Source organism: Benincasa hispida, chromosome 1 (assembly GCF_027475165.1).
Source record: "Benincasa hispida cultivar pf3 chromosome 1, pf3_genome.v1.1, whole genome shotgun sequence".
NCBI lineage: Eukaryota > Viridiplantae > Streptophyta > Magnoliopsida > Cucurbitales > Cucurbitaceae > Benincasa > Benincasa hispida.
Genome location: NC_143478.1, coordinates 34,139,138 through 34,195,010, shown reverse-complemented (window position 1 = coordinate 34,195,010; position 55,873 = coordinate 34,139,138). Strand labels below are relative to the sequence as shown.

The following is a 55,873-nucleotide window of genomic DNA, read 5'->3' as shown; positions in this document are numbered from 1 at the left end:
GGGATTTAACTAAGCGATCGTTTAAATATTTTTGCTAGACGATCGTGTAGTATTTTCTAAACCATCGTTTAGCTAATGCTAAGCGATGTGGTAAATCGTTTACTATATCATGTAGCGTTGGTTGCGCGATCGCGCAGGCGCTAGAGGTAGACGATCGTAGTGGGAGCATGTGATGCTCGTAGTTTCGTAGAAGGCGCGCACTAGACGATCGTGTAGTTAGCAAGGTTCATCTCTTTGTTACTCCTCTGCGATCGCACGTATGTGATATGGAGACGCTAGCTAAGCGATCGCTTAGGCGATGGTGCTTCGCGGCATCGTAGTCGCTTAGACGATCGCAGAAGGCGGGCGCCGTGCGGAGCGTGCTAAATGATCATGCATTTCAGGCTTCCTCGCTTCGTAAAGGTACACGATCGTGTTGTAATGGCTAAACGATCATTTAGATTTTTCTAGACGATTGTATAGTAATGCTAAATGATCGTTTAACTCTAGGAGTGCTGGTAAGCGATAGAACGAAGGGTTTGTTTTATCGTGTAGACGATCACGGGGTGCTTTGTACACTATGGATGGTTGAAGAAGCGATGCTTTTCCAATCGGTTCAAAATCCAGTTTGCCTGTTTGAACCAGAGACTCCTTGTCTTTGTAATAGTTAGCTTTCCCTTTTGTGTTTTAAGGCAATTTTACCCGATTCATAAACTTTTATTTCCTATACATGTGATGTATAGTTTTTAAATGTCATAGTGTTTGTCATATAGTTAAAAACCCACCTTAGGTTGTGCAATTACTCATGCATCTTGTATTATAAATGTTATAATATTGCATGAAGAAATTACTTGAAACATGCACATGCATCATGAAATATAAGAGTTATATTTTGCATGCATTGAGCATTATCATGCATCATCCTTTTATTATAAATGTTATAGTCTAAGGGTAAATGGAAGCATGTTTTGTTTGTTTCATTGCGGTTTTTGTATAAGTGTTATATAAAAGAAGTAGCAATGAATGAACAATGCATTGAGCATGACACTTAGGCCGTTTATTAACGTTATGAATGCCTTGCATGTGTTAGCTTCGCATTATGGTGGTTGTTTTTGTTTATAAATGTTATAAAGGAAATTAGACCTAAAATCAATAATTCAGAGTTGCATATGGACTTAGGGTGAACTCAAGTTTTTTTTAAAGGGTTTTAAAATTGGATTGAGATAGACCTAAGTTCAAGTAGTTCTAAAGAGTTTAGTAACCTAGATTAATCTTTTAACATCGGTTTAATAGGATTAAATTGGTTAGAATAAAAGATTAAATTTGTTGTAAACCTATCTATAAGGGACCTTTTGTCTAAGGCAGGTTCTGGCTAGGCTGGGGTTCTTAAGTTGACGGAAACGTAACACCCCTACCTGGGAACCTACCTGGAAAGGTGAATTAGATAGATTTTCAATAAGTATGCGGCGTTTTGTTAAAGATTTCATTAAAGAGTTTAATGGATGATGATCAAAGTTGTTCAACTATCCAAAGTAAAAGTTATTCTTGGGAAAACCTAAAAGTCACTTAGTTAAAATCCTTAACCGTGTTTTTTCTAAGTAAACTAAACCCTAGGTTATAAAATACTCAGTGGGAGGAGGAGATGTATCAGATATGTCTATGATTCCACTCATGTTTTTCCTTGTATGTTCACACCGTGAGATTCATGCTTGGCCTCGAGATGCCCCAAGATGCATCTCCCTTCGGATGGTATTTGCATGAGTCAATATCAAGGTGGACGAAGAGAGTATTTATAGTGAGTGGGTGGAGGGTGTGTGCCAACACGTCTTATGGTCTCTGTCATTGGTTCACACCGTTAGATCATTTTGTATGCCCTCGTGACGCCTTCGATGCGGCCCTCTTCGGATGGGTTTTGTGCAGTTGGTCAATATCAAGGTGAACTCCAAAAATGAATAGGGTCGCTTTAGGTTTTGTCCCAATCGGATTTTTTCCCTTCGGATTGGCCTTTTGGGACAGACCTTTAGGGCTTAAAATGGCGCGTCACACTTACGGGAGATTGTTAAGTAAGTTAATGATCTCTTGGCCAAATCAATGATGGCTTGTCATTATAGGAACAAGATTTGTTCTGGTATTAATGACTGGTTGAGAACTTCTCAATTCGAAGGGGGCATAATTGACCTCCCTTCGTTGGCTTTTGTCCTAAACCTTTGAAGTATCATTGCGAAACTAGATGTCACACGGGTTCATGTTAGTTGTGCTAAAACCTTATTGGATGTTGTTTTGTTTTACAACAGATATTTGCTTAAAACCTAACATAGGTTAATGTGTTTTTCTTTTCAGCAACTCGTTAGTATTTCCGTTTAAAGCTTTTAAAAATGACCAATTTATTATAATGGAAAGAATCGTGTGAAACGAATTTCGTGGCAATTGACTTCCATCCCACTACTCTCCAAAAGAGAAAACAAGATAGTAAATATGATTTATTGGTCTTGGAGACGTGTCTGGTAGAGAATGATGATTCTGCCTGGATCCTAGATTCAAGTGCTACCAATCATATCAGTTCCTCTTACCAAGGATTTAGTTCCTTGCAAACGTTACCATAGGGAAGATGACTCTTCGAGTCGGTAATGGTGAGGCTGTTTCAGCTGTTGTTGTAGGCAGGCTGAAGTTATTTGCTGACAAGAAACGTTATCTGTTATTGGATAATGTTTTTGTAGTTCCTCATATTAAGAGGAACTTAATCTCGGTTTCTTGTTTCATTGAACAAGGCTATACCGTCTCATTTTTTGAGAATAAAGTGTTTATTTTCAAGAATGGAATGGAGAATTGTTCTGATTCAATGGAAAATAACTTATATGTACTAAGGCCGTTAGTCATAAAAGCCTTGTTTAACACTGAAATATTCAGTATGGCAACAACAGCTAAAATACCAAAGGTTTCTCCAAAGGAAAACGCCCATCTTTGGCATCTAAGGTTAGGTCACATTAACCTCAATAGGATTGAGAAGTTGGTGAAAAGTGGACTTCTAAAGAGTTTAGAAGAAAACTCTTTGTCGGTATGTGAATCATGCCTAGAAGTAAGATGACCAAACGACCTTTTACTAGAAAAGGTTACAGAGCCAAAGAAGCCTTGAAGCTTGTACATTCAGACCTCTGTGGTCTGATAAATGTTAGAGCTCGAGGTGGGTATGGATATTTCATTTCTTTCATAGATGATTATTCAAGGTTTGGGTATCTCTTCCTAATGCAACGTAAGTCTGAAGCTCTTGACAAGTTCAAAGAGTATAAGGCTGAAGTTGAAAACTTGTAAGGTAAGAAGATAAAAACACTACGATCTGATCGTGGTGGAGAGTATATGAACCTCAAATTCTAGAACTATATGATAGAACATGGGATTGCATCCCAACTCTCGGCCCCTGGTACACCTCAGCAAAATGGTGTATTAGAAAGGAGAAACAGGACCTTGTTGGACATGGTTCGGTCTATGATGAGTTATGCTTATCTTCCAGACTCGTTTTGGGGTTATGCAGTGGAGACTGCATGTTATATACTAAACAACATTCCCTCGAAAAATGTTTCTAAAACACCTATTGGGTTATGGAGAGGCCGTAAAAGTAGTTTACGCCACTTCAGGATTTGGGGTTGTTCGGCACATGTGCTAGTGACTAACCAAAGAAGTTGGAACCGCATTCGATGGTTTGCCTCTTTGTAGGCTACCCCAAGGAAACGAGAGGAGGATACTTCTATGATCCAAGTGAGAACAAAGTGTTTGTTTCCACTAATGCTATCTTCTTGGAAGAAGATCATATGAGGGAGCATAAGCCACGAAGTAAGCTCGTTTTACGTGGAATTTCAAGTGAGACCGAGATTGTTGAGGGTTTAACAAGAGTTATTGAACTTGCCGGCAGATCAACAAGAGTTGTTGAGGTCAGAACGTCTAGTCAACTAGCTCAAGAGTTGAGACTGCCTCGATGTAGTGGGAGAGTTTTGAACCCATCAGATCGCTACATGGGTTTGACTGAAGCCTAAAACGTCATTGCGAATGATGGGGTCGAGGATCTGTTGTCTTTTAAGAAAGCAATGGAGAATGTTGACAAAGAAGAATAGATTAAGGCCATGAACTAGGAAATAGAGTCTATGTACTTCAATAACGTCTGGTAGCTTGTTGATCCACTTGATGAGGTAAGACCTATTGGGTATAAGTAGATCTATAAGCAAAAGAGAGGTGTAGATGGAAAGGTGCAAACCTTTAAGGCTATGAGGAAATTTTCTCACCTGTTGTTATGCTAAAGTCTATCAAGATTCTCCTGTCCATAGCCACATTTTATGATTATGAAATATGGCAAATGGACGTCAAGACTGCCTTTCTGAATGGTAATCTTGAGGAGAGCATCTATATGACTCAACCATAGGGGTTCTTAGTTCCAGATCAAGAGCAAAGAGTTTGTAAGCTTAATAGGTCCATTTATGGGCTGAAACAAGCATCTCGATCTTGGAACATCAGATTTGACACTGCTGTCAAGTCGTTTGACTTTGACTGGAACGTTGATGAGCATTGTGTTTACAAGAAGATCATCAACAGCTCAATAGCTTTCCTGGTACTGTATGTGGATGATATCTTACTCATTGGGAATGATGTAGGATATCTGATTGACATTAAGAGTTGGCTAGCTACCCAGTTCCAAATGAAAGATTTGGGTGAGGCACAGTATGTTCTAGGAATCCAGATCATTCGGGATCACAAGAACGAACGGTTAGCCCTGTCTCAGGCATCGTACCTTGATCAAATGTTGATCAGGTACAGGATGCAGGATTTCGAGAGGGGTTTGTTACCTTTCAGGCATGGAATTGTTCTGTCTAAGGATCAATGTCCTAAGATACCTCAATAAGTTGAGAAGATGAGATTGATTCCCTATGCCTCTACTGTAGGATGCTTGATGTATGCAATGTTGTGTACCAGACCCGACATTTGCTATGCAGTAGGGATTGTCAGTCGGTATCAGTCCAATCCAGGATTTGATCAATGGACGGCGGTCAAGAGGATCCTCAAGTATCTTCGGAGAACGAGGGACTACATGCTTTTTTATGGAGATAAGGATCTGATCCTTACAAGATACACGGACTCCGACTTTCAGACCAATCAAGATTCTTGCAAATCGAAATCGTGGTCAGTGTTTACTCTGAATGAAGAGGCTGTAGTTTGGCGAAGCATCAAGCAAGGATGTATCGCGGACTCCACTATGGAAGTCGAATACGTAGTGGCTTGTGAAGTAGCTAAAGAAGCTGTTTCGCTGAGGAAGTTTCTTACAGATTTGAAAGTTGTTCCAAATATGGATTTGCCTATCACTCTTTATTGTGATAACAGCGAGGCTGTGGCAAATTCGAAGGAGCCTCGGAGTCATCATTGAGGTAAGAACATAGAACGAAAATATCACCTGATCAGGAAGATTGTGCGTTGCGATGATGTGATATTCGAGCAGATCGCATCGAAGCACAACGTTGCTGATCCCTTTACAAAGCCCTTCACGGTAAAGTGTTCGAGGGTCACCTGGAGAGCCTGAGTCTGTGGGACATGCGGCGTCTTGTCTAGGGCAAGTGGGAGATGATACTGGGGTATGCCCTAGTTTATTGTATATTGTACATTAGTCTCCTGAGTCATTAGGATAAGTGGGAGATTGTTTGGATTGATGTCCTAATTCTCCTGGAGTCTCATTGTTTTGTAAAGATACATATTGTTCAATGAATAAAATTAGTGTTATTTAGTTCTGACATTTATTCATATCCAATAAACAAAGCTCCTTGGTTATCTTTTGTGAACTTAAGCATGTATATGTGATATACAAGTGGATCATGCCTTAAGTGATAACCTAAATCGGTCTGTAGTATAAGGATTAAGGTGGGATACCTGATCCTGGTGACACTACGGATACGGCCCACTTTGTAGAGGTTTGTAAGTGTTGTAAACTATTACATATGGTTGATCCAGACCATTCATGTGGAGACTTGGAATGGGGGTATCCTATACAAAGAGTTTGTATAAGACCTGGACCACGAGATGACTAGACTCTGTATATAACGCCATTGATACTAGAAACTTGCATTTCACCTAAATGACCATAGGTGACACGACCTCAACCTTGAGTGTTTTGTGAACTCCTGCCTTTGAGGGCAGTCCTTTGATTAGTATGGGTGAGCGTGGCCAGATTGCCAACTCAACATGCTTATCTTTTTGGGGACTTGTCTGATCTGGGAGCTGGGAACTCAATCCACAATATAGAATTCACTTCTTTCCCGAAGCAGGGATAAGTAGAGAGATTGCTCCTTTGGCCACAACTTCTCTTTGTAAGAGAAAACTCAGTCATAGTAGAACTATGATTTACGTTCATTAGAGGGATCGGTGGTACTTAAGGAGACAGATGTAACTACAGGGGCATAACGGTTATTGGCCCAACTGTCCTTACAACCGATCTGTGAAGGGTTGTCGCACTGCTCATTGGTTAAGATGGACACATAATATATCTGTAGTGAGAAAAGTTCAGTTGTCAGTCTTTAATGGAGTGTCTGGCAATTAACGGATGGTGGATCTCGTGACTAAAGAGTTTAGTCATTTATTCACGTACCGTTGGAGCTTTGGATCTACAGGTCTATGAGGTCCCCTTGGTAGCTTGGATTCATTTTGAAGGATCAAGTTCTTGGTGTTAATTTAAAATGTTCAAATTGACAAGAGGTATTTTGATTATATGTGATATAATCGGTATGATGTATGAGATACATCTAGTGGAGGATTAATGTAAATAAGATTTACAATAAGTACCATGGAATAGAAAAAGAACTATGGTTTATATGTTTCATGAGATGAAATATTAAAACTATAGATTATAAATATAGTATGATAAGTTGGTTATCATTTATGTTTATAATAATATTAATTATTAGATAATTAATAGTTTTTCTTTTAAATAACCAAAAGTAGTGGGTGATTATTGATCATAGTAACCATGAGATTTTAAAAGGAAATCGGTTTCCTATTTTGAAAAAAAAAACAGAGAGAGGTGTTTACAAAAGTTTGAAAAGATTTGAGTTTTCTCTCCGGCGAAAAGAAACTCATGGAAGTCGTCAAGTAAATATAGATTTACTAAACGACGGCTGGGCTAGGTAAACAATCGTGCAGATGCTAGCTAAACGATCATGCAATGTTTACTAAACGATCGCATAGCTTTGCTAGATGATCGCTGGCCCAAGGTACACGATCGTGTAGAGTATGCCGTGCTAAACGATATAGCTTTTGTTAGACGATCACATAGTTTTATCTAAACGATTGGGCATCGACCTATACGATAGGTCTTCGACTTCTCCTACCTGCCTAGACGTGTACACGATCTGTATTTCCTCTATTCGTCTGCCTCACACCAAGTCCGAACAGAGCCCACTCTCTAAATTCTCACATCGAGAATACCAAGGTCGCCTTGTTGGTGGTGTCAGACTCAACTCGACACCGTCGAGGTTTACCGGAGTCCGTTTGTGGTTCTGTGGAGGCCGTTGGCTATTGTGGAGGAGTTCATGACCGGGGAGATCATTGAAGACGAGTACGAAGTGTTCGTGCGGTGTTGCGGTCATGTAGATTGGGCGCTTGCGGTTGCCGTGATCGATCAGAGTGCACATCGGAGCGTGGAGATGCTTCTGCGGTTGTTAGTACAGTTTTTCCCTCTGTACTTGTTATTGTTTCATACTGTAATTCTATATATTTGCATAACCGTTTGTATGGAAGTCGACTGTAAATGTATTGTTGATTCATGATTGTAATTTGGAATAGTCTTGCTTCCGTTGCTCACGAAAATCATCGAGTGTCGATTTCCTTTAATAATTTCATTGATGATTGAGACTTACATTTCACCAAAACGACCATAGGTGACATGACCTTAATCCTGAATGTTTTGGAACTTTTACCTATAGAGGCGGTCCTTTGATTAATATGGGTGAGAGTGGCCAGATTGTCAACTCAACAAGCCTACCTTTTTGGGGATTCGTCTGATTGGGGAGCTGGGAACTCAGTTACACAAGATGAAATTCACTCATTCCTCGAAGTAGAGGTAAGTAGATAAATTGCTATCTGAAAGGCTGATGCCGAGTCTTGAACATAGTGGCCACACCCAAAGAAAGGACTCGGTCATAGTATGACTATGACTTATTATTCATTAGAGGAATCAGTGGTACTTAAAGAGTTAGATGTAACTACAGGGGCAAAATAATAATTTGGTCCAACTGTACTTATGAGCGATTTGTGAAGGGTTGTTGCACTGTTGCTTGATCATATGGATATAGAAATATATTTGTAGTGAGAAGAGTACAGCTGTTGGTCTTTGTGAAGTACCCGACAATTAACGGATGGTGGATCTCGTGACTAAATAATTTAGTCAACTATTCACGTACTGTTGGAGCTTCAAGCTATAGGTCCATAAGGTCCCCTTGGTAGCTCATTAGGTTGAAGTTGAGAATCAAATTTTGGGGTTAGTTTGAAATGTTCAAATTAACAAGAGGAAATTCAATTATATGTGATATAATTGGTGTGATGTATGAGATACATTAATTGGAGGAATTAATATAAATGTAATTTATAGTAAGTACCATAAAATAGAAAAAGAACTATGGTTTATATGTTTCATATGATGAAATATTAAAACTATAAGTTATAAATATAATATGGTAAGTTGGTTATCATATTTATTTATAATATATTAATTATATGATAATTATTTCTTTTTCTCTAATAACCGATTGAATGGGAGGTTATTGGAAGTTTTGTGGTAACCTTGAAATAAAAGGAAAATTGTTTTCCAAAATTGTTGGTTGACCCATTCGGATAATACTCACCGAAAAGGGCTATCAAGGAAAAAGAGTTTTTACTAAGTGATTGCCGTTGAGAGTCTAAACGATCGTTTAAGATTTGACTATACGATCGTTGACCTTTGATCATTGCTACACGATCGAGTAGCAAAGTCTACGCGTTAAGCTTCAGTTTACTAAATGATCAAGTACATCGTCTATGCGTTAGACAACTTCATATCTCCCACTTACTCGATCGTCTACTTGATCGCATACCTCCTCTCTTCTTCAAGCCAAGATCATACAGAACCCACAACTCTTGAATTCTTACACCGAGAATACTAAGGTAACACTTGCGATAGTGTCTTCATTCTGTTCATGAATCGAGTTAGACTCAATTAGATTTGGGGAGCATTCAGACTTTTGTACAGTCTGTGTCTGTGTTCGTGCTGTTGGCTATGTCGGTCGTTGCGTTCGAGTGCATTGTTGGACGCATTGGAGACTGATCAAGGGATTCTTGAAGAATGGTTCTTCTAAGGTATGCATATTCTTTCCCTTGAATCTCATGTAGCATGTTGTAGTTTCTATTGATGCATAACTTGTTAGTTTCCATTTTAAGACTGTGATTGATTGTGTTCATTTTGAATGGAATTCGAAACTATCCCTTCCGCTGCTCATGGAAATCCCCATGTTAGATTTTCTTCAATTGGTATAAGAGCCAGGTTGTTCTGATATTCTAAATTCTATTACTATATTGAACTTATTTTACAGTCATGGTGGGTCTTAAGATTTCTTTATGCATTTAAGGGTTAAATGTCTATATGGGTATTGATGAATGTTTACGGATTGCCTATGTTTAAAGCTTTCTTTAATTTTACGAATTGTTAATTTATAAGGGCCCCTACGTCTTTGGGCATAATTAACAAGCAATCGAGTATGTGTTCAAAGTGTTTGAAGTTGTTTGAGTCGTTCGTGATGAAGTTTCGAAGCATGGAGATGCAGTTCTCATCGAGGAAGAAGACCAAAGGATGGTCGTATCGTGTAGCCTAGGTAAACAATCGTTGAGATTTGGCTAAAAGATCGTATAGAAAAGTTCTACCCGATCGTGTAGTATTCACTAAACGATCGTTTAGCTAATCTAAACGATGGGATAAAGTGTTTACTCTATCGTGTAGCATTGGTTGCTCAATTGCATGGATGCTTAGGGTAAACGATAACATAGAGTTTTTTGACACTCATCGTTTAATAAAAGGCGCGTGCACTAAACTCATCGTTTAATAAAAGGCGCGTGCACTAAACGATCGTGTAGTTCAGCATGCCTCATCGCATAGTCACTGATTACACGATCACCCAGTATACGATACCTTGATGCTTGCTCTGCGATCGTTCGTTTAAAGGCTGCATGATCGTGTGGCCTTTATGCTTCATCGCATAGTCAAAGGTACATGATCGTTTATGCTCATACAACGTAGCTAGGCGATCACAAGGAGTTGTTACACGTTCAAGGAGATGCGTTCTTCGCTCGGATGGTTCAAGACCCGATTCGCCTGTTTGAACCGGTGACTCATTGCTCTTTGTAATAGTTAGCTTAGTTTTTTGAGGATTTGAGGCTAATTATCTTAGTTCATAAACTTTTACTTAATGTACATGAGATGCATGTTTTTTTATGTGCCATAGTGTATGACATATAGATTTAAAACTCACCTTTGGTTATGCATTTTTTTCATGCATCATATATTATAAGTGTTATAATATAGTTATTGGAATGATGAAATTACAAGAAAGCATGCTCACTTAAATTAAAAATAGAATTTATTATTTAAAATTAATTTTGATTAATTTACATAAAAATTTGACTTTTAAATTAGATAGTGGAAAAGTCCCGCATTTGAGTTTTAGTGGGATTTTCCATTTCTTAACACCTACTCCACTCACTTAGTGCATTTCGAGGTGTCACTTTGCTGAATGAGTTAGTGCTTGCATGATTGAGCTTAATAAAAGCTTGATTGTTTGATTATTTTCACATCATGCAACAAAATTTTAGTGAAAATTTCTGAAATTTTATGTTCATTCTCAACTCTCCATCAAACCCTTTGAATCCTAGCTTAATTGAGAGTTTTCACCACTCAATCCAAAGTTGAGAATATTAGAGAAGACTCTCTTAGTAGTATACTATTGATTTGAAGATCAAATTCGTTATTTGTTAGATTCAACAAGGATTTGAGGAGTTTCAACAAAGGTATACTTCTTGTGAAACCCTCTTTTTGAAAATCTGTCTTCGCACACTTTTAAACTTAAATTAAGTGTAATTAGAGTGCTTATTTATTCTGTTAGCTTCTGCATTTTTGCATATTTAATCCATCAAGTATCAGAGTATGATTCAAGCACTCAATTAATGTTAATTTGAGTTTGGTGGGTGAATTTCTAGCATTGCATGTTTGGTGATTGATATGGTTTTTCAATCAAATTTGGCATTAGATTTCTCTTTGTTTCAAGTATTAAATTTGTAATTGACTCTTTTTTTATGAGACTTAATGTTTGATTAAAGGTCTGTAATTTTATAAGAGTTAATAGAGTTGAAACTAGGTTGTATTTGAAGATTTAAGCACGCAAGCTCAACTGGAAAAACTGGAAAAGACGCTTCTGTCGCTGCCCAGATAGTATTGCAACACTGTTCTTCATAGAACCCTTGTCGTTGCAACACTGGGATGGAGCGTTGTGACATTGCTCATCCCAACCTAGAAACGCGCGGTCCTTGAAGTATTTCTTGGGAGCGGTCCAATTTGACCGGTTCGGTGGCCTGGGGTCTGATTCAACCTTGTTTGGATCAGTTCAGCCTCTTTTGGAGCTTTGAACGGTAGGTTGGGGTGGTTAAGGTCCGGGTCGGGGCGGTTCGAGCGATCTAGTGGCTTCCTCATTTTTTTATTTTATTAATATATTTTTTAGTTATTGCTTGCGTAGGATGCCAAAGTTGAACCATATCAAGTGTTGTTTAAATATCTTATGCATGCGACGTATGTTATATTTAAATCAAAAATGTATCTGCATATTGTATGCTATGTAGAATTAAAATCTCACCATAGGAAAAGATGTTGATATATGTTATAAATTAGTTATAATGTATACAATATGCATGATTAAGGTTTCAAATGTTTAATATAAGTGTTATATTAAAGCTCGAATACCTTTGATGAATGTTATAGATGAAAACATGTTTGTTGTGTTTATAATGTGTTATAAAAATTGGATTACACATTAAAATCCATAACAAAGATAAGTTGCATGCTCACTTAGATTTACAACTTGTTTTAATAGTTAAAATAGGTCGTTATCTTATTAAATACAGTTACAAACTCAACCGGTATATAATCCTGTCTAAGGCTGGAGGTATTTAAGTTGACGGTCTATGAAGCACCTCCTACCCAGGGATTATGGCCAGATTATTTAACGTTGTTAACCGGTTTTATGAGCTCGTGTGAGTGATGTGAGATAATAAAATGTACCTACACATCGTAGGTGAGTTGTGTTTGGAAAATCACATAGACTTAGGATGTTTATTAGCCGAAATATACCTAAGAACAAAAGATACCCAATATGTTAGAACACTCTAGTGGGAGATTAATAATATATACGATATATTATTCTTAGTTCTCACGTCCCTAAAAATTCACACCATGAGATCCATGTTCGGCTTCATGTTGATTTTACCTCGACTGCTCCATTCGAAAAGTGTTTGCATGGGTCAATATAAAGGTGAATAGGGGAAGTAGTTCATAGTAAGTGGGTGCAGAAAATGTGTCAACATATCCTACGGTTTCTTCTATTAGTTTGAGCCGTGAGATTTTGTTGCGTCTGCTGTCGTTTTTAAGCGGCATTAGCTAGTTGTTGTTGCGACGATCCCCTCGGAGGGTTGTAACATAGGATTCAAAACAACCTAAACTTCATAAATGAATAGGGTTTGTTAGTTTTGGTTTCAACATTGTCTTTCTCTTCGGGGGCATATTCATATTGTTCTATGAAATCTGAAAATGGAGGGTCACACTTACAAAAATTACTAAGTGCTAGTAAGTTCTTTATCATGATTGTTCATTGTTAAAACTAATTATTTCAATTAGATGACATAGGGTAACTCGATCTTAATCCTGAGCTAACTATAAACTCCTGTTTATTTGGGATTATCCTATGATCTACATAGGTGAGAGTAGTTCAACAATACTACTCAACAAGCCTCCCATTTTAGGGATAAGACAGAATAGATAGTTGGGAATATAGTCTTGCAAGATGGAACTCATTCCTACTCGTTTTATGGTTAACAGATACATCGTTCTCTTAAGTGCTGATTCCTGGTTTTGAACAAAGGGGCCCGATCCTCTCATGGCCGAGAGAGATATGGTTTTTTCGTTGGACTATAAACCAATTATTCAATAGAGGATCAGTGGGAGCTTAAGGAGCAAAACGTATTTACAGGGTTAAAACGATAATTTTGACCCAGATGTAAACACGAACGACCTGTGAAGGATCGACTTACTGATTATTGTTAAATAAAATAGACAGAATCATACCTACAGTGAGGAGAGTGAAACCATCGAGCTATAGTGGTATGTATTGGTGGTTAACGAATATTGATTGACTCGGGTTAAAGAGTTTAATCGATTAATCTCGAATCACTGGAGCTCATGGTTTGTAGGTTCATAACGTCTCTCTACTAGCTCGTAAAACATTAACACCTTGGATTAGAAAAATTAAACAAATTTTGAAGAGTTCAAAATTCGAAATTAGGGTTTTTTAATTTGAAATGTTTAAATTCAGTTTTAGGGTTTGGATAATTGTATTCAATATAATTAAACGTTTTAATTTGTTGAAATTAAACGTATATTGGAGAGTTTAAAATATTTAAATATTGATTACATGAATAGGATTCATGTTTAAATCAGATGTTTTTATTAATTTAATATTTGATATTAAATTATTGTTATTTAATTAATTAACTAAATTTGTTTAGTTAATTATTTAAATAAAATATTTTTCAGATTTAATTCAATTTTAGAAATAGAATTTATTATTTAAAATTAGTCTTGATTAATCTAAATAAAAATTTGAATTTTAAATTAGATAGTGGAAAAGTCCCATATTTGAGTTTTAGTGGGATTTTCCATTTCTTGACACCTAGGCCACTCACTTAGTGTATTTTGAGGTGTCACTTTGCTGAATGAGTGAATGTTTGCAGGATTAAGCTTAATAAAAGCTTGATTGTCTGGTTATTTTCACTTCATACAACAACTTTGTACGAACACTTATGGTGTATAATATAAATGATATTTACTTCACTACTTGGCTTTGCACATTTAGATGTTTTTCATTTTACCACAAACCAATAAACTTAAAATATCTGGTTATCTGTATGTAACTTAAGCATGTATGTGGTGACATCCAAGTGGATCATATCTTAAGTGATAACCAAAATGGTCTGTATTATATGGATATAGGAGGGAAACTTTATCCTGGTAACGCTACAGATGCGACCCGCTTTGTGGAATGGTCACAAGTATTGTGACTTGTCACAGATGATCTAATCCTGATCATTCGTGTAGGGGACATGCGAGCGGGGGCGTCCTATACAATGAGTTTGTATAAGAGCTGACCACGAACTGTTAACGTCTCGTTATATAACACTGTTCATAACTGAGACTTCACTTCACTAGGATGACCATAGGTAACATGACCTCAATCTTGAGTGAGTTAGGAACTCCTGCCATTAAGGGCGGTCCTTTGATTTGCATGGGTGCGAGTGGCCAGAACGCCAACTCAAACCTACCATTTTGGGTATTCGTCTGATTTGGGAGCTGGGAACTCAGCTACACAAGATGGAATTCGCTCCTTCCCCGAGACATGGGTAAGTAGATAGATAACTCCCTTAAGGGCTGATTCTAGGGCTTGAACGATGTGGTGCTACGCACCTTCTCATGCCCTGAGAGGTGTTCACACATAGTAGGAATATGTTGTATTGTTCATTAGAGGGATCAGTGGTACTTAAGGAGGAAAATGTAATTACAGGGGCAAAACGGTAAATTAGCCTGCTATAATTACGAGCATCTGTGAAGGATCATTGTACTGATGATTGGTTATATCCAATGGACATAGAAATATATCTATGGCAAGAAGAATTCAACTATCGGTCTTTAGTGGAATGCTTGGTAGTTAACGGATAGTGGATATCGTGACTAAAGAGTTTAGTCAGTTATTCACGTACCGTTGGAGCTTTGAGCCATAGGTTCATAAGGTCCCCTTGGTAGCTTAGATACAAGTTGTGAGTCAGTTTTTGGGTCAATTTGAAATGTTTAAATTGACAAGAGGGAGTTCGATTATATATGATATAATTGAACGAGTAAATTAAATATGATATAATTAACTTTAAGTATGAGATACATTAATTTGGAGGAAATTGGATATAAATATGATTTATATCTAGTAGAGGAAAAATATTATAATTAATAGTTGATATTAACTTATAAGATATGAATGTGATAAGATCACATTAATTGGACGGTTTTAAAGGAAATGGGAAGGCGCCTCTTCGTTTAAAATAACGAGGGAGTGCATTATAAATAGCAGACGGTATGTTGATCTTGGTGTGCGCGGTTATTGTGTAAAAGATAGTGTCATCATTTAGAAAATCAGTGCGTATACGATAAGAGTGCACGATCGCTTACATATACGATATTGCTAAGCAATCGCATAACAATTACACTGTCGCGCACTATTATCTAAACGATCGCTTACCTTTTTACTTAGCGATCGTTTAACTCTTGGTATTTACTAAACGATCGTGTAGACGATCGCTTAGTTTTTTCTACGCGATCATTTTGGACGATTGCTCACCCACTTTCCTACACGATCGTATAGACGATCGTTTACCTTTTCCTACATGATCTTTTAGGCGATCGCTTACTTTTACTATACGATCGTACACTTTACCTAAACGATCAAACATATTGTCTATGCGATAGACGACCACATCTCTCACTTGATTGATTGTTGTGTACGGATGATCTTCTTTCTTCCCTCTACCAAATCCGAAGAAAGCCCACACTTTGGATTCTCACTCCAAGAATACTGAGGGCTCTAAGTGGTGTTGTCTTCTCCGATTCCTTCTGTTCAAGTGGTGACTGCTCGAGGTAGACGGTTGGGCTTCAGACTCGAGAAATCTTCACGGCCTCATTGCCGTATAAGCGATCATTTAATTATGCTTCTATCGTCTAGTACGGGTTGAACGATTATCTACCTACGGCATTTACTACACGATGGAGTCCTCCTGGCGGTTCAAGACCAGGTTCGCCTGTGAACCGATTTGCTCGATGAAAAATGTAATAGATAGGGTTATTTCATTCCGATTTTGTAAAGGCTCATTCCAGTCCATAAATCCTTTATGTTTTTACATGCGATGTATGATGCGATGTATGTTTTTTAATATGTCATATGGTATGCACATATAGATAAACCCCACCTTAGGTCATCCATATTTTCTTTATTATAAGTATTATAATTTAGATAAGCATGCATACTCATGCATCATATAATATAAGGGTTATATTTATGTATGCTTTATTTATTTATTTTTTTCGTTATATTTGCGTTATAAATACTTAATTATATGATAATTAATCCAAATTTCACGTTTGGACGTGGGTTAGTGGGAATGAGTCGATTATTGTAACCGATGTAATAAAGATGAAATTTTTTCATTTTTGAAGAGCCAGTCGTCGTCGTCCAAAATATTTTCGTGAGAGCGCGTTGTTGAAAAGAAAACGATTGCTTAAGTTTTTTTCGAGAGCCTATACGATAGCACTCTCCGCCTAAACGATCGTCTACCTCGTGCCTAAATGATCACATACTATTTCCTACACGATTGCATAGCTTCTCTAAACGATCGTATAGTGTGCCATTTTTGCTAAACGATCATATACCTTTTCCTAAACAATCGTTCAATAAAATCTACACAATCGTGTAGCTTCTCTTAAATGATACGCATTTTGCTATGCGATAGCATCTTTTTCCCTCCCACTTGCTTATCACATGATTCGTGTTTCCTCATTCCTCTACCAAATTCACCAAAGACCACGCTTTGGGTTCTCATTCCGAGAATACTCAGGGCTTTTTTCTGGTGGTGTCGTCCCCACGGGTTTCGTGTTCCCAGTTGTTCGTGCTGTTGCAGTTGACACTTCTGCTGGGCGTTGGTAGATCGCTTGGAGGTTTTACGCTACTATGAGTGCTAAAGTTTGAAGTCTATCTTCAACTGGTATGGCACTCATTCTCTTGTTTTGTTGTTCATAGCATGCTGATAATTAGTATTTGTTTGCATAACTGTACGTATGAATGTATATTGTTGTATTTCGGTCACTGTGAGATCGGAGCGATTCGAACGCGCTCATGGAACTCTTTGGTAAGAGATCCTTCACATATATTATAAGCCTTCCAAACATTTTGAGTGGTGTTCTGAGTCAGAAGAGGAGGACACTCCTCCGTAAGGACGGACCTCAGATCATCTATGATCAAAATAGTAGTTTTCGCCAGTCAGTTTGTCGGCACTTAAAAGAGCTAATGTGGTTGTAGACATTTTAACATTACTGAAAACATGAACAAACTTAATGAGTTTATGCAATACCACTTTTAACACCAATTTTAGTTTTAGCAAAATAGTTTCCATGTATCCTAAGTGAAAAAATATCTATTTCACAATGATGCCCCAGCGAGGCAGGATAAAAGTCACCGGTGGGGTAATCAAGTGCCCTTTCACTAGGATGAGACAAATTCAACCATTAGACTGAAACAACTCTTGTAACTGACTCTAACAGTCACCATTTTTCGGTGCAAAACTGTTAACCATTAACAATTTTGCTTAAATGTAACCCTTCATTTTCGGCCCTAGAGTCCCACCCTAATGCGCTCACCGTAGAAAAAAAGTAGATTAGGACAAGAGACTAAAATGACCATATCCTTTATAAGAGATCAGATAAAGCGTCGTGCAAAACTGCCATCCTTTAGAAGGACACTCCTGGGTGCCTCGAGACGATGCACAGAAACGTTATCCAACCTAATGAGATAGACCGTGGGATATGTTGTCACATGTCCCACTTCCACTTACTACAAACATTCTCTCCATTCACCTTGGTATTAACTTACCAAGACACCATCCTTTAGGGGGACACTCCTAGGATGCCTCGAGGTCGATGATAGTTCTCAGTGTATGAACATTAGGGAGAAACGCGAAGAGGTTTAAATGAAGTATCATATACCCCAAGTACCTTCCACTGAATGTTCTACCTAGGGGTTCATTAACTTAGATCATCTGGCTACTGATTTTATCTAAGTGTGAGTGTAAGTTTCTAAAAAACAACTCTCGTCTTTGATAATTAAACAAGTTCAAATCAAGTCCCATTAAACTCTTTAACGAACTATCATCAAATTTGCATGCATGCATCAAATCTAATTCATCTTTCCAGGTAAGTTCCCAGGTAGGGGTGTTCCGTCTCTGTCAGCTTAAGTACCCCAGCCTAGAAAGAACCCGCCTTAGACAAAAGGTCCCTTATAGATAGATTTGCTACATAGTTAATATTTTATTATTCAATTTAATCCTATTAAACTGATTAAAAGATTAAACTCTTTCAAAACCTTGATCTTAGGTCTATCTTCATCAAATTTTAAAACTCTTTCAAAACATGATTCAAGCCAAAGTTTGCATGCATGTCTTTCTTATTGATTTTAGTTCTAATTTCCATTATAACTCTTATAAAAGAAACAATCAAAACCACTCACATTGCTAAGCAAAACTAGGTATCTATAACTCTTATAAATTTAATCTATGTCATGCTTCATACAATGTCCACTCATTACTATATATAACTCTTATATACTTGGTAATGAACTAAGCATACATACTTCCATACACCCTTATACTATAACATTTATAATATAAAGATGATGCATGAATATGCTTAATACATGCATAGATATAACTCTTATATTATATGATGCATGAGCATGTTCTTAAGTAATTTAATCATGCAAACTATTATATCATAACTCTTATAATAAAGAAATGATGCATGACCAATGCATGGTGGGATTTCAACTATATGGCATACCAACTATAAAACATACATCTCATGTACATTCACAAAATTAATGGACCGGGATGATTAGCCTAAAAAACCGAAAATTAAATTCTATCTATTACATAAAACCAACCAGTAAACCAGTTCACAAGCGAACCGGGTCTTGAACCGCTTGGGTGAAGTCTTCTTCCTGATTGTTTAGTAAATTGGGTTGTGTAACCACGATCGTTTGGCAACAATCGAGTACCCTTGACTATGCGATGAAGCATGAAGGCAACTCGATCGCGCACTAAATTAAACGTAAGTTTGACCAATTGTGTAGACGACTATGATGCTATGAAGCATGATTGTTTAGACGATCGAAGAGCATGCAATAAGTAACATTTACCCTGCGATCGTGTAGTTAGTGACTATGTAATGAAGCATATGGATTTACACGATCATTTAGTGTGCGTGCGTTTACCTTGCAATCGAGTATCCAATACTCAACGATCGCTTACCCTGTCGTTTACACGATCTGACCAACCCTTGGTCTTCTTCTTCCTCGAAGTAGTGCGCATCTCCATGCTTTGAAGCTTCATGATGAGCGACTGAAACTGACTCAAACACTTTGAATTTACAGACTCGATAACAAGTTAATATGCCAAAAAACACAGTAGCCTTTACAATTAACTTTGAAAATGTAAAAGAAATTAATAACTAGGGATAATCATCCCAGAAACTCCATTAATCCACATCCACAAACACATTTAACACTTAAACAGAATGTAGACATGCTTAACACTCACCAAGAATGTAAATGCAATTCTATGCATCAACGGATTTGGAATATTAGAACCTGGTTTTGATACCAATTGAAGGAAATCTTATCAAAGAGAACCCATGAATGGAAGCACGATCGATCCAAATGCATTGTGACAGAATTAAATGCATTCACAAACATACAGAATAGTTATGCATCTTTAACAAATTACAACATGCTTTCATAGTTAAAAACAAAAAGAATGAGAGATTTACCTTTGAAGAACTCTTTTTCAGTGAATCTCTCGCTCTCGTGAAGAACTGGAACAACAACCTCTTGTTGTCGCTCTAATCGTCTAGCCAATCTCTTGTTGTCGCTTAGATCACGAACAAGCAACCCCTTAGACACCACCACTTGGCAACCTTGGTATTCTCGGAGTGAAAATCTAGGAGGTGTGGGCTCTGTTGGATTTGGTTGAGGGTTAGAGGTAGGCAACAATCGAACTATACGACCAAGCAAGTGGGAGAATGGAATGTCTAACACATAGACTTTTTATGCTTGATTGTTTAGTAAACCTCGCTAGGTACACGATCGTTTAGAAAAACACACTTGATCGTTTACACATCGTTTAGTATATCTCACTTGACACATGATCACTTAGTAAATCACGTTGGATTGTCTACACGGTCGTTTAGAAATGGTGCTTTACCCGATCGTTTAGACTCTCGCTTAGAAGGCTATCGTGTAGTCTCTAGTCAGCTAAACGATTATTAAAAACACTTAATAAAGTAATATCTTTTAAAATGAAAATATTTTTTATTTTATCCTTCAGTTATGAAAACTGAACATAACCTCCCACTTTCACGTACGGTTAAAGGAGAAACTACCTACAATTATCATACGATTGTTTTAATTATAAATAAATATAGTAACTAACTTATCATATTATATTTATGACCTACAGTTTTAATATCACTTCATATGTAACATTTAAACCATAGTCATTTTCTCCTTTACTTAATATAAATCATATTTATATCAAATTCCTCCAATTAATGTATCTCATAAATCATATCAATTATATCACATATAATTGAACCAGTTTAATTATATCATATATAATCAAACTCTCTCTTGTTAATTTGAACACTACAAACTAACCCAAAAACTGATTCTCAACTTGAATCCATTGAGCTACCAAGGGGACCTTATGGACCTGTAGCTTGAAGCTCTAACGGTACGTGAATAGCTGACTAAGCTCTTTAATCACGAGATCCACCATCCATTAATTGTCGGGCACTCTACTAAAGACCAACAGCTGCACTCTTCTCACTAGAGATATATTTATGTGTCCATTGGATATAACCAGTCAATAGTATGATAAGTCTTCACAAATCGCTTGTAAGTACAACTAGGCCAATTTACCGTTTTGCCTCTATAGTTACATCTAGCTTCTTAAGTACCACTGATTCCTCTAATGAATAATACATCGTAGTCCTACTATGAATGGACACCTCTCGGTTCATAAGAAAGTATGTGGCGTCACATCGTTCAAACCCCAGAATCAACCCTTAAGGGAGCAATCTATCTACTTACCTCTGCTTCGGGGAATGAGTGAATTCCATCTTTTGTAATTGAGTTCTCAGCTCCCCAATCAGACGAATCCTCAAAGTAGAAAGTTTGAGTCGGCAGTCTGGCCACTCACACCCATGCAAACCAAAGGACCGTCCTCATAGGCAAAAGTTCCCAACTTACTCAAGATTAAGGTCATGTTATCTATGGTCATTCTAGTGAAATGAAAGTCTCTGTCATGGATGACGTTATATAAGAGACTAAACATTTCATGGTCCGATCTTATACAAACTCCTTTTTATAGGACACCCCCGCTCGCATGTCTCCACATAAATAACTTGTATGTATCTACAAAACGGGTCGTATCTGTAGTGTCACTAGGATAAGGTTTCCCTCATTTATTCATATACTACAAACCATTTAGATTATCACTTAAGGCATGATTAACTTGTATGTCTCCATATACATGCTTAAGTTACAATGACAACGAGGGATCTTAGTTTATTATTTTGTGGTTAATGCAAATAAAATATCTCATATTTCATAGACAACAGTGAAGAAAATATCTCATATTATTACATCACAAGCGTTTGTTCATACAGATGTTTACAAACTACATGACCTACGAGATTTAAGACATCAACCCCAACAATAAATAACTTAGTATCATTAATTACATATATGTTTGTTTCAGAGATCAATATATCATCAACATACAAAAAAAAAAGATCACACAATCAGCTCAAATAAATTAGAGAAAGTACATGTATCTAACAATATTTACTAATGTACTATTAAAGTTCTCATACCATTATTTGGTAACTCATCTATTGAAGTATTATTCAAATGCTATTTAAAGTATTATAGTAGTTATTTCAAATATTTAATCATATGAAAATATGCATAAAAATATTTGAAGATCCATTTAAACCTCGCTGGTTTATTTCCTTTAAGAAATTCTACTAAATTCATAAAGATCAATTTTCAAGATCCTAGATAGTCTCAATAAAATAAAGACTTTATACTTTCAATCAGTTGAAATTATATATATAACCATTATCATCTCCTTATTTAACCAATGTGAGACTTTGGTCGCTTTTCCAACAATCCTCCCCTCGAACAAAGAACCAATTGAGCCTCCCCTAAAGAAGTAGCTACTATGCGATAGAGTTTAGTCATGGATCACACTATGACTACTTATGATGTTCCACTTCATCTTTGTTCAATACCTGGTGATTATATCAACATGGATAAAGTAGGGACACGTCTCTGATACCACTTATTAGGGACAATAACTCTCAAAATATCTTCACAATAGTATGTTATTGTATTTATTTTGAACATAAGCCCTCATGCCTTATCAAATATAAATTATTTTATATGATTTAATACTGTTGTACTGTTGCAATTTTGGCATGAAAAGGAGTGAGTCTGATCACTCTGTGTTATATCATCATGAGTCTAAAGTGGTAGCTCACGCACAAAACTCCTCAGACACGTACGAGTCCTAGGCGTAGACCTAAAGATCTCTATTGTCCATGACTGGACAAGTACGTAGACCCAGGGCCTTCTATGGTCGTCCCGGTCAGCTTTGCTCAAAGCTTTTTGTTTAAGAGTGTGCTAGTTTGGAACCCTCTTTTAGGTAAGAAGATGTGAATAGAGAAGGCTTCTCCGTGATTGACGTTGTGAGCATCTCGAGTGTGAAGGATCTGAATACCATGAGGCAGGCTCTAAAAAGTTTTAATATAAGCAGTTAGGCAATATCTCAAATTACTAACAAATTTTATAAGCTTTCTAAATGATGAATTCACTGTTTTCATGCCGCCAAAAAATAATGTCACATGACCAAACTAAATTAAAAGTAATTATAATACTTTTCAACTTCAAAAAAATTAATGGTCAAACATAATATTCTTTCTAAGATAAATCATGTATAAACTTTGTAAAAATAACACATATAGCATTATTTAGACTTGATCATAGTAGGATTCCATTTAAGGTATTAAAAGTAATACAATAACATAAACCAATATGCTTGCCAATGTAACATTCAAATATACACTTATCAAATATATATTAAACATCATGCTCAAATATAGCAATGATATAGAATTACTAAATTCTTATGTCATATATGTAAAGATATGAGATATCTTTGAGCTTAAAATGAAAATTAAACGGCTCTCTATTTTTTTTTATAAAGTGTAGAATGGAGAAATCGAATCTCAAACCTCAAGGTCGATAGTATTAACACTATGCCAATTGAGCTACGCTCTTGTTGGCGAAACGTCTCTCTATTACAAACACATATGACAATCACCATAAATGAGTCCACTAATTTATTCATTACAAAGTGGAAATTCAATATGTTATACTCTCTCCAAAATTCTCAAAACATGCCTTCAATTGGATGACTTAGTCAATACACCATAAAAAAAATGTTCAAAATAAAATTTATTCATGAGGATCAATGAAATTATTATCACATTCTAAAAATTTATGAGGTTATGAGAGATTCATTCTAAAATCTTCCATTCATGCTAAACCGAAGACAAAGTCATCCAGAAAAAGCTTAATAGTTTTATGTTATATTTATGTAACAAATTACCAACTGATGACATGCAGAAATGCGTGTCATCTTAGGTCTTTTACTTAGAATTATGAAGGTCGTTAAGCAGAATATGCATCAATCATGATAGGAAATGGACATAAACGCGGTAACCCAACCATCGTGTAGATGACTGCATGTGGAGAAACACTCCATCGCATGGCCGAACGCGTTGATCAATGCATGGATGTTGCGATAATCAGCCGTATGCGTCCATCGCATGAGAGTTGCGCTCACCTAGCGATTGCAGTCATCGTGTAGAGTTGCGATATTAAGCGAATGCGGTCATTAAATGATTGCGGCTACGCGACAACGCATACTAATGGGATCAACGCAAGGTTGGTGGAATGAACGAAACAATGCATCTACCTCGAGAAAAACCAAAAGATGATGCTGACATTTCACCTACCACGCCGTTAGTGGCAGAGGTTAAAAAAGAACTAACGCGCCGATTTTCAGACTCAGAGCAGTCCAATTAATATTGTCAACGACCCAATCTCTATAAATAAAAGCCGATAAGCTGAAATTTAAGTTATCCGGGGATTTCCCCGCGATCTAGACAAAATGCGTGAGAAGACGCTACGAGTTCTTCACCTCCTTCATCCATTCCGAATGATGACCAGAGCTAGATCTCGAGAGAGTCAGCTCTATCGCCTATCCATGGCACCACCGGCAGCCTTGACGGACATCCGCTGGAAGCAAGTCTTTGCTTCCAACCGGTCACTTCATTTTCCTTTCTTTTCTTATATTGTATTGTATGACATTTTGTAATTAAGGAATTAATACAATTTGTTTTCAATGCATTTCTCATTTTCCTTCAACTCCATCTCCATCTTCTTTGCTTAGCATCTTTACTTTCATTGCAACACTTAGTAAGATTGCTTGGGTATTGCACACTTAGTCATGTGGATTAGGGATATGAAGCATGTAGCAACCCACCGAGAGGTGTGCGTTACGTGAGTATGTGAGTAACCTTATTTGCTTAGTATGAAGCTACGACAACGTCTGTCTATAGGCTAACGCATTACTTGTCTATGAGTAAAGTCAACAACAACTAACTGCCCAGGGGGGTAAGTGGTTGGTCGCATTAAGCAATGTATGCATTGTTCACTAGGGATAGGAACAGTCTTAGATAAGCAAGTTAATGCGGTTACCTTGTCCTATGAGCGCATCATTCATCATTTAGGCATACTTGGGAGAGTAGTCTAAAACCCAAATCTAAGACTCAGGAGAGCGGATTGGAACGCATAGGCAAGAATGGAGACCTTAGAGATAAGCTTCGTTTGCTATTACACAGCGTATGCACCCTACAAATTGGATATTACCTGCGTCCAGGAAGTAAGATAAGGGGTTATGCGGTAGCCATGCTCATGCGGTGGGAGCTAGTGAGCTGGTTATGGAGGTCTAGGCAGGCATAGGCTTCTCGACAATATCGCAGATACACCACATACGTCCTAGAGTTAGGTTCACGTGTGTGTAGCATGATTGCATGGTTTGCGTTGACTAAGGTTGCCTTTGCGGTCACTCTTAAAGGATGCAATGAAATCATCTCCACATTTTATCTATTTTTCAATACATTTATTTCATGTCAAGTGTTGTCGTATCTACCTCTCGTGCATATTCTCATTGCGTTGTCTGTTAGATAGGAGTAGGAGTAGGAGTAGGAATAGGATTAACTTAGCAACCTTACTTTCATTCTTTTATTTAAACCGCCGCATGCACATTACCACATACATATAGCTACAAATCCCTGTGTTCGACTTCGGATTACTCGAGAAACTTGCGTTCGCGTTATACTTGGCGTGAACGCAAGAAAACTTATGACAAGACGCATGGTCATTGCATACATTCGTTAACGCATGACTATCAACACTTATCTTAGGAACATGCATCGCATATTGCGTCCAAGGGATTTTAGTTGTTGAATAATTTGACTTCTAATTTTTAGTCATCACCAACCAAAATATTTTCTAACACATTTGAAATTTTGGATTTTGATTCAAATTTGAATCAGATCAAGAAAACCAAAAGACCCTCCATCATTAGCATATATAATAATTTATTTGGGTCATTATTTCCTTATTTCTTTCTACCAAAAATTTCTTTCCTAAACAAAACTAAATTTGAAAACAACAATCTTCAAATGCATAGAAAATTCACAGACAAACAGTAACAATCATTATTTATATTTGCAGAAATTATTTTCAAATCAATACCAACAAAAGTCCAAAGTAAATCGCCTATGGAGTAGATGTTATTTAGTTGATTCCCATAATTATTGTGTAAATGAATTCTACTCAATTATGTTTTCAAGCTATATGTATCTTAATAAATTGTACAAGAAAATTAAATTAGTACCTTGTCAACACCAGTACGCATGGTGAGAAGTCTAGAAAGAAACCATCTCCAACACCTTTGATCAATCCTGGAATGGCAATACTACTATAGAATATGGATTGCGTGACATTTCTTTGATCAATCCTGGAATGGCAATACTACTATAGAATATGGATTGCGTGACATTTTTCAAATGTCAAGTAAAGCGTATACCTAACGCTTATAAAAGCGTCGAGTATTCAACTGTCAAGTATAATGTGATAACTTGGCTCCGAAAAAATGTCAAGACAAATGTTTCTTGATACAATTTTCGTGTCAAGAAAGATAATACACATGACATTGGTGGTATGCCAAGTTTATATATTCTTGACATTGATTACGTATCATATATAATAACTCTTGACATTTTTTATTTGTCAAGTATATGTCTTTTTTTTCAAATTAAATGCCCCAATTGATATTCTCATTTTCTGCCTTGTATTCCAACAAAACAATTACATCAACTAAATAAACATTATACATTTAAGATCTATCAACTCAATATATTCATTAAAAATTTCATATGTTGACTATGACCTTTCATATGAACACTCCTCACAAATTACAACAATATTTCTCCTAACATGTACATGCACAAAATAAAATCTCAATTATTGCTTTTGTATACAAAACTCAACTTTCAACAAATATAAAAGTGACAAATTGTTTAATAAATAATCTATATACTGAGCATTGAAGTCTAAAGATCGAGAACTAAGGGACAGGCAAACCATGTTTAAGCAAGTCAGCCTGCAAAATAGAATAAATGACTATAACATCAAATTTCAAAATATTGAAGTAAGTGTTAAGATACAACAATGACAAAAAGTCATGCACAAGGAAAAATGTGCATGATTGGCTTATTTTATTCAATGGAAAAATATCATACTCAAAACTTAAAAAATATCTACAACTTAAAGTTAGGGACTTACTGGGATTTCATTCACTCTCTTTTGACCATATCCAGCCTTAGGAGGAACAATTACCTTTCGCTGGCAAAAAAAAAAAAAAAAAAAAAAAAAAAAAAAAAAAAGAAGAGAGAGATTTGAGAAAATATAATAAAGAGGAAGAAGATTATCAACAAATTAAGCATATACTAAAATTTAAAATAGAAGAATGCAGATACCTTTCCTTCAACTTTCACAACTTTCACAACTTTCAAACGAAAGCGACTTGACACAGTTGTAATCCCTTTATAAAGACAATCAAAGTGCATCTTTAATAGAAAACTAATACATAAATCAATGAGTAGAAGAGAATATTGGAAGTCCAATCTTATCTACAAGCAATAAAAAATTTCTTCAAAATTTCATTCTCCAAAATAACCGATTAACAACAAATAGATTTTTCAAAGTGTGGCTTGATTCGAATGCCGCTCAAAACTACAACTAAGCAATCCAACCTACGAAAAGTTCAATAATAATAGTTACAAACCCAAATTCTAGCAATTATGTAACAATTCCAAAAGAGTTTCAAGGCCTTAATACCTATCAAAACGTCCAAAACATCGTTAACTTTGCTAAACAGTGGCTCCAATCCCTTGAAATCTTTGAATTGAACATCAAAAATTGAAAATAACTCAATTATTAGACCGGTACTTCAATGTGTAACAAAGAACTATTAATACTAACCTCTAACACTTCAAAATCAATCTTATCATCAAACCTTCAAACAAGCAAATCATTATAGAAGATGCACAATTCTTTATGGCTAACTCCTTGCCTAAAAGAACCTTGAATTAAACCTAAAGCAAACATCAAAATTTAGTTCCAATCCTAAAACATAGCCCAAGTCACAAATTCATACCAATACATCCAAAACACTCGCTTGAACTATTTGCTCAAATCATGCTTCACTCGAGCGTCGAACACGAAATTCACTGCAAATACATACCAATTTGAAAGGTCTCAACCCAAATCTAAATCCCAACCAAACATTAAACCCACGTCAAACCAATGGGTATAACAAAATAAAAAGAACCCATTAACCTCACCAAGAGGAACCGAACTTACCCAAAATTTCATCAAACTCCACGATCTGGCAAAAATCCCAAAGAACGACGACGATTGAGGATGAAATAGTGGATCTGGTGTAGGACTAACCGGATCTAGAATAGGGGCAGCGCGACTGTATGGTGAAGGGCGTATGGTGCGAGGCTGGGTGACTCCAAACAGGGGCATCCCGGTGGCTGGGGCACGAGAAGCGGCGTCTGGTCGGCGCGAACGGCGGGCGGTGATCGCTCCTTTTGGCTTGGGGGAAAGAGACGAGCGACGACGTCTGATCACGAAAATGGTTGGGCTCGACGGCGACAGACAGCTTTGATTGGGAACTGGAGGTCAATGGCTGAGGGATGAGCTGGTCGGCTACCGGCGACAGGGAGAGGGTGAGTCGACTAGGCTAGTAAGGTGCTGCGAAGAGAGGGTTTTGGGGGGAAGGGGTTTGCAAGAGAGAAAATGAGGAAGGGCTTTTAGCCCTTTTACTTGTTTAAAATAATAAGTCAATTATTTTTTATATTTTACTTGACACGAAAAATGTGTCAAGTAAGACCTTATATTACTTCGTGTCAAGTAATGGTTCGCGTGAGAATATTCGAAACATTCCATCAATCTCTGCTTTTTTAACCCTTTTACTTGATATTTTCTTTTCTAAAAGATCATTACTTGACGTTTTTTCTAAAGAAACGTCAAGTAATTAAAAACTACAAGTGTTAAGTAATGTAGATTTTGTAGTAGTGCAAAGATGTAATGGTCAACCGTATTTATTTTATTCCGAAGATTCATCAAGGTTTAAGCCTGCCTTCACTAAATCTTCAATACTCAATTCTAAAATGTTCTTTTCCATGTGTCATTTTCATCAATACTATATGAATTATAAATTAAATTTATAATGGAAATTATGAAAACAAACTTAATTTTCAGAACAGAACAAGTCCACAAATGATAAACTAAGTAGAACCACAACAGATCTGAAAATTGTGTAGGAGTAGATTTGAAAAATAGACATGAGCAAACCCACTGTGGATTGAAGTATGAATGGCAAGTAGACCCTAAATTGCGGTGTTACATCATGAGACCAGAAACACGAACGGTGGTGGTGAATCACGAATGACAAATCCTGAACTAACAAGCAGATCTGATTTGAGCCCAAAGCTTGAAGATTGAAACAGATCTAAGTTAAGATTGGGCTTGAAGAACAACAGATCAGATGAATGGACCGACATACCTAGTGGACAGAGATGAATCACAACGTCGATGAGCGGATCTGACTCACACCGGATAGATCTACACACATTTGAAGATCTGCATGACGTCGTCACTGATTCTAACATTGGCTAACGAATCTGCACGACGCCAATGTTGATCTGGAAGAACCTTACCATTTTTTATCGACATCTAGAACGTAGGATGACTAAAATAATTTTTTTTCTTTCAACTTGTTATTTCAAATGAAGATTATTGTATTGTGGATAAATCCACTGCTTTGAATGTAAAAATGGCGCAACATCGGTGCTATATCGCAAGAAGCCAGATGCTCCTCAAGATTCACATAACACCTGGACTTTGACGTGGACTCATCATAGAATGGATTGGAATCAAATTGGAAAAAAAAATAGCTAAAAAAACAACAGAAAACGAAGAAGATGTGTAAAGAGGAGAAGTTAAGGTTTTTTGTGTATACACAAGCTGCTAAAAAATCTTTTCCTAAGAAAAGGAAGAAAGAAAAAACATTTTTAAGAACTGGAGTTAATTCAAAGGATTAACGAATTAACACATTTTTTTTTGGTAAATAAAAAATTTTAACGATGATAAAAATTTTAAAAAGATAGGTAGTAAAAAGTTATTTCTATTTCGCGGAAGCGCGGTTACCTAAAGTTGTCTGTCTATTCGTCCAACAAACGGCAGCGGCGGCCCATGCATGTGGTGAAAAGATTATACTTCCGCCACCACCATACTTTAGAAGCTCTCTTGTAAACATTTACATGTATACCCACTTGTCAAGCCTAAATCTTCCACTGTGAAACAACTTCTACCTCTTTTCTCTCCAAACTCATTTTTCCTTTTGCTATGGGCCAAAAGCGCAAAGTCATTCCAAACAATATATGCTAATTGTAATTAGATTTTGTTGAGGAGAATTGGAGTATATGGCAAAATTTAAGGTTTCATTCTGAAAAATGGCAAAATCGTCCAGGAATAAAATTTATGGCAACTCACGTGACATGCATATGGCAAAAAATTTCTAAATCTCTGGTTTGCCCTTGTCGATGAAACTACAAATAATAGGTAATTATAGAATAAAAATAGGGGCGAGTTATGTATACAGAATAATTGTTGATATTCCTCAACAATAACTGCCTCTTAATTTTGCTTATGTAGTTAACATAATCTCCATATTTTATTATTATTTATATTTTGTTTAATCACTTTTCGAATTAATCTCACCTTAATTAAATATACAAATTTTTTCTACCAAATTATATTAAATATCCATATATTATTAACTTTTATTTTATCCATATATTTTATTCAAATCTTTAAATTATTTTTTATTACGTTTTCAATTTTATTCAAATCTTTGATTGTTTTCCATAATTTTTTATATACATTAATAAATTAGTTGTATATTTCTCATATTCTTAATAAATTAGTTTTATATATTTTTTTTGCTATATTTTAATGATTTGGAAAAAAGAAATATCACTCCCTGAAAAGAATGACCATAACTTTTGTTACTCACACAAAGTGTTCATTGATTTAGGTTTTGTTTGAAAGAGTAAAACAACATGCAGCGAAAGTATCAAGTATCCATAAGCTTTCTAATTCATTGATTTTGGCAAAACTAAAGCATGCTCTTCACAAAAAGTGGGTTTTATGAACATACCTTTGATGAACTCTCCAGGAAAACGCCTGTTCAGCTGCTATCTTCGCTTGTTATCAATGTGAACCACCTCAAAGCCTTCCCTACTATACTCTTGGAGCTTTAGGTAGATTTGAGGAACTCAAGAACAACTTGAAGATGTGGAAAAAAAAAACAGAGAAACTCACAGCAGCACAGTTGAAGAAGGCAATTTCTTTTTTAAAAAATTTCTCTCGAAATTCTGTGATTATCTTCTTCTCTCCAATAAACTCCAATCTTCTTTATATACTAGGATGAACATGCAAAGAGATGGAATGCATGACTTGCAGCTCATGCTTGGAGGAACAAGGTAGAGAAGATCATGGTTTGTGTGTAAACATAAAGATGATAATAATGGAGAAAACTCTTTTTCCATTATGTAAAACCATGCAAAACAATTTTCATTTTCTTTTTAAAACAAAAAAGATATTAAATCATTTTTATTCAAAATTTAATTTTCTTAAATTAACTTAAAAAATAATTAATTTAATATAAAATATTAAATTAATTTTTGCACAATAATCATCTTTATATATTTAAATCATATTTAAAAATTTATTCTCTTGTTCCGTTTAATTTGAACGTTTCAAATTAATCTCTCAAGCTACCTTAAAGCTTATCCATTTACGAGCTAGTAGGGGGACCTCGCAGACCTACAGATCATGGGCTCCAACGATTCGAGATTAATCGGCTAAACTTATTAGACCGATCTAACCCCATTCGTTAACTAATGGGACACTCCACTATAGCCCATAGTTGAACTCTCCTCACTGTAGATATATTATGTCCACTTAATAACCATAATCAGTAAGTCGATCCTTCACAGGTTGTTCGTAATCACAGCTAGGTCAAAAATACTGTTTTACCCCTGTGATTACATCTTGTTCCTTAAGTTCCTACTGATCCTCTAATGAACAATTTTGATTCATAATCTCTATGAATCAAATCCTTTCTCTATCATGAGAAGGCGGGACCCCGATTGTTCAAGACCTGGAGTTAGTACTTAAGAGAACAACCTATCTGCTAACCCTAAATAGGGTAGGAGTGAATTCCATCTTACAAGGCTATGTCCCCAGCTATTCATCTGGTCTTATCCCCAAAATGGTAAGCTTATTAAGCAGTGCTGTTGGATTACTCTCACCGTTTGCAAATCAAAGGATAATCCCGAACAAACAAGAGTTAATAGCTAGCTCAGGATTAAGATCGAGTTAACCTAGGTTATATAATAAATAAAATATTCAGTTTTAACAGTAAACGGTCGTTATAAAGAAAAGTGACTATTTTCGTGGTCCAGTCTATATGCAAACTCATTGCATAAGAAACCCCTACTCTCATGTCTCAACATGAACGATTTATGGATCCATCGTTTGTAGCACTTACAACTTCTTGTAACAACTACAGAGTGGGTCGCATCCAATAGTGTTACCAAGATGAGATATCTAATTTCATCCATATATTTATTAGACCATTTAGGCTATATACTGTCAACTTAATCCTGTTTATGTCACTACATAAAGTTACAACGTTCAGACTATAGCCAAGGATGCATTTATTGGATTTTCATAATAAGATGCAAAATCAACAAATCATTGTTATTGATTAAATAGAATGTTTAACACGAACTGCAAGTCTCTAGGACATTCCCAACAATCTCTCACTTGGACTAAAACTCCAGTGAGAACAAATATATACAATATAATGTTAAGATACATAATGGAAAAAATACAATAAACTAGGGCATCTACAATACCATCGACATTCTCCCACTTGCCCTAGATTACACTACTCAGAGTCCTAGTCCCACTAGGTGGCCCTCGAAAACTTTAGCCGAGAGTGCCTTGGTGAATGGATCAGCAAGGTTGTCTTCAGAGGCTATCTTTGTGACGAGCACATCTCCTCTGTGTACAATCTCCCAGATGAGATGGTACTTTCATTCATTGTGTTTTTCACGCTTGTGACTCTTGGGTTCCTTTGAGTTAGCAACAGCACCACTGCTATCACAATACAGTATGATAGGCAGGTGCATATTTGGAACGACTTCCAAATCAGCTAAGAATTTGCGTAGTCATACTGCTTCTTTAGCAGCTTCGCATGCAGCCACATATTCCGCTTACATGGTGGAGTCAGTGATACAACTTTGCTTGATGCTTCTCCAAACTATAGCTCCTCCGTTAAGAGTGAAATCTGATCCTGAAATAGATTTCCTGGAATCTACGTCAGTCTGAAAATTAGAATCAGCATATCTCGTAAGGATCAAATCCTTAGGTCCATACACAAGCATATAGTCCTTCGTTCTCCTAAGATACTTGAGGATATTTTTTTTTACAGCGGTCCAATGACCGTGTCAAGGATTAGATTGGAACCTGCTGACGATTCCAACTACAAAACATATGTCGGGACGTGTACACAACATAACGTACATCAAACTCCCAACTGTATAGGCATATGGAATTCTATTCATCTCCTCAACCTCTTGAGGTGTCTTAGGACATTGTTCCTTCGACAAATGAATTTCATGCCTGAAAGGTAATAAACCTTTCTTAGAATTTTGCATATTATACCTTGACAACATCTTGTCAATATAAGATGCCTGAGATAGTGCTAATCTTCTATTCTTTTGGTCTCGAAAGATCTATATTCCTAGAACATACTGAGCATCACCCAAATCTTTCATTTGGAACTGTGATGCTAGCCATCTCTTTACGTCAGCAAGAAAGATTGTCTCATTCCCAATGAGCAAGATATCATCAACATATAGAACTAAGAATGCTACAGTTTTGTTGACTATCTTCTTGTATACATAAGGTTCGTCAACGTTCTGTTCAAAGCCATAAGATTTGATCGCAGTGTTAAAACTTATGTTCCAGGATCTAGATGATTGTTTCAATCCATAAATGGATCGATTAAGCATACAGACTTTCTGTTCTTGTCCTGTTTCGACGAATCCCTCCGATTGAGACATAAAAATACTTTCATCAAGATAGCCATTCAAAAAAGTTGTCTTGACATCCATTTGTCATATTTCATAGTCATAATATGTGGCAATGGCAAGAATTATTCTTATTGATTTAATTATGGCAACAGGAGAAAAAGTTTCTTCATAACCAACTTCTTCTCTTTGGATAAAACCCTTTGCCATGAGCCTGGCTTTATAGGTCTGTACCTTGCCAGTTTGGTCTCGTTTTCTCTTGTAGATCCACTTACAACCTATAGGTGTAACACCTTGTGATTGATCTACAAGTTCCCAGACTGAGTTGAAGTACATAAACTCCATTTCATCGTCCATGGCTTTTATCCATTGTTCCCTGTCAACATCTTCCATTGCCTTCTTAAAGGTTAATGGATCCTCTAAACCATCATCTTGTATGATGTTTTGAGTTTCTGTTAAATCCATGTAGCGTTCAGGTTGTTGAATAACCCTCCCACTACGACAAGGCATCCCCAACTCTTGGGATGGACGTGAGAGGAGTACAACCGTTGTTGATGGACCAGCTTGATCGACAACTCTTGTTGATTTATCTGTAGTATCTTTAGACAGTTCTTGTAATATTAGTTTACTGCGAGGAAGATAATTCTTAATATGATCCTCTTCCAAGAAAGTTGCATTTGTCGATACAAACACTTTTATCTTCTTGAGGATCATAAAAGTATCCTCCTTTTGTTTCCATGGGGGATCATAAAAGTATCCTCCTTTTGTTTCCATGGGATATCCTACAAATAGGCATAATTTCGAACGTGTTTCCAATTTCTTAGGATTCTGTACCGGACAACCGCAGATGCGGAAATGATGTAAACTTGCTTTGCGTTCTTTCCACTATTGATATGGTGTTTCTGAAACACTTTTGGATGGAACAACGTTCAGAATATAAATTTCAGTCTGTACTGCATATCCCCAAAAGGATCGAGGTAATTGAGCATAACTCATCATAGACCGAACCATGTCCAATAAGGTTCAATTTCTCCTTTCTGCAACACTGTTTTGTTGTGGTGTTCCAGGTGCTGTGAGTTGGGATTGAATTCCATGATCTGCTAGATAATTATGGAATTGCAAATCCATATACTCACCACCTCGATCAAATCGAAGTGTTTTAATTCTTTTACTTACATGATTTTCAGTCTCAGTCTTAAATTATTTGAACTTTTCAAGAGTTTCAGACTTGTGACTGATTAAGTAAATATAGCCATATCGAAAGTAATCGTCAATAAAACTGACGAAGTACTGATATCCTCCTCGAGCTTTAACATTCATCGGACCACAAAAGTCTGAATGTATAAGTTCAAGAGGTTCTTTGGCACGAAGACCTTTGTCAGAAAAAGATCTTTTCGTCATTTTTCCCTCAAGACATGATTTACATGGAGGTAGGGAACTGTCTTCTAACTGATTTAGATGACCGTTTTTTACCAATCTCTCAATTCTGTTGAGATTAATGTGATCAAGCTTGAGGTGCCAAAAATAGACGTTAGTAGAAAATTTCCGCTTTTTATGAGTTTCAGTTGTTTTAAACATCTCCATATTTAAAATAGCTTTTGCTTCCATTGGTTGTAATATGTATAAGTTATTTGCAAGTTTAGCAGAACAAATATGAACACCTCTTGAATAAACAAATACTTGATTATATTCAAAAGACACACTGTACATATTTTCTAAAAGACAAGAAATGGAGATCAGATTCCTTTTCATCTTAGGTACAAAGATCACATTCTTGAGTAAGATAAAAGAATCTCCAAAAAACAACTTCACATCTCCCACTGCTTCATCTGAAATTACTTCACCTGTGCCCATCTTGAAAGTCATCTCATATTCAGAAAGTCTTCTCCAAGAACTAGTTTCCTGTAGAAAAGTACAAACATGATTACCGGCGCCTGAATCTAATATCCAGGTAAGGTGAGAATTTTCCACTATACATGTTTCAACAACTAGTAAATCATATTTACCTTGTTTATTCTCTTTTGCTTTCTTTTCAGCTAGATATTTTGGGCAATTATGCTTCCAATGCCTAATTTCTCCACAATAGAAACATTTTCCCTTAAGAGTTTTATTTTTGTTTTTCTTCGCAGTGATTTTCTTTTTCCCTTTTCCTTTCTTTTTCATCTGTACGGTTTTATCTTTAGAAGAAGAAGAAGGACCAACTTTCTTATCATCAATGGGTTTCTTACCAGACGTAGACTCTTTATAAAAAAATTTTGGTTTAGAAATAACATTTATTTCCTTTTCCTTGAGTTTCATCATTGATTGATAAGTTTGCAATTCATTCAACAACGTCATTAAGTTATAAGTGATTTTGTTCATGATAACATTTGTCATAAACGGCAGATAGCTCTCAGGAAGAGATTCCAGTATCATGCTCACTTGACTTGTTTCGTCTATCATAGCCCCGTGAGCCTCTACGATGTTAAAATGGACTATCATATCAAGAACATGTTCTCTCACATTGGTCACATCCTTCATACGTGTCATATGCACATATTTAATGGCTTCATGTCTAATAGACGATGACGGTTGCCCGAACATCTCCTATAATGATGCCATGATCTCACGAGCTGTGGGCATGACCTCATGTTTCTTGTTGAGTACATCAGATATACTCGCCAAGATATAGGCCCGGGCTTTTTCGTTCGCCCTTACCCACTTATCATAAACATCCCAAACATTTTGGGTCGCCGTTGAACTGGAAACTGGAGGACACTCCTCCGTTAACACAAACCTCAAGTCATCTACTACTATATTGTATTGATATTTGATTTCCAATTGGGGTAACCCTCTCCGTTAAATTTGTCAGAAGCAAGCAGTTGTATAATCGAGTTCAACATTGCTGAAACATTTTAAACAAATTCTATTAAATATGTATCTAAATCCATTTTAGTAAAACTAATAAAGTACCCAATAAATCTTTATTTATTTTCAACGATACTTAAGTGATTTAGAACAAGTGCTATCGTGGAGCAGTCAAGAATTCCTTCACAGAAGCAAGACAGTTCTTGACCAAATACTATTATCTAGAATAACTCATATCCCAATAGTTCTTTTGGTTATCGTTTTCGATCAAGATCTTTACTAACACTTAGTAATTCTTGTAAATGTGACCCGTCATTTTCAGATCTTATAGGACGGTATGAATATGCCTCTGAGAGAGAAGACAATATCAGAGACGGAACTATAAGACCCTATTCATTTTACTGAAGCTTGGGTTATTCCGAATCCTATGTTACAACCCTCCGTAGGGATCGCCGCGGTTAACGACTAGCTAATGCCACATAAAAACAACAGCAGGCGCAACATAGGAATCTCACGGTTCAAACTAATGGAAGAGACCGATGGACAATGTTGACACATTTCCTTCACCCGCTTACTATGAACCACTTCCCTCATTCACCTTGTTATTGACCCATGCAAACACTTTCCGTATGGAGTAGTCGAGGTAAAATCGACAAGAAGCCGAGCATGGATCTCACGATGTGAACTCTTGAGGACGTGAGAGCTAATAACTATATATCAAATATATTGTTAATCTCCCACTGAAGTGTTCTAAATGTTTGGGTAATTTACTTAGGCATGACATCTAATTTCATACAACCTAAGTCTAAGTGGTTAATCTACAATGTCTAGGTGATAAACCATTTTATTACCTCACATCACTCACGCAAGCTCATAAAATTAGTTAACAACGCTCAATTGTTCGGTCATAATCCCGAGGTAGGAGGTGTTCCGTAAACCGTCAACTTAAGTACCTCCAGCCTTAGACAGGTTTATGAACCGATTGAGTTTGTAACCGTATTTTATAAGGCAACAATCTATTTTAACGATTAAAATTAGTTGTTAACCTAAGTGAGCATGCAACTGTTCTTTGTTATGGATTTTAAACATCTAACCAATTTTATAACAACTTACAAAATTTAGACATGCTTAAACATCCACAACATTCAACAAAGGTATCTAATATAACTATTATATTAAACATAACCCTAACATGCATACTATATATTATAACAATTATAACATACTGTCAATGCATGTAACATGCTTCCTACGGTGGGGTTTTAAATCTACATGGCATACTTTATGCATATACATGAATTTATTTAATTATCACATATATCTCATGCATAAACAATTAAATACTAACTATTATGGTTTTCGTTTTGGCATAAACAAGCAAACGACAGCTAACTATTACAAACAGCTTCAAAACTGTCTTTGAACCATTCGAACCGCTCCAAACCGAACCCAAAACAACTTGAACCGGGCTGGACGAGTCTGAACCGAACCAACCACAACCATTTGAGGCTGAACCAGATTGAACCTTGAGTAAACCGATCGAACCGGTTGCTCTCGATCTAACCTCAATATGCTGCTAAGGTCGATCGTGTAATGCCTGGATGTAATCGTCTAGTGTCATCTCCTGGGTTGAGATGAAGTACACAATCGCATAGTGTTCGCTGCAAGATAAACGATCGTTTAGTTCCATCGCAGTGTAATCGTTTAACTCCATCGCATAGTACTAAACGATCGCATAACACCATCGCCCAGCGCATTCAAGTCATCGTTTAGTATCCACCGCAGTTAAATGATCGTATTGCTCCATTGTATAGAACATCATCACATCGTATAACATTTATCTACACGATCGCTTTGCTCCGCGACCAAACGAATTCTTAGTGCTATCGCGTAGCATTTCATCGCATCGTTTAGTGCGCATCGTTGCTGAACGATCGTATAGCGCCATCGTTTAGCAAAATCAAAAAATCGTCTAGTTCCCACGACAAAAACTAAACGATCACGTAATGCTATCATATAGCAAATAAACGCATCGCTTAGCTCCCGCAGGTACACGATCGTTAAGCGTTCAACATCACAACAACCAATGCATATTACTAAACGATCGTCTAGCTTTTCTTCTCATCGTGTAACGTCGGAGCTAAACGATCGTTTAGCAACTGGACCTCAGCAACATATTTAAGCAGAAGCTGAAAAAACTCGAATAGCAACTCGACCTCCTTTGCTTGTTTCTTCAATTACATCATAATTTCAACTCTAATGACCCCAAATAAATTACAGACTCTTGCTAACACATAAATTCTCATCAAACAAGAGTCAATTACAAATTTAATTGAGAAATTAAAGAGAATTAAAATGCCAAATCAGAGAAAACCATAGTAATGTCTCAGTTTCATATATCTCATGAAAAAACACCCACCTTGCCAAAATTAAACCGAATTGAAAGCTTAAAAGATACTTTAATACCAATTGAAAGAGTAAAACAACATTCAGTGGAAGTATCAAGGATCCATAAGCTTTGTAATTCACTAATTTTGGCAAAAACTAAAGCATGCTCTTCACAAAAAGTGGGTTTTATGAACATACTTTTGATGAACTCTCCAGGAAAACGGTTGTTCAGCTACTGTCTTCGCTTGTTATTAACGTGAACCACCTTAAAGCCTTCCCTACTATGCTCTTGGAGCTTTAGGTAGAGTTGTAGGACTCAAAAACAGCTTGAAGATGTGAAAAAAAAACAGAGAAACTCACACAACACAGCTGAAGAAGACAGTTTCTTCTTCTATAAAATTTCTCTCGAAATTCTGTGATTATCTTCTTCTCTCCAATATCTCCAATCTTCTATATATACTAGGATGAACATGCAAAGAGATGGAGTGCATGGCTTGCAGCTTATGCTTGGAGAATCAAGGTAGAGAAGATCATGGTTTGTGTGTGAGCATAAAGATGATAATAATGGAGAAAACTCTTTTTCCATTATGTAAAACCATGCAAAACAATTTTCATTTTCTTTTTAAAACAAAAAAGATATTAAATCATTTTTATTCAAAATTTAATTTTCTTAAATTAATTTCATAAATTAACTTAAAAAATAATTAATTTAATATCAAATATTAAATTAATTTTTGCACAATAATCATCTTTATATATTTAAATCATATTTAAAAATTTATTCTCTTGTTCCGTTTAATTTGAACGTTTCAAATTAATCTCTCAAGCTACCCTAAAGCTTATACATTTACGAGCTAGTAGGGACCTCGCAGACCTACAGATCATGGGCTCCAACGATTCGAGATTAATCGGCTAAACTCATTAGATCGATCTAACCCCCATTCTTTAACTAATGAGACACTCCACTATAGCCCATAGTTGAACTCCCCTCACTGTAGATATATTATATCCATTTAATAACCATAATCAATAAGTCGATCCTTCACAGGTTGTTCGTAATCACAACTAGGTCAAAAATACCGTTTTACCCCTGTGATTACATATTGTTCCTTAAGTTCCTACTAATCCTCTAATGAACAATTTTGATTCATAATCTCTATGAATCAAATCCTTTCTCTATCATGAGAAGGCGAGGCCTTGATTGTTCAAGACCTGGAGTCAGTACTTAAGAGAACAACCTATCTGTTAATCCTAAATAAGGTAGGAGTGAATTCCATCTTACAAGGCTATGTCCCCAGCTATTCATTTGGTCTTATCCCCAAAATGGTAAGCTTATTGAGCAGTGCTGTTGAACTACTCTCATTGTTTGCAAATCAAAGGATAATCCCAAACAAACAGGAGTTCATAGCTAGCTTAGGATTAAGATCGAGTTAACCTAGGTTATATAATAAATAAAATAGTCAGTTTTAACAATAAACGATTGTTATAAAGAAAAGCGACTATTCCAGTCTATATGCAAACTCATTGCATATGATGCCCCCACTCTCATGTCTCAACATGAACGATTTATGGATCACATCGTTTGTAGCACCTTACAACTTTTTGTAACAACTACAGAGTGGGTCGCATCCAAAAGTGTTACCAAGATGAGATACCCAATTTCATCCATATACTTATTAGACCATTTAGGCTATATACTGTCAACTTGATCCTGTTTATTTCACTACATAAAGTTACAACATTCAGACTATAGCCAATGATGCGTTTATTGGATTTTCATAATAAGATGCAAAATCAACAAGTCATTGTTATTGATTAAATAGAATGTTTAACACGAACTGCACACGCAATCATACGTTAGACATGGCTTAAGCTATGCGTTTACACCCATGCGTCTGAGGTCATGCGTTAGAATAAAAATGCGTTAATCTAGTATGCAATGACCACGTGTTCTTATCACAAGTTTTCTTACGCTCGCGCCAAGTATAATGCAAACACAAGTTTCTCGGATAATCCGAGGTCGAACACAGGAACTTGTCACTCAATAATGCTCGTGAAGCAATGCGTTTGAGGCGATGAATAAAAATAAAATGAAGAAAGTTTAATGTATTTACACACTACTCCTACTCCTAACTAAACAGATTAAGCAATAAAAGACTTGCAATGAGAATAGCTAGATACACAACAACCATTAACGCATAGTAATGTTTAATATCTTAAATCGCTCGAGTAATCCCAGCTCGTCACACTAACGCATCGCACATCTCTCGGTGGTCATCCGCATGACTATATCTCTATAGTGCATGGTTGCGATGAACATAAGATTGTACCTATCTCTAGGAACAATGCATACTTTGCTTTAATGCGTTCCATCTTTTACCTTCTCAGGCAGTTTTACGCAGCTATTTAACTTATAAACAAGCATTGCAACATCCCATTGACAAGCGTTGTTACAACCTTTCACCAAGCAAAGAGGATTAACTCACTATACTCGCATAACGCACACCTTTCGGTGGGTTGCTACATGCGTCCTATCTCTAGGCTACACGATTAAGTATGTGATCGCCTTTGATAAATAAACGCTGAAGATAAACAATGATAGAGATAAAGATGATGAAGAAGACGACAATGAAGGAATCAAGATAAGAATTGATTGCAAAATGATCTTAAGCAAAAAATGTAATACAATACAGAGGTTAGAAGAGAAATGAAGGACTCTGCGTAGGTAGAGATGTCTCTCTCGAGCTCTATCTCCGGCGAAAGCTCCGATCGTCATTGGGTCTGGTTCGTGGAGGTGAAGAATTCTCACTGAAAATCTTGCTCAAGCTCTCATCTATGATCGCAAACCTCTGCCTTGAGGCAAAAGTTCGGATGCTTTGAAATGAAGGTCGAAGAGGCTATTTATAGGGTTTAAACGTCGACAACTATCATGATTGCGTTATGTCTCACTGTTGCCTTTGTCGCAGTATGGGCAATGTCATATTGTCTTATCTTATTGATACTCCCAAGATATACGTCCGAGATTGATTCAGCTGAAATATCAACGCGTTCTACCCATCTTGCGATCGTCCTTCTAGTATGGTTGTTATTCCGTGGCCATAATTTCCAATTGATCACCGCATTCGCTTGATCACCATAACTTCCATGCGATGGATGCATTCGATCACCGCATGTATTCGTCCATGCAATAGCTCAGTTTTCAACGCATGCGTTTGTCTTTGCGTTCGCCTGGCTTCAACGCATGCGTTTGATTGCAAGTGCTTATTTCCAATGCATGCGTTTGATTCCTGCGATGGCTACAAAAATAGACACTTTGGCACAAAGTAACGTATAATTTTGGGTCAGTGAGGATTTAGGTGCTAATTGATGCAAAACTCAAATTTTCACAAATTCTAAGTATTATCACCGTGTTTTTACTTGTCAGCCTTCACAATTCTAAATAAAAGGCTCATAATAACTGACATTTATACCAGTTATTAGTGCTACAACGAAGTGATCCTAATTCGTTCATGTATTGACATGAGGAGTGAAGGCGTCTTATGCAATGAGTTTGCATAAGATCGGACCAAGAAAAAGTCACTCTTGCTTTATAATGTTGTTTACTGTTTAAGATTGACTATTTCGCTTAGATGACTTAGATAACTCGATCTTAATTCTGAGCTAACTATGAACACCTGTTTATTCGGGATTATCCTTCGATTTGCATAAGGTGAGGGTTGGCTCAACAGCGCCAGCTCAATAAGCCTCCCACTTTAGGGGTAAGACTAGGTAGATAGCTAGGGACATAGGATGCAAGACGGAATTCACGCCTACCCAATTGAGGGATAGAAGAAAGGTTGTTCTCTTAAGTGTTTAATATGGGTCTTAAACAAGAGACCCCACCCTCTCATTGGTCCGAGAAGGATCCGGTTTAGTGATAGGATCACAAACCAAATGTTCATTAGAGGATCAGTGTAGCTTAAGGAACAAGACATAATTTTGAGGGTAAAACAACATTTGATCTGTTATTACGAACAACCTGTGAAGGGTCGACTTACTGATTATGGTTAAATCAAGTGAACACAAATATGTCTATAGTGAGGAGAGTACAACATCGAGCTATAGTGGTGTGACCCGATAGTTAACGAATATTGATTATTCGGTCTAAAGAGTTTTAGCCAATTAATCTCAAATCATTGGAGCTCATGATTTGTAGGTCCATAGGATCCCTCTACTAGCTCGTAAAACATGAACACCTTGAATTAGTAAATTGAATGAATTTGGAATGATATCAATTTGAAGTGTTCAAATTGAATTTAGGGTTTGAATTTGAATAGTTCAAGTTCAAATTAAGGTTGGTATAATTATGTGTGATATAATTAGTTAACGTTTAATTTATCGAAACTAACAAAATTAGAGAGTTTATAATATTAAAATATTGATTTAAATATTAATTACATTAATAGGATTCATGTTTAAATATCAGGTATGTGATTAATTTAATATTTGATATTAAATTGATCAAATTAATTTTCATTTTTGAATCAATTTAAGAAATTGAATGATTGAAAATTTGAATTTAATTAATTTTGAATTATTTAATTAAATTTTAGTTCATTTAGAATTAATTAAAACAAGAATTTAAATTGGAAATTATATTGATAGTGGAAAATTCCAATTTTTTCAAATTGGATGTGTTTTCACATTATACAAACACCTAGCCACAACTTGCAAGTGAGAATTGAAGTGGCATTGACCAATGCCTCTGTGCTTACATGAAGATGATACATAAAACTCTAAAAAATTGCTGATGAAGATGAGAAAGTTGCTAAAGATTAGTTTTCAACAGAGAAAATGTTCTTCACTTGAAACTCATTCTATTCCCTTCACAAATTCACTTCAATCTTAGGTTCCACCACTCAAAGTCAAGGTTGAGAATAGTAGAGAAGATCTCTGGGTGGTTTATTGAAGATTTGAAGTTGAGAATTCGTGAGGAGCAACTTGGACTAGAGAGGAATTCTTCAAAGGTATGTGTTTCTTGAAACCATCTTATTACCCTATGAACATACTTATTTTAATGTCAAAATTAAGGAATTAGAATACTTAATCGCGGCATGTTTCTATATTCCAACACTATGAGTATTTTTCATCTCTCAAAGAAGTTATGTAACGAAATTTACTAGAGTGTTTACAAGATTTTGGAGGGGGGATCTTCCCCCCAAAAGCCTGGGGTGGGTTGAATTTTCGTGATTTAGAGGGTTTCAACCAAGCTTTAGTTATAAAACAAGTTTGGAGATTATTTTTGAATCCTCAATCTTTTGGTCCATTTGTTCTTAAAAGTATTTACTATGAAGGTGAGAATATTCTAACAGCAAATATTGGCAGTCATTCATCTTATGTATGGAAGAGTCTTATTTGGGGTAGAGCTCTATTACACAAGGGGCTTCGTTATAGAATTGGGAATGACGAATCTATTTGTATATCGAACAATCCATGGATTCCTAGGCCTTCTACTTTTGAACCCATCTCTGTCATATTTTCCTAGGCCTTCTATTTCTAATGAAGGAGATTTAGAAGTCACTTTGGAACCTAAATATTCCCAAGAAAATTAAACATTTCCTTTCGAAATCTCTTAACAATTAATTCTATTCCAACTAGAAATAATCTTCAGAAAAGAGGAATAGATCTGTCACCCTCTTATCCAATTTGTTCTATAAAGTCAGAAACTACAGACCATGTCTTATTTAAGTGTTACAGAGCTAAGGAGATCTGGAAAATTGTCTGGAATCATTCCTTGACGAGCAAATTTCAGTTCTTGTTTTGGTTTGGTGATCGATGGTTGGAGTTAAGCCAGACTTGTTCAAAAAAAGAATTAGAACTGTGTGCAATTTGTTGCTGGAAAATATGGGGTGATAGAAACAAAACTATCCACAATTTACCACTAGCCAATATCGAATCCAGAAGCAGATGGATTATTGATTATGTGATGGAAGTAACTAAACAACAATCTCTGATGAAATCACTTGCTGCTCCTATCAATATTCCCTGTAATTCAGGTAATTTGAGATGGAAGCCTCTGGAAGAAGGTTTCCAAAAACTCAATGTCGATGCAGCTTGGAAGCAAGATACTACGTCCACAGGTTGGAGTGCTATCCTCAGAGATGAAAATGGCCTTTAAACAGTTGTTGCTTTTAGCTCAATGAATAATTGCTTTACTCCTCCATTGGCTGAATTGCTAGCCATTCTCGAAGGTCTCTGAATAGCTAGAAGATCCAATACAACCCATAATATTGTCGAAACCGATTGCCTGGAAACTGCAAATCTAATCAACACATCTTCTTCTTTGCTAAGTGAATGTGTTTGCTGGTTATCTGAGATATGATGTTCATCGAAGTCTGTAATTTTCTTCATGTTAATTGAATTTGTAATAATTTTGCCGGCTGTTTGGCAAAAAGGTCTTAGATTAAATGCCCTATATGGGGTATGGTTTCATTCCTTCCCTAAGTGGATTTTTGTACTCTCTTACTCTCTCGTAGAGATTTTCAAAAAGGCCCTTAAGTGGCATAATAAATAAATAAATATATATATTAAATATACATGCAATTTAAAAATATATAATTAAAATACTAAACTCTCATCCTTTATAAAGTTAGAATTAAACAATTGAAACATCCTAACTTAAATATTACATCTAAGAAATTCAAGTAATCAAGTCTTGAACTTAAAATAATTAAAACATTTATAATTATCTTTAAAAAAATCTACAATTATATATATATATATATATATATATAAAAGTATGGGGTGGATACACGAGGCGGGGCCGCAGTCGAGATTGAGGATGGGGAAGGGAATATAATCCTGACCCTGTCCTGAATTGTAAATAGGGAAAAAATTCTTACTCCTTCCCCCATTTCCCATGTCTTTGGGATTCTCTGTCCCGTTTGGGACGGGTCCCTATCGGATCTCAATCCTACGAGGTTTTTGGACATCTCTAGACTCACATTCCAAAAAGACATCTATCCGCCCAAATGGTCCAACCTCCCACACAAAAACAATTCATCCAAAACTTTTCTCATAACTCTCAAGACCTGGAATTTTCTTTTTATTGATTTAGCAAAGTTCCTCAATTAGAAATATCTTAGAAAAACAAAATCTTTCATAACTTTCAAGACCTCAAATGGTATGAAAATTGTATAATTTATTTATTAGTGTGTGTGTGTATATATATATATATATATATTTTGAAAGGGTATGAAGATTTAGAGATAAGAGAGATTAAATAACAAAACAGATGATGCATTCATGCATGCAGCCCCTTTTATCGATCGGTAATTGTTTCAACAATTTAATATCATATTTATTATTCCACTCTCATTGAAATTGCAACTCCCATTTAATTTTCGCACGAACTACTAAAATCATCCTTCTTCCTTCTTCCCTTTCCAAATTTATTTATACTTATGTAAATCTTTTTCATATATCTCAAATGATCTCTTCTCCATGGAGTCCAGCACCAAACTAAATAATCCTCAAACCCTTCAGAATAATCCACACGACTTTGAATGGCTACACGAAGATCTTTTCCCATTCGACAAGTAAGAACAAAGAAGAAACTACTCTGTTTCTCTGGAAAATAGGGGAGAAATTAAATTTCTTACTGGACAGAATCCAAGATGAAAAATTTACCAAATGGGTTGTTTTTTAATCCATTTATCTCAAATGGGTTTTGCTAAATTTTGTTTTTTGTTTTGGTTTTCAACAGTGGGCTAGAAGAGCTTCCTCCTTTAGACAAAGATGAGTTTTTGGACGTCAATTCACATTCATTACCATTCAATTGGGACAATGATATTTTGGAGTTGGAGACTGAAGTTTTGTCGATGAGATCAATGATAAAATTAGATCAAGAAGATGAAAGGGGAATTATAGAGATGACTGAAAGATCAGGGTTTTCATCAAGTTGGAAAGAAGAAGAAGAAGAAAAAAGGTTGAGATTAGTGAGAAATGGGAGGAGGAGAAAGAAGAGTTTAGTGTTGGGATTGGAAGAGATTCAAAAGCACTTTCACATGCCAATATCAGAGGCAGCAAAACAGATGAATGTTGGGTTGACAGTGCTTAAAAGAAGGTGTAGACAACTTAATATCATGAGATGGCCTCATAGAAAACTTAAGAGCTTGAATTCTCTTATTCAAAATGTCAAGGTATGTATATGACTTTATACATGCCACATGTATTTAACATTTTTTTTGGTAATCAATTTGGTTTTTTGGTTTTTAATTTTTTTAAATAGCACCTATAAACACCCCGTATTTATTGGTTTTGTTATCTACTTTTTAACAATATTTTTAAAAATTAAGTCAAGTTTTGGAAATTAAAAAAAGTTAGATCTCGTTTGGTAACTAGTTGATTTTTTAAAATTATGTTTGTTTTTTCACAATTTCTTACTCGTAGTTTTTGGAATTTTTAGCAAAAATTCAAAAACAAAAATATGTTTTGAAAACAAATCACAGAAACTAGAAATGATGTTTATAGATTTTTTTTTTTTAAAAAAAACAAACAAACGATTGTCAAACGGTGGTCATAGTTCTTGAAAACTTGTTTTTGGTTTTAGAATTTAATTGGGAATTCAACTCTTGTACTTGAAACAAGCGAACTATCGTAAGAAATTGAAAGAAAATATAGGTTTAATTTTATAAAACAAAATGGTTACCAAACGAGATCTTACCAAAAAGTTACTCATCTTTCACCATACTATAACATTAATAACTGTGTAGGCTTGGAAGTTCTAAAAAAAGAGATGTAATTGTGTAATGCCTCAATATAAATATATATATTCAAGGTGACAACTACTCTTTTTAAAATCCTTGGAATGTATATATGGTCAAACCATAATTTTATGTTCATCTGCTTCTTGTTTAGGGAGTGAATTTTGTTGTAATGGTGATGATTATAGTGTTATTGTTTGGGTAATTTTGAAATGCAGGAGATGGGGTTGACAAATGAGGTAAAAGGGTTGGAGGAGCACAAGAGGCTGGTGGAGGAATTGCCAGATATGGACCTCACACACTCTACCAAAAGGCTAAGGCAAGCTTGTTTCAAAGCCAATTACAAGAAAAGAAGAATTAGATCTAATGATATTGCTACTCTTCATCACTAACTTTAATTATTTGTTTGTGGTAAGTGAACGACACATATTTAGGGTGATTTTAAAATGAGTAAAATTACTTCTATACATGACAAAAATGATTTTAACTTTTTCAAAATCACTCCTAAATATGTACTAAGAAGATTGATAGTACTTTCTTTTACATTTTACACACATGTAGTTGAAGGGAAAAAAAAAATTGTAGCTACAAGATCGTAAAAAGAATTGAAGTGATCCTGATGCAATCATTTCTCTCATCCATTTTGATCAAAATCTTTTGCTTTCGAGATTGTGATTGGTGTATCCATCTCTTAGGTTATGCTCGAATTGGTTTATTAATATATGAAAATAGATGTAAATGAACTCATCTCTACCAATTATGCATTTTTTTCTAATGGATTAGGATCATAAACTCAATGTGATTGAGGATTATAAAGAAAAGACATTAAAATTATATTAGATAAAGATATTTACAAGTCTAAACCGACGTAAGAAAGAAATATATAGTAATTAGAATGTGTAGGAGTAAAGTAACATTCTTAAAAAAGAAATTATAATATCGTATATAGAAAGTTGAGTAATACTATAGGTTATCTCGATTTCTATTCTGGTTTTCTATGATCAGTGTGATACTTCTTTTCTCATTTCATCTGTTTTGTCTCCAGGGAATGAATTGCTTCAAGCTCCCATAAATACTAGCCTGCCATTATTTACATCCAAACAAATTTATAGATATTTAATATAATTAGACTATGTTGGATAATTATTTGATTTTTTTTAATTTTAAAAATAAAGTCTATAAACAAATCTGCATAAGGAAGAAATAGACGTTTGAAAAAAATGAGTAATGGAAATTAAAAGTTGGTTTAGAAAAAGCCATAGAAGACTTACAATCAAGTGCGGCTTTGAATTCGGTTTCCTAAAGAAGCTTCGTCTACTCCTAAACCTTGTGATCTTCACCCTCGTTTCTCCGTCGCCACTCCCAACATTACGGCCGCCGCCGTCAGCACCGCCGCTCGAGAGAGAAATTTCAGACCCGCCCTTCGGAATCTCCTTATTCTTCCTGAAGCTCATCCACCGTCTAGACCCAACATATTTACCATCCTTGCCCCCCCTCGTCGCCGTAGCCGTCGGCGTCGCTGTCTCCGCCCAAGTGTCGGGGAACCTGAACGACAAACTGGAAGACAGGTCTCGGCCGGAAATGGGGTCGTCCACGGTGGTTGTCGGAGAGGCAAAATGGGCCACTTTGGCATCGGCGAACAGCCTCGGGGGCAGATCCAAAGATCTCGCGCTTTTGGGCTTTGAATTCGGCTCAATAATCCCGAACGGCCTCGGTTTCCCCGGCGCCTCCTCCCACTGAAACGGCACAGAAATTGACGCGTGCAGCGGCGGGGTCACCATCCCCGGTGACTCCAACGGCTGTCTTGGCAGAGAAAACAGAGACAGCTTTGGTGGCGTGGAGCTCGGATTTTCTCCTGTTGCAGGCCTCATTCCGCCAAAATTTCAGAAACCCATTTGAATTTGATCGATTACGAGAAGACCCAGTTGAAGTGAATGATCAGTTACTGTAGAATTTGGAGAATTTTTATAGAGAGAGAAAAAGAAGTGGAAACAGAGTTAGTTTAAGTGGATGCGAATTGTGAGGGGTAACTGCAAAACGCTCCTGGCGCTTCGACTTCACGAGAAAATGCCAAAAGTTTTCTTTCTTTACATTATTATCAATTAAACTGTGAATACACCAAATCTCAATCTTACATTTAATTATATATATTCTAAGGCCGCACAAATTGGAAATTTTGGGTCTCTGATTTTGATGGTTAATAATCCATCAACGGTCTCATTTTTGTCACTTGGGTTTGTTTGAAAAGTCAATACTGATTTTTTTTCCACTTCTGGGAAAACGGTTGAGAAAATGTAGGCTTTTTGATACTTAGATAAAATAGTGCAGCAAAAACAGGGGATGGTTTCAGCGGGTCATGAGATTTGCTCTGTTGGATCATTACTTGTTCATGGAATGCCAACTCATCGGAAAAGGGAAAACAGAGAGAAATTCATGAAGTGGTTGTGTTGATTTTTCTTTGTTTCTTGAATCAAGAGGTTTTCAAAGCTAAACAATCAGTATCACCCACTTTAAGCATTTATCACCAGAAACTCCTCAGATTTCCTGAGGAATTTATGATGGCAGCAGGGTTTCCACACGTCGTTATCATTTCATGTTGACTTGAGGAAATTTGAACAAACTTATGGCAATTTCATTACACTCAGAAGGCCATTCTTAGTAATTTCTCTATACAAATCAAGAAAAAGAACACATAGAATCATACATGATTATTCAACTTTATTGAGTAAGATACAGTTCCGCGACTATCTACTTAGACAAATCATACCCTCACACGCCAAGGTTCCTTCTAGATCTCCGATAATTCGAGTTATTCGAACTTCTAGACCTCTTTGAACTTCTTGGAAGAGAGTTCTAACACTACTGGCAAAGCGCTTGACGTCAAAGCTACCGGACTTTTGAAGTTCATCAGCAACCTTAGCAAATTCCAGGCTGATCTTGGATTGAATTTCCATCCATTTTTGTCCTGTTAGGACAACATATCTTTGTAGTTGAAATGTCTGTTCAAGGAAGTTCTCCAGCGCTTTGGTTTTGCCTTTCGTTCTAACTACTTTAGACTCCCCACACTTTACACTCGCTTCATAATCATGCTGCATACCATGGAGAGATTATCAGAAAGTGAGTTGCACACGGCTTCAAAAGAGACTCGAATACTTCGACATAGAGCAAAAACATCACCAAAGAAGAGATGGAAAATCTCTAAAAAGTAGAAAATGAAGAATGAATTTATAATAAAATGACTGTAAATATGAACTTACCATCCTTTGGCAGAGTTCATCAGTTTTCTCCTGCAGAGAATTATATCTGCCCACTTGTTTATTCAGCAGTGTCAGAAACAAAAGAAATTCTCTAATGCCAACTTGTACATTATCCTCATTTTCGGAATTCCGAGCAGTTTCTTGTTTTCCGATGAGCCTCTCAAGCAAAAGAAATTGCTGCTTCAGCCTTTTGATTTTGTAAGACACTCCTAGAGCATGAATGTCCATCCTCCATTGAGTACTATAAGTTCTTCCAAACTGCTGCCCTATTGATGCCAATGGTTCGGCATTATCAACCCCCCGTGGACTCTTTGTGCTTGCTTCTTGAATAGGACTGTGACAAGCAATTTCTTTTTCATCTTCAAATTCGGTACCTGGAGATTGTATCAATGGATTTTTGTCCTCAACAAGGTTTGAGGAAGCAGTCTCTTCTCTCTCAACAGCATCCCCCCATATTGTTCCATTAGAATCTTTATTTCTCTGTTGCTCTTCTTCTCCTGGTTTTATCTTTATAATCTTGACATCAGACCATGTGCTGTTGTTTTCATCCGGCACCCATTTCGTAGGCTGGTACCTTTGAGAGTTGAACTGTGAGGCCAGTTGGCCTTTCAAGGAAGCTAATTCCTCTTCTCTCTCCATAGACAAAGCTTTTAATTTCATATTCTCATGCCTAAGCTGCAAAATCTCTTGATTCTGTCCAGCAAGATGTGACTGAAGCCGTTTTGACTCAAGTTCCAAGTTGAGCATCTGCCAGTGAAAAACTTCTAATTTTTCATCTTTCATCCCCATTTGCTCGGCAAATGCATCTATTTCTAGGTCATGTCTTTGCTGAAGTATGGATACATATTTTTCTGCCTCGGAGCATACCAACTCTTCCATCTGCTTCACATCAATTATTCTCCCTTCAGAAGTAAAGTCCATAGATGAACCCGGAAAGGATAAAATTAATTCATCAAGTCAGATAGACCTTGAAGTACACAATGTTATGCCAAACATATGAAAAAGTATTGAGAGGAATGTCCAATAGGGTCATTGGAAATTACAGCCGTTAGACATGACCAGTGTTGGTTATAATCAGCTATATATATAATGCATTTTGCTCTAAGAGGAAACTTAAGTTTCTTACCTGTGTCATCATTTCTTTCAGGGGAAAGACATTCTGATTCAGCAAGGGGAGGGAAATTATTTGACTCAATGGATTCTGGATGATTGTAATCAATATAAATATCGGTCGGCTTAGATATGGTCTTCCCATTATTAGGGAATGCACTTGTATTTGAATGCTTGTTCTCGGCACTTTTAGGAACATCATATCCTGAATTGACCTGATTGGATAACATACTTCTCAATGACTGTCTTTCATGTCTTGATTCTGAAATTGTCTTCCACCTTTCAGCTTCTAATTCTGCTTGCTTTCTCCTAGCTTTGGATAGCTTAACCTCCTTAAGGAGCATTTGCTTCTGTGCTGTATCCAGCTTGGATTTTCTCAGCATTGCTGACAAGATCTTGTCTTTCTGTTCTAAATCCTTGCGCATTTTAACAATCTCAGCTGATAGTTTCTGTACCAACATTACGGACTCCTCCTTTTGCTCTAAAACTGAATCAAGCTCTCCTTTTGATGCTTCAACTTGCCTAACTGCTCGGGCCATCTCGGCTTCAAGTTGCCTTTGGTTTGAGACCAGCTCAATGAAGGCTGTTTTGTGCTTCCATAGTTCAGAGGAATGCTCTTGGGCCTCACGTTTAGCAGTTTCTCTCAATTCTTCTACTACATTTTCTGCCTTGGACAGTCTTTCTTCCAAGTCGCTTCCCTTCTTAATCTTTTCCTCCAAGCTTTTCTCCTTCGACTCTAGTGCTATCTCCATCCCCTTCAACTTTTCATTCAGTTCAGAAATAACTTCTTCCTTCTTTTCGAGAAGCCTTGCATCGTTCATTAAAGCTCCAATGTGCTGGCGAAGCTTCTTCCTTTCAATCAACCACCGTTGCTCCTGAGCAGCAAAAATGCATACGACTTTTTCATTAGCTTTGGCATCTTCATGTCTGATTCTTTTCAACTCCCCTATCTCTCTCTCAGCAGCCTCAAGCTTATGATGAAGATTGGGCTTTTGCCTATCCACCTCCCTCTGAGCACTCCATATTAGTAATCCCAAGAGTTGGGCGCTTCCTTGAAGCATCTTTTCCCGAACTTCAGACCATTTCTCGTCTTTACAATCAGAGGTTGACAAGAGTCGAAGAGCAAAGAATGCACAAGAAATGCCGAAATACATAGGAGATAAACTGTCAATTTTCTCTTCAGAGATGAATGCTAGTGAATTGGAAACCTCTTTCTTATCCATCATTTAAGACTATGGTTCTCCTTTGAATACACTATTAAACGAGAAATAAAAGTTAGTTTATAAGTTAACAACCACCCATATATGAGAATGGGGACAAAACGTCAACATTTTATATATAAACAAGAGACAGGACTAAAAATCTCAAACAAGATTTTCAGGGGAGTGAGTAAGAAATTGAACAAAGACCAATCAGATTATGATAGATGGAATCGGTTCAATCCCACTGGCAGAAATTAAAATCTTACAGAAACAGAAGAAAGTGAGACAGGATGAGGGAACAGCAAAGTTGAAAAACTAAAGTCATCAGTTATGATGGGGAGGAAGCACAACTAACAAAGAGCAGCAATTCTAACAGGACATCAATAAGCATCAGATCACAAAATCATAAAATTGTAATATGCAAGATGAATCAAGGCTATAAGTTTATCAACAAGACCATGAAATGCCAAAAGCATGGCTGCTTTTACATGTGCCCGAGTCTGAAGAACATGTAGAAGCCAAACTAGAACAAAATACAAGTCATAAAAAAGAAGAAAAAAAAAAAAAAAAAAAAGAGAGAAAAAGAATAAAAGAGAGTTGTCCCTGGTTTTCAGGGAAAAGACAGATTACAATCATCCCCACTTGCTTTTCCCCTTTTCCATTTCCCCCAACCCCATGTCCTCCAATTTGCTCTATCACAGGTCATGACTCATTGATAAAGCATACACAAAGTTTTCTGGCTATTAGTGACAACTAAATGTAAACTGAAGAGAGAAAAGGCAACTTTTGTGCATAAAAAGGGTCCTCTATAATACTATTCTTTTCCACAGTGGTCTGCCAGCATAAAACTACAGCATATTTTGTTCCTTTTCAAGGCATAATGAGAACTATTCCAAAAGGCTGCATCTGCAAGTTACTTTCAGTTCTCACAAGATGATTATGTCTTTTACTTCTTACCTTTTGAAACAGAAAACAAAAGGGTTGCTAGCAATGCACAGTAGCAGCAATAAACACAATCTACAAAGGAGAAACAATAATATACCCAAATCAAAGATACCCACCAAAACCCATTTCCTAATTCCTAACTTAAAACCATAAAAAACAACTCCTCTTTCTCCAGTAAAATTTAGAAAGAAAAAAAATGATATCAAATACCTTTCAGAAGTTGGAGCATCTTCTTGTGCATAGTATAAAGAAGCAATAAATTATATCAGTTCGAGTTCATAGACAAAATAATGGAGCAACTCAGTCAAGAATCCCTTGGTGGGTCCAGAAAAAATTGACTGCTTTAGTTTCTTCTTCCTTGAGTTCGACCTGTAAAGCAGAAACCACCATAAGAAATAGCACACAAATCGATATAATCAGAACTAAAATTTAAAATGAAACCTCCCCAAGAATCCCAACTACCACAAGCATTTTATAATCCTAAAAAGTTTGAAGATCGGCCCTCGGAATCCGAACTAGGCAATGCGGGATTTGAAATGGGGTCCGATTGCAACCCTCTTTGATTGATTTCAAAGCAACCTCATGAGTTTTCCAGAGATGAAAAATGAAAGCAAAAAGAGGAAAAATTATAATTGGGTCACAGATTCTTATGAAATTGAGGTCAGAGAAAGCGTACTAAAGAGTAAATTATTGGGTCGTTCATGTGACCCACTTGAAACTGCCCTGTACTGACATTCTTCTAATCTTAGTTTAATAGAAAAAAAGAAATTGAAAAAACCCTTTGTTTTTGAGTTCTGGAATAGTCAAGATGAACATTGAAGAATTCCATCTTTTTTTTTTCTTGGAAAGAATTCCTGTTTCTGCTCATAAATTGTCGTCTGGGGTTTGAATTTTACAAAATTTTTGTTGTTTATGCCGTTCATTGACTTAAATTTTCACTTTTTTTTGTTGGGTTTTTATTGAAACACATAATTGTTGATGAATTGGATTTTCACAGCATTGGAAAAGCTTATTCCAGATTTGATTTTATCTTTTTTTTGGCCTACTGACTACTGAATAATTGAGGCTATAAATTTTATTTATGACAGTTTTTTAAGCTACTCAACTAACCAACCCATCAATCAATCACACTCACACATTTGCAAATTGGAATGGTCTCATTCAATATTGGATCAAAATATTAAATTGAAGAATTGGCCTCAAAATACTTATCCACCACATCTCAGTTTCTCATTTCTCAACCAACTTACATCCAATACCAAATTTACCGACATCTATAAATTGCTTTTAGAAATATCAATATCAAAGCTTATAATGTTTGTATTAAATTATGCGTTGAAAAATAAA

At 36.2% G+C, this 55,873-nt stretch overlaps 3 protein-coding genes and 1 long non-coding RNA gene across 12 annotated transcripts; 1 reads left to right on the top strand and 3 right to left on the bottom strand.

Moving 5' to 3' along the window:
- Nucleotides 1–26,747: 26,747 nt before the first annotated feature.
- On the bottom strand, nt 26,748–29,824 carry LOC150038398 (uncharacterized). Of its 2 annotated transcripts, XR_016525391.1 has the most exons (4): nt 28,224–29,824; nt 27,338–28,090; nt 27,144–27,203; nt 26,748–26,961 (listed from the first exon to the last, which is right to left on the bottom strand). It is a non-coding gene; the product is annotated as an uncharacterized LOC150038398 (long non-coding RNA). The 2 variants fall into 2 exon arrangements; XR_016525390.1 differs by having other exon boundaries at nt 27,338–29,824.
- Nucleotides 29,825–46,750: 16,926 nt separating this feature from the next.
- Nucleotides 46,751–48,404, top strand: RKD4 (RWP-RK domain-containing protein). Its single transcript, XM_039030733.1, has 3 exons — nt 46,751–46,845; nt 47,013–47,448; nt 48,231–48,404. Exons 1-3 carry the CDS (start codon nt 46,751–46,753, stop codon nt 48,402–48,404), a joined length of 705 nt encoding a protein of 234 aa, XP_038886661.1.
- A 410-nt stretch (nt 48,405–48,814) lies between these two features.
- Nucleotides 48,815–50,402, bottom strand: LOC120074021 (uncharacterized). Its single transcript, XM_039026997.2, has 2 exons — nt 49,284–50,402; nt 48,815–49,092 (listed from the first exon to the last, which is right to left on the bottom strand). Exons 1-2 carry the CDS (start codon nt 49,881–49,883, stop codon nt 49,039–49,041), a joined length of 654 nt encoding a protein of 217 aa, XP_038882925.1. The 5' UTR covers nt 49,884–50,402; the 3' UTR covers nt 48,815–49,038.
- A 220-nt stretch (nt 50,403–50,622) lies between these two features.
- On the bottom strand, nt 50,623–55,585 carry LOC120074010 (Ribonuclease P protein subunit P38-like protein). 8 transcript variants are annotated; one of them, XM_039026976.2, is made up of 5 exons: nt 54,989–55,577; nt 54,737–54,895; nt 52,396–53,633; nt 51,270–52,171; nt 50,623–51,101 (listed from the first exon to the last, which is right to left on the bottom strand). In XM_039026976.2, the coding sequence occupies exons 3-5, from the start codon at nt 53,603–53,605 to the stop codon at nt 50,757–50,759; spliced, it is 2,457 nt and encodes an 818-aa protein (XP_038882904.1). In that variant the 5' UTR covers nt 53,606–53,633; nt 54,737–54,895; nt 54,989–55,577; the 3' UTR covers nt 50,623–50,756. The 8 variants fall into 8 exon arrangements, with proteins under 8 accessions (XP_038882904.1, XP_038882911.1, XP_090174494.1 ...); XM_039026983.2 differs by having other exon boundaries at nt 55,203–55,577; XM_090318368.1 differs by having other exon boundaries at nt 54,968–55,524.
- Between the last annotated feature and the right edge of the window lie 288 nt (nt 55,586–55,873).

What these genes read in the sequence shown, in the direction of transcription:
- RKD4 (XM_039030733.1), top strand. Translation starts at nt 46,751, where the DNA reads ATGGAGTCCAGCACCAAACTAAATAATCCTCAAACCCTTCAGAATAAT. An exon ending in GATCTTTTCCCATTCGACAA is followed by an intron (nt 46,846 to 47,012) that starts GTAAGAACAAAG and finishes GGTTTTCAACAG; the next exon opens with TGGGCTAGAAGAGCTTCCTC. An exon ending in CTCTTATTCAAAATGTCAAG is followed by an intron (nt 47,449 to 48,230) that starts GTATGTATATGA and finishes TTTGAAATGCAG; the next exon opens with GAGATGGGGTTGACAAATGA.
- LOC120074021 (XM_039026997.2), bottom strand. Translation starts at nt 49,883, where the DNA reads ATGAGGCCTGCAACAGGAGAAAATCCGAGCTCCACGCCACCAAAGCTG. An exon ending in ATTCAAAGCCGCACTTGATT is followed by an intron (nt 49,093 to 49,283) that starts GTAAGTCTTCTA and finishes AAATAATGGCAG; the next exon opens with GCTAGTATTTATGGGAGCTT.
- LOC120074010 (XM_090318387.1), bottom strand. Translation starts at nt 53,605, where the DNA reads ATGATGGATAAGAAAGAGGTTTCCAATTCACTAGCATTCATCTCTGAA. An exon ending in TGAAAGAAATGATGACACAG is followed by an intron (nt 52,172 to 52,395) that starts GTAAGAAACTTA and finishes TTACTTCTGAAG; the next exon opens with GGAGAATAATTGATGTGAAG. An exon ending in ATGAACTCTGCCAAAGGATG is followed by an intron (nt 51,102 to 51,269) that starts GTAAGTTCATAT and finishes CATGGTATGCAG; the next exon opens with CATGATTATGAAGCGAGTGT.